Source organism: Xyrauchen texanus, chromosome 24 (assembly GCF_025860055.1).
Source record: "Xyrauchen texanus isolate HMW12.3.18 chromosome 24, RBS_HiC_50CHRs, whole genome shotgun sequence".
Lineage (NCBI taxonomy): Eukaryota > Metazoa > Chordata > Actinopteri > Cypriniformes > Catostomidae > Xyrauchen > Xyrauchen texanus.
Window position 1 is genome coordinate 7969960 of NC_068299.1, and position 50962 is coordinate 8020921.

Here is a 50962-nt window from a genome sequence, read left to right on the forward strand (position 1 = left end):
TTCTGTTTTTAAAAGTTCAGATCTCAGAGTTGGCCTGCGTTCTAACACGGGAGTGATTTTGATTTTCCCATTGATTGACAAAGAGTATGACATTTGCTGTCTAAATTTGAAATCATCAGCATATCATGATCTCTCTCAGCTGCTCACCCTGACCTGAGTGTTTACATAGAAATGAATACACCCATGGAGAAACCCTTCCTAGGCCTTGAATTAATTTATTTCATATTAGCTGTTCATTTTGTTGCCTTTTGTTGCCTTTTATCATGCTCCAAAATAATAGTACTCTGGAGTTTTGAGTTACCTTTCTTTAAATTGCCGTACAGTTGGTTTTTTGTTGTTTCTCTTCAAGAAAAATTATGAACATGCATGAGGTAAAGTCTGCAATTACTGTGCCATTAAAAGTCAAGGGTTCACACTTTTCCAGGAATTAAATCAACAAATGAATAATCAAAAGGCATATTCAGAGATTACACTACACGATTTTAAGCCCGATTTTTGCTCGCGGCCATTTTTGTGGAGATTGCAAAAGCCTGAAATTGTAGGCACATCGGCACAACGACAAACACAATGTATGAACTATCAAAGATGTGATTTGAGAGTCGCCAATGTCTAGAATGTTAAATATCTGGACCTTTCTGTGATTCCAAATCATGCAAAGGGAAATTTGTTTTGACTGAATTCAACTGCAGCGTCGACCTACAGTTTCAGTGGGAGGAGTCCTGTTGTACCTGCAACAGAACATCAACTAGCATGGCTGCGGTATCAAGAAATTCTCATTGGACCAAAAAAATGGAGGAAAAATTTGTGGAACATTGGCAGGAGCACCAGTGCCTATTTTATGTTTCATCTGAACTGTAGCACAACCGGATGGAGAAAGAGAAGAGTTGGAGAGAAATTGCCGATTCTCTTGAGACAGTCAGGTAAGCAAATGGGTAGCTTTTTCAGTAGGAGGTATTTTTCATATTTTAACCAATAAAATATATGATTGAAACATACACATCATATACTGAAATGCATAACATATGATCATGCATTTGTTTTCGTATCTTGTATCACTTCTCGCGTGTATTCTGTTGTGAAATGTAATTTGGAGTCCTGGCAGAGTCGTCGGGGATTCGTCAATAGTGAAATGTTTTGTAATGTGTTCAACCCTGTCACAGATTCGTTGTGTAATTTGAAAACGCCACAATTTCCATGACAAGACGGATAGTTGTGTAATGTGAACGGTACCACGATCTGACGTCTTTGAAAGTCATGTAGTGTGTAGGAGGCATTAACTTGACTTTTCACACTACGCTTAACCTCAGGTTATCTTCATTCTAAACCCTGCTTTAACCCTGGTCAAGTAACATTTCACACTTGTAATTATGAAAAGGGGTTACACTGCTTTTTACCCGGGGTTATAAAACCACGCTCCGTGTTGTAGTGCCAAAGGTATACAGTGTGAAATGATGCGTGTTAGAATGTTTCAGAAAGTTTTTAGCAACAGACAACCAATCATATAAAGCCTCAGTAGTTACCTTATTCAATATTCATGCACTTTGTACCTTTGCTGAAACTTTCATGCAATGTTTACATTCTCTGTCTGAAGGAAACAGGTAAAGTGTCGAACAGTGGCGGCAAACTTGCCAACTGGCGTGATGAAGAGACAGTTTATGTGGCATATTTCAGAAGACGAAAGACAAACCGAGCTGAAATGCTTGGCGACATTTCCACAGACGAGCAGCCCCATTGACAGGTTGCTTGTCCATCATGAGCTGTATTTGTCCAGTCATTGCTATCATTGAATTGCCATTCATACACCATACGAATGAAACATCGGAACATGAATACCCAGGATTAATTATGAATACAGGGTAAATTATAAACATTGTGAAACTTTAAACAGGATAACACAGGATTCTGTTTACCCAGGGTTTAGAATAACACTAGATTGGGGTTGTCTCAATCACAATTTATTATTGTGAATTATTGAATAATTTTAACAAATTAAACTTCACATTTCTTTTAGTGCTTTTATACTCTGGTACAGTTGCACCATAAAATTCCACTGTAAATTAATATTTGCAAATGTGTTTTAATTTGTTTGAAATTAATCTGAGTAAACAAATTATTTACTCAATGATTTCAATAATCTTGGCATGATACTTTGATCTTTTGAAATAATTGTAATAATCATATTTTTGACATTTAAAATTCACAGGGCTTTCATATTATTGACAAGTGAATCTGTCCTCCTTGAATCAATATGCTAGAGCAGGAACAAACCCGATGCAAGTGCACTATAAACAGCAGAACTAAACACAGCCTGGCGTTGCCAGAGTCATAACTCTTAATTCTCCATCTCTGGCAGAGAATATGTATGTCACATCAAGGGCAATATAAGTTCCTCTGAAATAAGAATATATGACTTCTTCACTAGCCAGTAATGCTGCTTAATGTCTTATGGAGACATTGATTCCTTTTTTGGAAAGAGTGTGTGTGAGCTGGATCTTTGTGTGAGAAGGAATAGTTCCAACCTAGTCTCAGAGTATTTACGTTACCATAACAAAATTGTAGCAAACTGTTTTTTACGTGCCACGTTTTACATTTCCCTGCAGTTTTTTTGATGAAATTAACACTAAATCAACAGTTTTATAGCTGTTATAACAATATAAACAGCTGATTATGACTTTAGAAATACTTATTTTTCACTCTATTACTCACTATTACTGCTGTTATGATATCCAAACAATTTGACTCTAACGCATTATTTAAAAACATAAAAAAAAAAAATTGAAGGCTTGTGTTACAGATCCATCGACATTTTTCAAACATATTCCACTGTAATTAGCTTTTGTGCTAGCTCACCTGATAGAATGTTGGACTTTGGACTCAGAAGACCACAGTTGACACCTAAGAAATAAGTGTCATTGAAGGAACACAAGATGTGTTGCTTCAGAAATTTGCTTTTTTTTTTTTTGTCACATTTGCTTTTAGGACACTATCAGTTAGGTTTAGGCTTTGGTCTAAGGTAATGATGTCTGTTCTGTTTTCCTCTCTTTTGCTTTTAAGACACTATTGGTTAGGTTTAGGTTAAGGATTTAGGATAGGTAGGTATGTTTTACTCATTAAAACATCCATTTAACATCCACATTTGGCTGGAGTTATGCAGAATTTTAGCCTTAAAGGGATAGTTCACCCAAAAATGTGAATTCTCTCATAATTTACCCACCCTCATGCCATCCCAGATGCGTATGACTTTCAGTTCTTATGTCTAAATGCACATCGCCCCCTACTGGGCAGTGAGGATACTTTATAATAAAAATTAATTGAATATTTATCAGTTTTTCACCCAAACCTATCATATCATGGATTTAACCAATGGAGTCATATGGATTACTTTTATGCTCCCTTTATGTGGATTTTGGAGCTTCAAAACTTTGGCACCCATTCACTTCAAGGACCTACAGTGCTGAAATATTCTTTGAAAAATGTGTGTTTTACAATGAAAGTAATTCATACACATTTGGGATGCCAGCAGTGTGAGTAAATCATGATAATTTTCATTTTTGGGTGAACTATCCCTTTAAGGCTAACATTCTGCCTAACATCTCCATTTTTGTTCCATGGAAGTAAGTCAAATGTTTTGGAATAATGTGAGGGTGAGTAAATAAAGACAGAATTTGTTATTTTTTTTCTCTCACTAATGATGTCTTTTAGGAGTACAAATCAAGAAAACGTTTTTAATTATCTTCTTTAGGAGGAGATCTTGAATTAAAATCGACCAAGATAATCCATAGACAATGTTTCATGAAACCCAAAGTTAAACGATTACTGTTTTTTTCCCTTCTGTTTCTACACTTCCCACTTTCTTGCAACCTAGCAACCATGAAATTCCCCTTTCGGCACGCTATCTGCAGGGGTTTTAAGGTGGAGGTTAAATCAGCACAGGGCACTTGCGTTGAACAATGTGTTGAAACCCTAACACAAGTCATGTGACAGGGCCTTCAGCCTGATTGTATGAGTGGCAGAATTGTTTTTTAGTCATTCCAATAAAGCAACCAAAGATGAATCTGCCACATTCATTAACATTCCCCAAAATCAGTTCAGTTATTTTTAGTCTCATGTGATGGGAACATTTTCAGCTGATCTGTTTTAAGAGGAACTCATTTTTTTTTTTTTTTATGGCAGGCATTCTTGACAAAAGCAGAATATAAAATCTCTTTACATCCTGCACACATCCAGACATTTGGGAGACAAATATTTTTTATATAAATGGTAAAATAAAATAACTCTTTCAAGACAATGCAACAGTAGTATAGAAACAACAGCAAAAATATCCATTCAAGTTTGTACTATATATATAGTTAATTAAAAACATATGTTAGGAGAGACAATAAAACACATTTGTCTCTGTAGCAGCAATGAGACAGATTTTATTTATATTCCGAAAGGAAGTATAAATTGTGAATGGAAAGTTATGATTTTATTTAAGGAAGACATGATACTTTTTACTTCTCTTCAGTCATACTTAAGTGTACTCCCTATACAGTTAATCTACAAATACAAAACTAGTAAGTATCTTTAATATATATATATATATATATTCTTTTTCCTTTTGGAGACATTTAGTATTTTCCATCTTTCCTATGCACACATGCATGCTCAAGTGTTTGTTGATATAAATGAAAAGTGAATATTGTGGAAAACTCATGGCATTGCGCTGATTTAGCCACTCTCTGCCCGACACGTCATACGAATTATGTATGGCTTGACAAAAATAGCTTGTCCATATAAACACATGGTAATATATGTCTTTTTAATGTAACTTACATTTTTTATGTCATGTTTTACTGATTTGTATGGAACAGCCTGGGGCCCTTTCTGACTGTAAATGTTGGATTAAGGGCCCCTTACACTCCATCATAAGAGGCAATATTAGTCAGTAAAATCATGCAGAACTTTTTCTGTGCCAAACACTCAAAAATACATTCATTTTAGATTTTCAGTCAGTTTTCTTTCTTTTTTTTTTTTCAAAACATAAGTGTTGTGGGTAGCAATGTTTTGTAGAATTACTTCTAAGATTTTTCTTGAGCAACTTACCTAATAATGCCCAACAAATATTTAAGTCAACAACAAATCAAAATGTACCCTATTTAATTTATTATTGCATGTTCCTGGTCTTAATTGTCTGGTCTTTAAAAAAAAAAAAAAAAAAAATCTGTCTTTGTAATATTTTATCAAAATGCAATAACATGCTCTGCTTTTGAAACAACTGTCTTTTTGTAACATCCACTTTTCATGATCCAGTTAATTCCTAATGGATAAAATCAACTTCAATCTACCACATTTGCTCTTGTTAAATAACCTGTTCCTCTTAGAAATACCACTTGCAGAAATCTGATATATTTCCATATATCTACCCATGTTTGAAATATATATTTTACATATTTGAAAGCTGCCATTTTTCTACCATTTTGAAATATATGATGCATACACAGTATATAGAAGTATGTGATTATTTTTAGCAGTGAAAACCATACATGAACTCTCTCTCTCTCTCTCTCTCTCTCTCTCTATATATACATACATACAGTAAACTGATAAATGGCAATATGCATATCTTAAACACACACCCACACTATCAGTATATATATATATATATATATATATATATATATATATATATATATATATATATATATATATATATATATATATATTATATGTGTATATATATACAGGTGAAACTCTGAAAAATTAGAATATCGTGCAAAAAGTTCATTAATTTCAGTAATTCAACTTAAAAGGTGAAACTAATATATTATATAGACTCATTACAAGCAAAGTAAGATATTTCAAGCCTTTATTTGATATAATTTTTCAGTATTAGCTTAGGACTCAAATTAGAATGTCAACAGCTCGTAATCAGGCTCAATTAATCCAGCTAAACACCTGCAAAGGGTTCCTGAGCCTTTAAATGGTCTCTCAGTCTGGTTCAGTTGAATTCACAATCATGGGGAAGACTGCTGACCTGACAGTTGTGCAGAAAACCATCATTGACACCCTCCACAAGGAGGGAAAGCCTCAAAAGGTAATTGCAAAAGAAGTTGGATGTTCTCAAAGTGCTGTATCAAAGCACATTAATAGAAAGTTAAGTGGAAGGGAAAAGTGTGGAAGAAAAAGGTGCACAAGCAGCAGGGATGACCGTAGCCTGGAGAGGATTGTCAGGAAAAGGCCATTCAAATGTGTGGGGAGCTTCACAAGGAGTGGACTGAGGCTGGAGTTACTGCATCAAGAGCCACCACACACAGACGGGTCCTGGACATGGGCTTCAAATGTCAAACGCCTTACCTGGGCTAAAGAAAAAAAGAACTGGTCTGTTGCTCAGTGGTCCAAAGTCCTCTTTTCTGATGAGAGCAAATTTTGCATCTCATTTGGAAACCAAGGTCCCAGAGTCTGGAAGAAGAATGGAGAGGCACACAATCCAAGATGCTTGAAGTCCAGTGTGAAGTTTCCACAGTCTGTGTTGGTTTGGGGAGCCATGTCATCGGCTGGTGTTGGTCCACTGTGCTTTATTAAGTCCAGAGTCAACGCAGCCGCCTACCGGGACATTTTAGAGCACTTCATGCTTCCTTCAGCAGACAAGCTTTATGGAGATGCTGACTTCATTTTCCAGCAGGACTTGGCACCTGCCCACACTGCCAAAAGTACCAAAACCTGGTTCAATGACCATGGTATTACTGTGCTTGATTGGCCAGCAAACTCGCCTGACCTGAACCCCATAGAGAATCTATGGGGCATTGCCAAGAGTAAGATGAGAGACATGAGACCAAACAATGCAGAATAGCTGAAGGCCGCTATTGAAGTATCTTGGTCTTCTATAACACCTCAGCAGTGCCACAGGCTGATAGCATCCATGCCACACAGCATTGAGGCAGTAATTAATGCAAAAGGGGCCCAAACCAATTACTGAGTACATATGCATTCAGAGGGCCGACATTTCTGTATTTAAAATCCTTTTTTTTTTATTGATTTCATGTAATATTCTAATTTTCTGAGATTCTGAATTTGGGGTGTTCATAAGCTGTAAGCCATAATCATCAAAATTATATCAAATAAAGGCTTGAAATATCTTACTTTGCTTGTAATGAGTCTATATAATATATTAGTTTCACCTTTTAAGTTGAATTACTGAAATTAATGAACTTTTGCACGATATTCTAATTTTTCGAGTTTCACCTGTATATATCAGATTACTGATTTAGACATCTGATTTCAGAAGCAAAATGGGGTGCCAACAGTGTTTCATGTTGACTTTAACTCACTTTTTAAAATAATCACATACATGTTCCCCTCCTTTGCATATATCACACAAAAACAAACCATTTCCATCATTCAACACATGTTCTATCAAAACAGAACATCTACAGATAGTTTTCATTTGATCAATAATGGTACCAAACTACAAGTCCATATCAAGACTAAAAAGGTTCATGCTTTAATATTGCAAGTCATGTACAATTTACAGAAGCCTCTTTGGCAGTCCACAGTCCCAATGGAACAGCGCCAGGGTGGGTATCTATACTGCAGTGAAACATGAAGGCAGCAGGCCCAGGAGATCTATGTGTGCTACAGTTCTAAAGATAAAACGAGTGACTGAGCTAGTATAGCGTAGCCAGATGGGGAGCTGAACATAAATTGTATACGAATGGCAAGTAGAGAAGTGGAGTAATAATAATACTGTAAGAACAAAAAAAAAATTAAGTTGAAGTGTGTAATTTCTGCACCACTTGCACATTTGTTAAAAAGATAATCCCGCCCTATACTTCAACCATTGGTCGAGCCAATAATGCTGTCTCAGTCTGGACGGACCGATCAAATAAACAGATAATTGTTTTAATAGTGCAACAGTGTAGAATTTTTAGGTGAAATCAACCTACAAAAGGTTTACTTTGAAAAGTAAAAATTACACACATCAACTTTAACACAGAAATAAAGTAAAAAAGGAATGTTGGATTACATGCATCTGAAAAAGCTTGTGTGGATAGAAAAAAAGAACATGTATTATCTACAATTAATATTACTATTATATTCATTGAACACTTCATCATAAATTAAAATGATCAATTTCCTCACCGCAGTCTTTTCTTAGTGAATCACAAAAGATTATGTTGGGCAGTGTATGTCTGAGCTGCTCTTTTACATACAACAAAAATGGATGGTGAATGTAACTGCCCTGCTCCAATTAGGTAATAAATAATAATAATAATAAAATGCATCATAAAAGGAGTCGGTATGTCTCGTGTGCTATATTTCATCTTCAAAAGCAGTTTGTTTACTTTTCAGCCATCCACCATAGACATCCAATATTCAAATGAGTGGGCAATCAATGACCCCCAATAATGAATAATTGTTTACATTCTTGCTTTATACCAAACTGGGAACAACTATGCTACAAGATAAAGACCTAACTCAACAGCTCATTGATATCAAGTGTGTACATTTGCACAAATTATTAAGTTGAATTATTTCTATGTTCTGTATAAACTTCTAAACTGAAGGGAAGTCAATATGCTCAGTCATGGAAAGGGCTGTTATTTCTTTCAAGACAATATTTAGTGTGCATTCTTGAATGTGTTATGTCTGAGAGTCTTGGAGAAATGCTAGATATAATCAACATCTGCCAACTCATTGTGAACAGCTGGTAAGTCAATCTTCTCTGAACCTGATCAGTACAATTTAACTTTATCTAAGGCTCCTTTACATGTTTGACCCGCTCCTGTCCACACTGCCTTCCTCTGGTCCCTGCACAAGCAGCAACTGGAGGTAGATTTTATCATAGAAAAATAAGTACAAAAATAAACTACAATGCTTCCAGAAGGGCTAGCATGCACCTCTTTTCTTTTTTGGGCATATAGTACATAACACCAAACACTAAAGCTCAGCATTGCAAGTGTGTGGTGGAACTAAAAGAGGGAACATGAGCCTCGAGCACTTCACATGGTTAAGACTGCCAGTGAACTGAGGCAATGCTGAATTTGGCCCCTGTGGTAAGTCGGGGATGAATAGAGAGAGAGAGAGAGCTGAGTCACTGTCCAAACCAAATAAGCACTAAAGTCTGAGGTATGGGCAAGGACAGATTATGGACTGGGCAATTGGAATATAATAAGATCCAAAGTCAATGTATAGACAAGGACGGATTATGGAATTGGACGTAATTGGTACCAGGAGACCTGAGTTGAGAGGCCTGCAGAAGGGCCTGACAAAACAATAGAATATTTAGTATTAATATTAAATGATGTGAATAATTTTATACACTTTATATATTGAGCATATATTATATTGCACATTATGTTAACATTTTACAATAAGGTTCTATTCATTAGCATACAGCAAGTAAATGCTTTATCAGAAACTAACAATGAACAAAAATTAAAGCATTTTTTTTTTGTCTTGGTTAATGTTAATTATTAAAAATACCTAATAAGTTTAAAAAATAATTGCAGTTAATGATGCATTAACTAATGTTAACATATACTGTACAATTTGTATTTTTATAAAACTTTGTATATGTTGAAGTTAAAATTAACCAAGATTCATGAGTTCTGTAAAAGTATCGTTCATTGTAAATTTGTGTTAACTAATGTACTGTAGTTAATTAAAGTTAATGAATACAACCTTGTTATAAAGTGACCAACAATATAATTTTTTTTAAATACATTTTAATACATTGTAATTGATTATTTGTATTTAATATTAATAATATAAGTATTATACAAGCTACTGCTGATGTAAAATGTATATTGATAAACGGACAGCTTTTTAATGCATGCCAGTGGCTGTTGGCACAATGTAAAACTAACAAATGAATGAGAAATGTTATATGTTCATGGCCCCTCCTCAGCACTGATTGTTGTCTCTTTTGTAACATACAATGTGTTTATTCTCTTAAGTGTAACTTTATTTCTTGTATTTCTGACTGTTTGTACAGATTTTTTTTTATCAAAAGCATTAATAAAATAGTATTATTAAAAACGTACTTTTTTATATGTCAATGTATTTATGCTTATTAGAGTATTGCACTGTTAGCTTAGCAACATGCTAACACCAAACTTTATTGAATAATTTTTGAGTCAGTTTGTAGAGTTGCTATCTATATACAGAATGTTGTGTTCTAAATCAGTCCTTTATGAGGTTACACTGCCTTTATGAATATGGCCTAGAAGGCAGCTTCCTACGTACTGTAGGCAGTAGGCAGCTCACTGGGTTTTTCCAGTAAAGTAAATTTGCAGTTAAGTCTGCACTCTGTCCATCATACCCATCTGCTAACCCTTATTATTTCAGCAATGAGGGCGTCTGATGAACTCTGCGCAGAGATTTTTCTGTCACTAATGGAAATGCAGAGGAGGCTGAAATAAAGGAAATGAGAGGAGGGAATGGGTAGTGTGTGAGTTAAAGCTCCTGGCTTTGCATTTGTTGTTTGGAAGAGAGCGAGTGAACAGTACATCCACTCTTACTCTCTTTTGTTAAAATCTGGTGCTCTCATGTTTCAACATGCGGATTTTGGGGAGCGTACTGGCCACTCTGTACCCGTAACCCTGGTGCTGCTCCTCCAGTCATTGAGCTGTGGCACTGGATGGAGAACTTCCGCTGGAGCTTGAGTTGCTGGAGCCACTGTCTTCAAAGATTGAGATCTCGATCTGGACAGTCACAGTTAAGGGTTAAACACTGCAATCTTTCATTCAGTACACCAACTTTCCTGTTTGTTAAACCTAAACTCTGTTAAGAAATACTAGTCAGGCACAGAGGGTGTAGATCTTGGGGCTTGAGTCCCTGCCTTTTTTCTGAGGTGCAACACAAAATGAAAGCTTGCACAGCCAAATTAAATTACATTAAGCTTAATAATAATATGTAAGGGTGAAAAAATGCATCAACATTATGCTGAAACTCTGAAGCATCGATTACAGAATATAATAATCCATTATAATGACTTTAATTATACCCAATGAGTTGCAAAGGCCGTCTCAGATTACATGCTCACTCTCGCAACAGAAGCATGGCTTGTGACTGAGGGAATAAATGCGCACTTTAAATGAAGAAAGTTTGGTTCAGATTTTTGACTCATGATTGTTCATAATTGTGCACATCTATATAGCAAAATAAGTGTTATTATTTATTTTTGTTGTTCTTTCCCTCCCAATTACAATATATTATGCATATTTTGGATATCACTCACAATTTTTATTATGTCCATTTGTGTTACACACCATTACGTTTTTATTTCTGTGAGCTGGCATGGTTTAAAGATCAGACTTATCTGCATGTATAGATGACATATTATTGTTACAAATGAGGCTGCGAAGCAGACGAGGAGAGCGGATCTAAATGCAAGCTCGCTTTATTTAAACAGTCAAACCAATAAACACAAAGGAAAACCCTCAGTGGGGAAATAAACATAAAACTGAAAACACGAAGAGAACAACACTGAGAACTCGGGCAGGGAACACATACTAGGCTAACAACAACAACATTCAACGATAGACAAGGACTGAACCAAAAAAACAGGATATAAATACAAAAACATGGGACAAAGGGGCCAATGAACAAACAGAACACAAACAAGATGACAAGGTGATTAACAGAAACCAAATGGCAAATTAACAAGGGCAGGTGAAAACAATGAACAGTGAACACGAGGGAAAACAAGACTGTGGAGCTACAAAAGGGACAAAGGTGAAAACTATGGAATAACAAAGGGACAAAAAATGGAAAACAAAGGGGCAACGGTAAAACAAGACAAGGTCATACATAACATAGCCCCCCCTCTAAGGATCGGATCCCAGACGATCCTAAAAGAAAAAACACCAAAAGACAAAAAGGAACCCACAGAAAACAAAATGATGGCACCGGGGGCACAGAGGGCAGGCAGGAAGTCCAATGGGGCACAGAGGGCAGGCAGGAAGTCCAAGGGGGCAACGAGGGGCAGACAGGCAGTCCAGGGGGCAACGAGGGGCAGACAGGCAGTCCGGGGGGGCACAGAGGGCAGGCAGGAAGTCCAATGGGGCACAGAGGGCAGGCAGGAAGTCCTGGGGGGCACAAAGGGCAAGGACAGGTTCAGGTGGTCTGGGAGGAGGCCACAGGTCAGGGGCCGGGTCAGGAGGCCTGGGAGGAGGCCACAGGTCAGGAACAGGGTCAGGGGCCCTGGGAGGAGGCCACAGGTCAGGGGCTGGGTCAGGAGGCCTGGGAGGAGGCCCTAGAGGCGGTGACCTGGAAGGCTCGGGAGGCGGAGCCGTAGGAGGCTCGGGAGGCGGAGCCGTAGGAGGCTCGGGAGGCTCTGAGGGCAGAGCTGTAGGAGGCTCTGGAGGCTCAGAGGCCTCAGGGGCGGAGCCGTGGGAGGCTCAGGAGGTAGAACTGAGGGAGGCTCAGGAGGCAGAACTGAGGGAGGCTCAGGAGGCGAAGCCCTGGAAGGCTCTGGAGGGGGAGCCGTAGGAGGCTCGGGAGGCGGAGCCGAGGAAAGTGGCGCCGTAGGAGGCTCTAGAGGCGGAGGCCTGGATGGCTCCGGAGGAGGAGCTGTAGGAGGCTCGAGAGGCAGAGGCGAAGGAGGCTCGGGAGGCTCTGGGAGCGGAGCCGTAGAAGGCTCGGGAGACTTGAGAGGCGGAGCCCTGGAAGGCTCGGGAGGCGGAGCCCTGGAAGGCTCAGGAGGCTTGAGAGGCGGAGCCCTGGAAGGCTTGAGAGGCGGAGCCCTGGAAGGCTCGAGAGGCTTGATAGGCGGAGCCCTGGGAGGCTCGAGAGGCCGAGCTCTGGGAAGCTCGGGAGGCGGAGCTCTGGGAAGCTCGGGAAGCTCGGAAGGCGGAGCTCTGGAAAGCTCGGAGGGCGGAGCTCTGGAAAGCTTGGGTACTGGCACTGGCTCTTGGACGGTCACGGCTACTGGCGCTGGCTCAGTGGCGGTCGAGGCTACAGGCGCTGGCTCAGGGGCGGTCGAGGCTACAGGCGCTGGCTCAGGGGCGGTCGAGGCTACAGGCGCTGGCTCAGGGGCGAGGGGCGGTCGAGGCTACAGGCGCTGGCTCACTGACTTCTGAGGCGACAGGCTCGCTCACCGTGGAAGGCGTGGGCACTGGCTCGCTGACCGTGGCAGACGAGGGCTCTGGCTCGCAGACCGGGGCAGGTGTGAAGGGACGAACCACGGGCGAATGGAGTACCAACACTGCGGGAGGAGTGGCAGCATCATCCTCCCGTACGTCCACAGTGAGCGGCGATCCGCTGACTCGCAAGGTCTCCTCCACGAAACTGAGGAGAGTCCAGCAACCATTCACCGGCGGCAACAGTTCCCTCAGAGACTCGTGTAAGTTACCCCGGAAGAATGCCACCACAGTGTAGTCGGGGAAGTCAGATATGCGTGCCAGCTCCAGAAAATCTTGGACGTGGTCCTCTAAAGGGCGGTCCTCCTGCCTGAGGCAAAGGAGCCGGTAATTCGCCGAGCAAGCTTCTAGATCCATGTGGTGGTCTATCGTTCTGTTACGAATGAGGCAGCGAAGCAGACGAGGAGAGCGGATCTAAATGCAAGCTTGCTTTATTTAAACAGTCAAACCAATAAACACAAAGGAATACCCTCAGTGGGGAAATAAACTTAAAACTGAAAACACGAAGAGAACAACACTGAGAACTCCGGCAGGGAACACATACTAGGCTAACAACAACATTCAACGATAGACAAGGACTGAACCAAAAAACCAGGATATAAATACAAAAACATGGGACAAAGGGGCCAATGAACAAACAGAACACAAACTAGATGACAAGGTGATTAACAGAAACCAAAAGGCAAATTAACAAGGGCAGGTGAAAACAATGAACAGTGAACACGAGGGAAAACAAGACTGTGGAGCTACAAAAGGGACAAAAGTGAAAAGTATGGAATAACAAAGGGACAAAAATGGAAAACAAAGGGGCAACGGTAAAACAAGACAAGGTCATACATAACAATTATATTTATATTTTAATTATTGTTTGGTTCAGTAAATGTTCCCGTGACGAGAAGCAAATCTATTATGCCTAATGAGCAGTCTACTTACCATCTATCTGTTTTAGTTTGCATAAAGCCTGACGTTACATTATCCTTTATTCATATTGGCTCAATAATTACCGTAATAACAGAATCATTTTTAGTTTATGAGCCAAACCTAAAATACCCAAAACCCTTTTATACTTAAACAGGCCTACCTACTCCATTGATGAAAGTGTCATTAATGTGTTTAGTTAAAGCTAAAAAAAATTATAATAATAATTATAGCATAATATTACGCAAGCCCCAAACCCCACCCCATCAACTGACAATTTTGAAGCGACTGCCCCTTTAAAAGATTTAGAGCCCCTGCCCCTCAAAAAGTCTTTGTATGTCCCTGATAAAAGTGGTCAGTGTGAAAGATACTGAATGGCAGCTATTGTTTGCCCATTGACCTGAAGTGACTTCTGGTTGGATTGTGCAGGTCTGTGAGCTGAAGATCGGGCTGCCAAAGCCAGCTGGACCTGTAGTCAATGGGAAGAATGGGGAATAGCACTGCCAAGCATGCTTGATGGTCTACTGGATAGATTTTCATTTCCCAAAAGAACTCACCCAAAATTGTGGGATCCAAAGAATAATATGTTCCTGGATGCTGTTTTGAGTTTGTGCTTAATGTCATACAGAACAGTACCTGAAGACTATGGACCAGTATTGTGTCAGACATATACATATTTAACATTAAGAGCAAGGGAACACACCCATACCTTTCTACATCAGGGTTTCCCTTGAGTGCAGCCTCAAGCATTCTGAAATATATTACATACTAATCATTTTGAAAGAAGAAATCTTTCAAAGCAAAATAATTGTCAAAAAGGTAACGGGTTATCATGGCAAACTAGTAGGCATTTGGGGTACGGCTGTGTGTTGAGCCTAATCTTAGTAAAATGACAAGTATTCAGCCAGACATCAAAAGCACTGACATTAGCAATGCAGAAACATTTCCCACCTCATTAGCAGAGTTGCTTGGAAACAGTTAGGCTTCTAAAGACATTTTGTATGTAGCTTAACTTCAATGTCAACTTAATAACAACATTGCACTGGGGTAGTGTTGGAATGTTACATTTAGGTGTTTGATGTAAATTGGTTTTATGCCTTTCAGGTTATTTATACTCTTTAGGTCATGCGGCTGTGTTCACCTAAATCACTATGGAATGATTTGACAACTTAGCCTGCATCCATTGTAATACATGGCTCTGACAATAATACAAACATGATGATGTTGCATCATTTCTCAAGTCATGTTAGGAACAGACTTGAGAATGTGTAAATCTATTTACAAATTATTTTGTAATGCTATTTTCTTTCCTTAACGTTTATATGAATTGTTAAAGGGGTCACATCATTACAAATATTATGAGGTTTTCCTAGTTCAAAAATTCTATAGACTTCCAGTGAACATTTCTGACTGCAACTACTTTCAAGTTATGTCCACCAACCTTGGCACAGTCCTTCAGGCTGTTCTTACTTAAGATTTTATTTTCTAACCAATCAAACAAGGTTTTCCTGGAGCAGACAATTACATTTCCACTGTTCTGATGGATGTTCCGTGTCGGGCTCGGAATGTTGATGATTTCAAACTCCAACTGTCAAACAGTTCAGTCCTTTAACCTGTTTTAAGCAGTTTTCTTGACAATCTTTCCTTTCTTTTCTAGTTATACTTTAACCACAGAAACAAAGTGTTCCTAATCAGCTCTGGCCTCAGATGCTTTTCGGTTTCACAAAGTTTCCTAGCTACAACCATCAAACAAGAAAATGGGAAGAAGTGCCTACAAATAAGGCAGGTTTTCATTTTTAGCTCTATATGAACATTTCAAGGGCTACATTCAAACCAAACCAAATGTGGCCCAGATCTGATTTTTTGCTCAAATTAGATTTTTGTTTTGTTAGGTTATTCACATTACATTTGAAATATAACCCATATCAGACACTGGTCTGAACAGCCGACACTCCTAAACTGAGCCGCATGCGTGTAGCACTCCTTAAGCATGTGTATAACAAACCCCGGCATGTTCATCATTGTTGTCACGCCTCCACTGGGCTCTTCGCCATCCACACTCCAATCACCTGCAACTGCACACAATTTCACCAGCAATCAAGAACAGTCTCCATTAGGATCATACAGATCTCACTGCTCTTCTAAAGTAGTGTTATGTAAACCTCATGCACTCACCACCCATGTGAACATTTCATCAGCGATAGCCCTCAACTAAATTCATTACTCTGTGCCAGTTAAGTTAATTTACTTCTCTACTCACCTGTTTACTTACCAATAAAGTTCCTGCATCTGGGTACACTGTCCATCTGTGTGTGTTGCCTTCCTAACAATTCTAGTATGAATAATTAATTACATTTTAATTCAAAATGTGATTATCTGTTTTTAACGCAGATAGAACACATGCCTACACTAAAAAAAAAAATGCTCACCAATAGTGGCTCTTCCAGGAGCAATGACCAATAAACATGTAGAGACAGTGCTCTACACTCTACACACTAAACACCATCAGGGTAACACATGTGAAATTTAAATAATGCAGTAAACATTGACTAAACTACATCAAATATAAAACAGAACACCCCAATGAACATAACTGATATTAAAAATAAGAAACTTAACTACACGCATAAAATACAATGAAATATGTTGGGCCAAGCAAGGAATTGTGAACACACGATTATTGTTTTTGACTGTAATTAAAAAAAAAAGTACAGTAAAAAGTACATGTACTCGATTGTTAAACAATGTACATTTTTACCATTAATTTTACAGGAAAATCATACTGTAGAATTTCTCATTAAAATACAATGCCAGTTGAACTCTTTTAGTGTTTATTGAACACTTTACAAAGGGCTACTGTTATGGCCGATCCAACACCTTTACACTTCTCAATCTCACAGCCGACTAGCTATTCTCACACGCTGCACACAACACACACCTCTCCTCTACCGGAGGAAGAATGAACAACAACCAAAACTCTGTTCCTCCCACATAAATCCACCCCCTCCCATAATGAGGTATAAACACACCATTATTATTTAACGTAATACTGAACATTATGAACCTGTAATGTAACTGTTATGACATTACAATACTTTTGACATCTAAAAAAAAAATATTTTATTGTAAAAACTACTGTATTGTCTTTTAAAATATCTTAACAAATTTTACTGTTTATTTTACAGTTAATATTCATTAATCAATGAACATTTTATTTCTGTAGCACTTTAACAGTCTTTTACCATTAAGTAACAGAAATTGTTTACAGTGTATCTGATATTAGGTCCGAAAGTGATGGAGAAAGACGTTAATGGGTAAAGAATTTTTATGTCAAGTGTCCTTTCACTTACGAGCTAAACACACCATAAAATCAAAAGACAGCAGGAAAAACGGCATTAAATATATGTAAGTTAAGATGAGTTATCTTTATTTCATATTTCCATTGACTGACTTGCATTCGTCTTTTGAAACAGTTGGGAAGAGCCTATAGAAACTGTGTTCTCTGTGAGTGACACAAGCAAAGAGCGCCATTATTTAAATTTGTATCTGTATCTTTTCACTACACATATTTAACGTGCAATCCTTACAAATCACTGAACCCAACTGTTGAAACCTATACTTTTATTTTCTATCCTTAAAAAACAAACTGAACGCATTAACTAGAAAGATATGACTTGCACTTAAAAGTTTTTTAACATAACAGGCGTATATGCTGGAAATCAAGCAGGCAAATGACGAATGTTGAGGTAGATTCATTTAAATATCACATTGAATGTAACCAGGCTGTTCACATCTAAGACACATTGTAAAAAATCGATGTATTACCACATATGAAATTGGCCCAGATCATATTTGAAAATGTCAGTTTTAAAGCGCTTTTGGCTGTTCACACGATCATCCAGTGAACAGATCTGTGTCACATGTGAGTGAAATAAATCTGATTTTGGCCACCTTCAGCTGCGGTGTGAACATAGCCAAGGAGTCACCTCGGTTGAACAACTGAAGGTGATGTGATTTTCTTTGTATGTTATGTGACTTTCATTAAAGAGCCTTTCATTTAATGTGACCTCCCATTTTAGAAAGAACAGGACCTAAACAATTTCAACAGTGTTAATTTCTTTGCCAAACCAAATACAAACCATCATGCTTTTTCTAGAATACCATAAGGAAATAGGAAACATGACCATAGGAAAATACCTTCACTACAAATGACAAAAAAGCCTCTTCCATAAACAAAAAGGATAACTCAAAGAGAGCAAAGTTGAAAGTTCACTTGCTCCATTCTTCAAAGTGGTGCTAACCACTGCTTCAAGACTGCATAATGTAAGACAGAAAACCATCCTGGGCTGTTTGCAAAGGATACCACTCTCATGCCCCGCTCGATGGGGTCGGTGAGGAGCAAACCTCTAGGTGTATAGATCTTCTCGTTCTGTTCCTGGATATACATGCCGATCTTTTTCAGTACCTGTGAGGGTTAGAAAAGAGACAAATGCGAGGAGGACAAACAGAAAAAATAGCTCATAGCTGTGCAAGAAAGTCAACTTCTAATCAAAAGTTTTTATGTTTTGTCCAGTTCTTAATTGTAGATGATTAATTGGTGCATGCTACTCTAAATGTTTGTTTTCGTAAAGCATCCTTCATCAAAATAAATTGACGTTCTCCACCTCTGAAACAACTTTTTTGCTGACGTCACCAAGCATGGAAGTGAAGGTTTGGCAGGTCAACTTTGGTAGTTATAAACCTACTGGTAGATACCATAACAACATGATCATCAACATAGGAAATCAACATATTGCTTCCAAATATTCATGTACCCTGTAATCGACTGAGAAGTGGTTTAGGTTAGGGGGGACCATTAATGAAATATTAGTTTCTGTTGACTGTATTACATAGTCCATCCATCCATCCATCCATCGTCAACCGCTTATCCTGTGTACAGGGTCGCGGGGGGCTGGAGCCTATCCCAGCTAACATTGGGCGAAAGGCGGGGGACACCCTGGACAGGTCGCCAGTCCATCGCAGTGTATTACATAGTTTAAAACTAAAAATAACTCTAACTTGCTTTTGGCAAAACTCTGTGGAGCTTTCACCTACAAACTGGAGACCTTATTTGCCTGTACGTTCGACAACACTTCCAGCTTTGGCCACTGGGGGTAGTGATTAGAATTTTAGTGTGAACAGATCGTTTTCATCTGTGTCCCTTTTTCGACCAACTGTCGCCAAATACATATTGCAGTCAGTCTGGCTATAACTACACCATTATGTGTGCAAAAAGCATGCTTCTACATTGACAGACTTTTTACAGTGGCCATGTGTTGATGAATGTGAAAAATGAGATTGTTTGCAATTAATATATAAATCAAATGTTTTTTTTTTTTTTTTTTAGTATACAGTATTAGAGTAAATGTTTCAATCAGTAGCCAGTTTTTTTTTTTTTCTTGACAGCCTCTACTTTTTCAACATATCCCTTCCAACCACCTGGCTCCATTCTGTTGTGTCCCATCCCAAAAACAATGCTGGCTCAATAATCTGTTTCATTTGGAAATATGTCTTATGAACATTAATCACCCAATTCATTATTTTGCTGTAGCTAACTTCCCATACAATCTTAATGGTGCTCAGTATGAGCGTGCGCCTGTAGACTGAGGTACACTCTTGTGCAGTATATTGCCAGGGCCATTTTTGACAACAGCAGATATGAGTTTATTTAGATTATTTAGATAACCTCTGAAACAGGCTGCCTGTGTTTCTCAACCCCAGCGGGGTGAAACTGTGCATCACTTCTTCGCTTTGCTTTCCACTCTTCACTCTACAAGGTGTGAAAGAGGATGAGATGTTTGTAAGAGGAGCAAGAAAACCGATCTGTTCAGAGTTCAGTGGCCATGAACAAACTTCAGAATGAGTATTGACTTACAGAGGTGAACGCAACAGCACCTCTATCTATCTGTCTGTCTGTCTATCTACAGTATCTATCTATACATATCAATATAAATACAATATATAAATAAATATGTATACAATTATATTTTTCGAACTATCGCCCATATAGAGCTGGTGCTCTTTTTGCCATTCTATCTGGTCCTTTTCATATCTATATTGCAGAAATAGTAAGAGCACTGTGGTATGGTAGTATCCCGTTGCAAAATGAGTCACTGGGTTGCACTTTCTTTTCTTTTCTTTTTTTTGAAGTGATAGTACAGGATAGGTAAGTTAGCCTATACAGCACAACAAATACAAATGGAAAATGAATGAGAAAAAATACTTCTGGAACCAAGGCCACGTAAAGACAAATTTGTATACACCGCACTGTAAACGACCTCAAAGCTAAAAGACATGGACTTAAAGCTACATAACTCAAATATATTCTTGACAGACTTTTTTTTAGAGGTGCACACAATTTGCATGCCACATTATTGATGCCTGTATGTGTGCATTAATAACAAATGTATGTCTTCATTTCTTAGATTGAGTATTTTTACTATAACATTGTATTGAAACCAAAGGTTGAGAACGGCTGCTCTACAGAAGGAAAGGTCATTGTGTGATTTACGGTCTTAAGCCTTGACGTGTGACATGGCGCAGCTAACTTTAAATCTTTGTCTTCACTGCCCTGACTTGTGTGTGCAGTCACTCGTCTTTGATGAGGAAGATGCTTATCTAGCTGAAGCCTGCAGGGTGAGGGAACTCATCCATGTCCACTCATGTGTGGCCTCCTGTCAGCTGGAGCGGCAAACAAAGATGCACAGCTTGGGTGGGTGCAGTTTATCAGAGTTTGCCATTTAGGTGGGCATATTTACAATCTAGAGTTTACAAACAACTCTCTGCAAAGACCTGATGCAGGGGTGTCCTTCATTTAATTTGTTTGAGGGGGCATCAGTGGCGAACCTGCCCTGGCTCACTTGGTCCCCTAGGCAAGATAAACAAAATATTAAATAAATGAAAAATATGTTAATCTGGTATTGCTAAATCTCTCCTGGCTGATGAATCTCATGGTTTGAGGTCACCTGCTTTGTCTGTGGTCACTCTGGGTCAGAGATATTTACCTACATATCAGAAGTCACACACTTTTTAGCACACACTTCCGGTGTGTGTACGCAGGCACGTCTGGCTGCCGCTGCTCACCGGGGCTAGATTCATCTTTTTAGATTGTTTTATATCATTTTATATTGTATTTGAATTTGTTTTATATCAATCAAAGCTCGACCACCTTGAAAACCACCCTCTGTCAGTGTTTTCCGCGAATTCGACTGGAGTCTTTTGGATTGTTCATACCAATCAAAGTTTGACTAACCTGAGGGGCTCTCTGTCATCGGTCTGCGGGACTCGTGTACGGGGCTTGCTGTCGGTGCTGGCACGCGAGGGCGGGCTATCGGCGGACGGGCTGCTTTGTCGGCCGGCGGTTGGCGAGGCTGGGTGGCATCTGTCCTTGTTTGGCATGGCGTTCAGTTATTCCTCCTCGCAGCTCCACAGGCTCAATTCTGCATTCACTCCTGGATCTAACACCTCCATTATAAGTGAACTCAGAATTTCGCGTCGCTCCCGTTATGTCCACCGGAGTACACGCGGATGCTTTGTTTACCACCAGCAGGCTGAGCAGTTCATTCCGTCAATCTGGACGCTCGTCGCAAAACTGACACGTCATCAGAGCGCTGCCACCAAGAGGCTATTTCATTCCAAGCAGGACATAAAACGTGGAGTGGATTACAGCGTACTCCGGCCCCTACAGAGACACTCTGCTATCCTCAACCCAGCACCCCCAGTCAAAATTGAATTTTTAAATGTACAATCCCTTAATAATAAGGCATCTTTTATCCATGACCACATCATCAACGAGCATATACACTTCATGTGCCTAGTTGAAACCTGGCAACAACCAGAAGTTTACTCTAGTCTAAATGAAGCCTGTCCCCCTGGTTATACTTACCTAAGCAAGTCCCGCACCACTGGCCGCGGTGGTGGCCTTGCCGTTGTGCACCGAGTAGATTTTGAGTTGTCCCCCCTGTCCCTGCCTCTCCACTCTTCTTTTGAATGTCTTGCATTCAAATGCAAACTGCCACTTTCCACTACAATGCTCCTGATTTATCGGCCCCCCAAACCGAACCCAGCTTTCATTCCTGAGATACATGATCTCCTCACCACACTTTACTCAACCTCAGGGAATATCATCATACTTGGTGATTTTAATATCCATGTAAACGATCCCCAATCCTACTCGGTAGTTGAACTCACTAATCTTCTTGACAGTCTCAATTTCATTCAACACGTCGATGTCCCAACACACTCCAGAGGCCATACTCTTGATTTGTTGATAACCAATTCCACCTCTATCAGCAATCTCTCGGTGCACGATCTGGGCGTGTCCGACCATATGGCCATTTCAATGGAGCTTCCCATCCTGTCCCCCCTCAGTAAGTCAAGCAGACAAATTAGTTTCAGGAACCTTAAAAACATCAACCCACTCACCCTGACTACCGACCTTCGTCATCTCTCTGCTGCTAGCCCCCTTTCAGTCATTGAATCTGTGGATCTTTACAATTTATCACTTAGCACCCTCCTGGACCGTCATGCCCCTGTTAAGTCCAGAACTGTCACCTTCAAACACTCAGCCCCCTGGTACACCAGGGAGCTGCGGCTGCAGAAGAGAACAGGGCGTGTCCTTGAACGGCGTTTCAAGGACTCAGGGCTTGCTGTTCACAAGCTAGCATACCGGGAACATCAGAGGGCCTACAGCAAGTCCCTCAGTGACACCCGGTCCCGGTTTTACTCCCACATAATCAACAATAGCCCTGGTAACTCTAAGCAACTTTTCGCAACTATAAATCATCTCCTCAAACCTCAGATTCCCTTACACTCAGAGAACATGCAGGAGCGTTGCAATACCTTCATCTCCTTCTTCAAAACAAAAGTTGAAAAGATCCGTTCCCTTCTTTCCAGCCCCCTTGCCTTCCAGCCCCCCGCTGTACCTGCTACCTTGCACCTGCCCCCTCTTCTCCCTAGCACCTCTGCTCCCCCAGTTATATCCATTGATCCTCAATCTGGGACTACACAGCTCCTCTGCTGTTTTACGGACATTACTCAGCATGACATCGAAGTCCTTTTAAGGAAGATGAAGCCCTCCACCTGTGACCTGGACCCATTTCCCTCAGCCCTGATAAAAAGTCATTCCTCTGCAATAAGTCCCATGATCACCAAAATCATCAATCAGTCTCTCCGATCTGGCCAAGTCCCTAAGTCTCTGAAAACTGCAGTCATCAAGCCAATACTCAAAAAGCCTTGTCTTGACCCCGAAGTACCTGCCAACTACCGCCCCATTTCCAACCTACCTTTCCTGTCAAAGGTGCTGGAAAAGGTAGTTTCTGCTCAACTCCACAATCATCTCATAACAAACAGTCTTTATGAGAAGTTCCAGTCTGGTTTTCGCTCTGGCCACAGTACGGAAACTGCCTTGGTCAGGGTCACCAATGACCTGCTGATGACGGCTGATGCTGGCTCTCCATCACTTCTCATCCTTCTCGATCTCACCGCAGAATTTGACACCGTGGACCACCATATTCTTTTACACCGCCTCCACTCCTCCATTGGACTCTCTGATATTACTCTGGCATGGTTTTCATCATATCTCATGGACAGAACTGAGTATGTAGCCCTGGGTGCTGCTAAATCGGACACACACTCTGTCACTTGTGGTGTCCCTCAAGGATCAGTCCTTGGCCCCACCCTCTTCACGCTGTACATGCTCCCCCTTGGTCATGTCATCAGCCGACATGGAATATCTTTCCATTGCTACGCTGATGACACACAAATTTACATCAAAACAAACCCAAACCCCTCTGCAGCCCTTTCCACACTTTCCACCTGCCTGGAGGAGATAAAGACATGGATGGCTGCTAATTTTCTACAACTCAACAGCTCAAAAACGGAAGCCATTCTTGTTGGCACACCGCACCAGACCCGGTCATCCACCATCACCAGCATCACCTTCTCTGGTCATGACATCCACCTCTCATCATCAGTCACAAACCTTGGTGTTAGAATGGACCCTCATTTGACTTTTGAGGCCCACATTAAATATCTTTGTAAAACCTCCTTCTTTCATCTCAGGAACATTGCAAAACTCCGCCCAATGCTCACTTTCCCCGATGCCGAAAAACTTGTCCATGCCTTTGTTTCCTCCAGGCTGGACTATTGCAACGCACTCCTCATCGGGATCCCAAGCAAGAACATCAAGCAGCTGCAGTACATTCAGAACTGTGCGGCTAGGATCCTGATGGGCGTGCGGAAGTACCACCACATCACTCCCATCCTTAAATCGCTCCATTGGCTTCCTGTCCAGTACAGGATTGAGTTCAAAGTTTCCCTTCTGTCTCACCAGTGCCTCCATGGAAAAGCCCCCCTATACCTAAAAGAACTCATCACCCCCCTTTCCCCATCACGCCATCTCCGCTCTGGACAGGCCAACCTCCTCCAGCCTTTGAGGACAAGGCTTCGTACTATGGGTGATCGTGCCTTCTGTTCAGTTGCTCCCAGTCTGTGGAATGCTCTCCCTGTCCATCTAAGGGCCCCACAGTCTGTGGACTCTTTTAAAAAAGGCCTTAAAACCCATCTTTTTAGTAAAGCCTTTTATTGTTAAAAGTGTTATTTTAATATTTCTGTTTTTATTCTGTTTTGCACTGTAGCACTTTGAGGTCATTGAATTGATGTAAAGTGCGTTATAAATTAAATTTATTATTATTATTATTAAGTCATTGTGTGCCATTTTCATGTTAATATTATGTTGTTTGTTTAAACATTTATAACCAATATATAACTTGCTTTGAGGAAGATAACACTCTTATTAAACATTTTTAATATAATTATTCAAGTGTCTTAATTCTCTACGCAATACATATTAATTTCTGTATTGTACTACACATAGCCTACCAATTCAAGAGGTGAAACATGTGAAATGGCTAAAATGAGTTCTATTGTAATCACTATATTTTTATAGTACTATATAAAGCCTCAGTGGATAATGTAAGTGAACTGTAATACTACAATAGTAGGCATATTCATACCATATGACTTTAATATAAAAACACAAAAGGATGATTCAGTAATGATGGATATGAAATATACTTTATTGAACTTGAAAATAATATGCAGAAATATGCAATATAACAATTACAATAATAAAGGTGTAATAATTTCTTTGTAAGTTTTAATAGAGAGAGATGGCTGAACTTCTATCAGAGGCTATATCCTATAGAGCAAGCACAATTAATCTCATTTCAAACACAGGTTATGTATTATCACTGAGTAATTCAAATGTTAAACAACATATTCAACAGGCAACTAAATCTGAGAAAATCCAAGTTACTATAGTAACCATGGTATTTGTAGTGACACCACAGTAATCACTAGACTACAATATTATAATAGTAAAACCAAGGTTAATTGTATCTAAACCATGGCTTCCCCCCAAAATTTGGTTACCACAGTATACAATGTTACTAAATTAAAACAATGGTTTCTGCCAAAAAAAACATATCTACAGTCTTGGTTACAAAAATATTAATATGGCTATTTATTGCGAGGGAACCTAACATAACTGAGACAGAACACAACACTTGTTGTGAGGGAATTCCCACCCTTTCCTTAAAGGGGCTTTGACAACAAAATTTCTGCTTAACAAAATTATTTTTTGCAGTGTTTTTCTCGACATGATATGTAAATGATTTTTGCCTTTAAAGCTAATTATTTCTAGAATGTGCAATTTGATTGGCTGACCACAGTTAGCATAGTTGCATAGTAATGAAGTAAAAATTATTTGTTACGGTACTTAAGTACAGTTTTTGAATAGTTGTACTTTACTTGAATATACATTTTTCTGTTGATTTTCACTTTTAATTCACTACATTTTAAAGAGAAAAGTAATTTTACTTTTACTCTGCTAAAATTCTCCTGACCCTTTTTGTTATTTTTAGACTGAACGCAGCAAATAGACTGAATAGACTGAACGCAGCAAAGCAACAGTTTGTTGCTATGTTGTTGCTTTGCTGTTGCTATGTTGTTCTTGATGTTAGTAGCACATTACTATGCAGTTGCTAGGTTGGGTGGTTGCCAGGTGGTTGTTTACTGGCCCACAAGTCTCTAATCTGGTCATTAAATAGGGCTCATTCTAAATATCACCCTCCTTCCATGTTTCAATTTCTTATGGATTGTTTTTTTTTTCTTCATATCAATCATTAGTAGGAAAGAATAGGCCAATTTTTCAATTTCTTTTTTCAATTTTTCTTCTTCACTTTTTTAGCACCAATGCAACAAAATTAAAGGGATCGTTCACCCCAAAAAATGAAAGTTCTCTCATTATTTACTCACCCACATGATCTCAGGTGTGAATGACTTTCTTTCTTTAACAGAACACATTTGTAGAAAAAAAAATATCTTCGATCAGTAGGTCCTTAGCATTCAATTGAATTGAGATTTGTCTTTTGAAGATCCAGAAATCACAGACAGTCAGTATAAACAGCATTCATACGACATCAGCTGTTAAATGAATGTCTTCTAATGTGACATGATCGCTATTGGTGCAAATATTTAACACATTTAAGCTGGAAGAGCAGCACTGTTTACAAGTGAAAAGGAGGAACGCTGTAAAGTACAGCGATTGGCTTAGATTGGCTTTGGTTTAGATCTGTATGTATCTGTTTCTTTACACACAATAGTGCGTTTGTGTGCTTATACTGTGTAACAAGTTTCCAGTGAGGAAGGGACGGAAACAGCAACAGGGTTCAGGTAAGGTTGTTTTTAATTCTCACACACTAATTCACACACTAATATAACACAATAGCTTCTTGGCCTTCGTGTCGGGCTCCCCCTGGGCTCTGTTGCTGCTGCTTTTTATGCCGCTGTCCTCAAGCTACTGCAATTAGAGACAGGTGTTAGACATAATTTAGCTCAGGCGTGAGCGCCCTTACCGCTTTTCTCTCCCGGACAGGCGCTTGACCACGCCCCCGCTGCAACATACCCCCACCGCCCGACTCAGGCCGGGGCGTCATCCGGCCTGCCTACCACTCCCCCCCATTTCTGGAGAGGAAGTCAGCGGCAGCCATCTGCACCCCCGGTCTGTGGACCACCTTGAACTTAAAAGGCTGGAGGGCCAGATACCAACGGGTGATCTGGGCGTTAGTATCTTTCATGCGGTGGAGCCACTGCAGTGGGGCGTGATCCGAGCAGAGGGTGAAGGCCCGCCCCAGCAGGTAGTATCGGAGGGTGAGGACTGCCCACTTGATGGCCAGACACTCCTTCTCTACGGTGCTGTACTTAGTCTCCCTCAAGGAGAGCTTCCGGCTAATGTACAGCACCGAGGCTCCTCTCCCTCCACCACCTGCAGAGTACGGCCCCCAGCCCTCTGTCTGAAGTGTCCGTCTGCAAAACAAAAGGGAGAGAGAAGTCAGGTGCATGCAAAAGCGGCCCCCCACAAAGTGCAGCTTTAATTTGTGTAAACGCCTGTTGGCACTGCTCCGACCATTGGACCGGATCTGGAGCCCCCTTTTTAGTGAGGTCAGTCAGCGGGCTGGTGACATCCGAATAATTAGGCACAAATCTTCTGTAATAGCCAGCCAGCTCCAGGAACTGCCTCACCCCCTTTTTGGTCTTGGGTCTAGGGCAAGTCGCAATCGCCGTGGTCTTGTCAATTTGGGGACGCACCTGGCCATGACCCAAGTGGAACCCCAGATATCGTACCTCCACACGCCCAACCACGCACTTTTTCGGGTTTGCCGTGAGCCCCGCCCGCCGCAGCGATCTCAGGACGGCCCTCAGATGTTGCATGTGCCGCTGCCAATCATTGCTATAAATGATGATATCGTCTAGATAGGCAGCGGCGTAAGCAGTGTGCGGTCTGAGGATCCTATCCATGAGGCGCTGAAACGTGTCTGGTGCCCCGAACAAACCGAAAGGAAGCGTCACGAATTGGTGTAATCCGAACGGCGTGGTGAAGGCCGTTTTTTCACGGGAAATTGGTGTCAAGGGGATCTGCCAATAACCCTTAGATCCAAGGTCGAATAAAATCGAGCCGTACCTAACCGATCGAGCAGTTCATCAACACGGGGCATTGGGTACGCGTCAAATTTAGACACCGCGTTGACTTTCCTGTAATCCACACAGAAACGTACAGACCCATCGCTCTTGGGAACAAGGACGACCGGGCTGGACCAATCACTGTGGGATTCTTCTATTACTCCCATCTCAAGCATCGCGTCCAATTCTTCTCGAACTACTTTCTTTTTATGTTCGGGCAAGCTATAGGGGCGGCAACGTACCACCACGCCCGGCTCGGTCTCGATATGGTGATGTAATATGTTTGTGCGGCCCGATAGAGGAGAAAACACATCTGCAAACTCCTTTTGTAATTCGGAAACCTCTGCGAGTTGGCGCGGTGAGAGGTGGTCTCCACAAGGAACCGGGGTGTTGAGATTGTGGGCTTTGTTTACCTCCGGTCCGAGCTCCGCCCTCTCCGGAACTACCGTTGCCAACGTCACAGAGGCAGCCTCTTCTCTCCACAATTTCAGGAGGTTGAGGTGATAGGCGCGCCCCCTCTATCGGTACGTTTAACCTCATAATCGAGATCCCCTACTAGTCGTGTGACCTCAAAGGGTTCTTGCCACTTGGCGAGTAATTTCGAGCTCGATGTTGGGAGTAATACAAGCACTTTATCTCCCGGTGCGAATTCCCGTAGCTGAGCACCCCTGTCATACAGCCGGCGTTGGCGTTCTTGAGCCTGGAGCAAATTCTCCTGTGTTAATTTCCCCAGTGTGTGGAGTTTTGCTCTAAGATCAAGAACGTATTGAATTTCATTTTTACTATTAGAAGGTCCCTCCTCCCAAGCTCGCGGATGACGTCAAGGACCCCGCGTGGGCGTCGCCAGTACATCAGCTCGAACGGTGAGAACCCCGTGGAGGCTTGTGGGACCTCCCGTACTGCGAATAACAGGGGTCGAGCCACCTATCCCAATTCCTAAGCGTCTTCGTGTATGCGAACTTACGAATCATATTTTTTAGTGTTTTATTAAATCGCTCCACTAGGCCATCAGTCTGCGGATGGTAAACGCTAGTGCGAATCGACTTAATGCCCAATAGTTCGTAAAGCTCGCGAAGTGTACGTGACATAAAAGTTGTGCCCTGATCGGTGAGGATTTCTTTCGAATCCCCACCGGAGATTATTTTGAAGAGTGCCCCTGCAACACTACGTGCAGAGATGTTGCTCAGGGGCACTGCTTCCGGATATCGCGTTGCGTAATCCACTAGGACTAACACAAAGCGATGTCCGCGTGCTGTCCGTTCTAATGGCCCGACGAGGTCCATTCCAATTCTTTCGAAGGGGACCTCGATCAATGTAAGGTGGCGCAAAGGCGCTTTTGGGGTGGCCGGTGGGTTTACCAACTGACATTCACGGCACGCCGCACACCACCTGCGGACGTCACCGCCAATGCCCGGCCAATAGAAATGGGCTATTAGACGGAGAAGTGTCTTTCTTTCCCCGAGGTGACCAGCCATAGGATTATAGTGAGCCGCCTGGAAAACCATTTCCCGGCGGCTCCGTGGAATCAATAATTGTGTCACTTCCTCCTTTGTTTGAGCGTCCTGCGTCACTCTGTACAACCGATCTTTAATAAGCGAAAAATATGGGTATGCAATGGCGACGCCCGGCTGGAGCTGTTGACCATCAATTACTCTCACTTGGCCAAGAGCATGTTTAAGGGTTTCGTCCCGCGACTGCTCTAGAGGGAAGTCCCCCTCAGGGAATTCCCTGAGAGGAGGGGCGGCCATCTCGCCCCTTCCCTCTTCATTCCGAGCAGCCGAGGACGGCCCCGGCTCCGCCTCCCCTGCCAAAGCATCGCACACCGCACACCTCTTTATGCAGGACACATCCGCACAAATACCCTCAAAATATCTTTGAAATTCGGCCAATCAGTACCCAAGATTAGCGGATGGGTGAGGTGGGAACTAACCGCTGCCTCCACACTATGGTTTTTTTTCCCCTGAATTTAATCGCCAAAGTAACCATGGGATACTTGTGAACATCCCCATGCACACACCTCACCCTCACCAGTTTAGCTAATCCCAAAGCCCCGGGTTGAACCAAGCGTTGGTGGATGGTGGTCTGGTTACAGCCGGTATCCAACAATGCTTGGTATGTACCCCTGGATCCTTACCGAATACGGTACGCTCCAGCCCGATCGGGGGCAGCCTGCGGGAAGTCGGAGACCCGCACCACCGTCCCTATTTCCATCAGCGGACACTGATCCCGGAAGTGGTCCGGGTCTCTGCACCTCCAGCAGACCGGCCCAGGCGCCACGGCCGCACCCGTGCTGGCGGGCGCCCCACCTGAGGAGGAGAGCGGCTGAAGGACGGGGAAGGGGTAGGCGGGTTCTCCCACGGCCGGGAAGTTGGTCTCGTGAATCCTCCGCGCCTGCGGGGGGCAGGAACGGACCCTGGGGAGAGAGCAGAGCGAGAGGGCAGGGGGGAGGGGAGAAAAACAGGGGAAGACACAGGGGAAGGGAGAGAGAGAGAGAGGGCTCATCCACCCTTGGAATCGCTGCCATTTGGTCCTCCACGAGTCGTACGGCTTCCTCCAGCGACGCCGGGCAGTGGCACTGGACCCACTCCGCCATTTTCCGGGGCAAGCGCTGGACAAACTGCTCCAGTACCACTTGATCGACGAGCTCCTCGACGTCGCGGTCCCCCGCAAGCAGCCACCTCTGACAGGCATCACGGAGCCGCTGGGCTGAACGCATAAGCGGGCGGTCGGATTTATCCAGTTTCATGGCCCGGAAGAGCTGGCGACTTTCTTCCGGGGTCCGACCAACCCGTTGCAGGATGGCTCTCCTCAAGTCGGTATAAGCCAGGAGGCTTGTTGCCGGAAGTTGTTGTGCCGCGAGTTGTGCTTCCCCGGACAAGAGAGGGACGAGGCGGGCTGCCCACTGGTCGTGTGGCCAACCCCAAATTTCCGCCGTGCGCTCAAAGAGGTCCAGGAACGCCTCTGGATCATCTGCCGGCCCCATCTTCTGTAGCGCGGGTGGGGGCAGTGTGGCGCGGGTGTCCGGGGTCACGGCTGCGTCTGGATCTCAAAGAACCGACGATCCTGGTCCTGTCGGAGCTCAAGCAGAGACTGTTGGTGGCCCTGATGGAGCGTAGCGAGGGACTGGAGGACTTCCGCCAGCTGGGAGGACTCTATGGGGCGACTCTGTTCCATAGCTTTGGACCACTGTTCCTGCAACTTCCCGGGTTTTGGCACCAGTGTAACAAGTTTCCAGTGAGGAAGGGACGGAAACAGCAACAGGGTTCAGGTAAGGTTGTTTTTAATTCTCACACACTAATTCACACACTAATATAACACAATAGCTTCTTGGCCTTCGTGTCGGGCTCCCCCCTGGGCTCTGTTGCTGCTGCTTTTTATGCCGCTCTCCTCAAGCTACTGCAATTAGAGACAGGTGTTAGACATAATTTAGCTCAGGTGTGAGCGCCCTTACCGCTTTTCTCTCCCGGACGGGCGCTTGACCACGCCCCCGCTGCCACATACTGGATGTCTCATCCAAATGGAGAACACGAGAGTACTTCGGTATAATGGCAACATGAGTACATCACATGAGAGACTGCTTGGACTAAACCCTCTCATGAAGCTTAACCTCATGTTGGATCATAGTTCAAAAGTATTTCAATATTGATCTTTTTCAAGCCAAAAGTGATCGTATCGATAATGTCAATGCTACATGGAGAGGGTTCCCTCATGGGGGCTGCCATGTTGAGATCACATGACCAGCTGAACACTTCTTGCTCAATCTCAGTAGCCACCCCATTATTGGACACTTTCACACTTGGATTAAAATAATCATGGTTTACTGAAATGAGTGAATTTCTGCAATGGCCTTTGTAACTAAAAACTATTGATTTTGAATAATACTGCATTCACACAGCTAGATGTCACTGTAAGTCAAAAATGACAATCAAAAGATTTACTGAGTGCACCTTTACGTATGATGAATGGATACATTATGCAACATTGACTGTTAGACATGTGAAGGGTATATTTCATCTTACAGCATCATAAAGAAACACTTTCCCCCTACAATACTTAAATATAAATTTAATAATCAAAGATGGCAATTATTCTTTTTTAAATTGCACTTTAAATAAACTTGGTTAAAATATGTGGGCATTGTGCTGACCTGATGTGACCTTAAATGCAACGTCATCATTTTTCAAACATGCTAAAGCATGAAGATAAATGTGGAACAAGAAACAGAGGACTGGCAGGCACTTTCAACTTTATGTGTTTTATCTCAGGTGGAGCACACCTGTGAAGATTAATTAGTTGCCTTTTGGAAGTGTACCACAGCACAGAATGCCATGTTATGATTTGGTCAGATATGCCTACAGGAGAACAGGTGCACACCTGAAGGAAACCATTGTCTACGTACGGCATATCCACGCATATCGAACCTTATCTCAACTTCGTTTGACTGCTATTCCAAAATGATTTCCATCTGCTACTCTGAATGTGTGTGGTCAGATTTCGAATGGGCTGGCACATCATAATGCACTTTCTAATGTTTAGATTCTTTGAGAATTCTTGGGTGACCAGGTCTGAATGATCATCTTTGATCATCAAAGCCATCCATGGGCCAGAATCTGTTCTCAAGCATAGATCTCAGACCTGACTTTGTGATGAATGTTTACTGTTTTGTAAATGAATCAAGAGAACACTTTATCTCAGTACCTTTTCATAGCGTGTCTCCATGCACAGGAAGATGAAGTAGGCTGTAGCACAAGCCAGGCAGCCTTCCAAGCAGGACTGGCCACCAATCTTTTCAGCTTCTGCATAATAGCTGTTGAGTGTCTTCACAGTTTCCTCGAAAAGGCTCCTCTCAATCTGCACACAATAGTCAGTTACAACAATGTGAGTCTTTTACACTAACATATTAACAGAAATACAGGACCCCCTCTATTGAATACTCTCTGTGATCATGCCATTCACTCTCACTTCTGTAAGAACACTTTCACTCTGAAGCAAGGCCGTCACTTACTTTAAAGTCACAGGGCCCAGGACAATTTTCTATGGTTGTTTTATATTCTAATCCACATATTCAGACTGCTCGACTTGCACTTAATTTGCATAAATTGACTTGAGACTTAAAGGGATAGTTCACTCAAAAATGTTAATTGCATAACACAAATTATGATTTTTAGAAGAATATTTCAGATCTGTAGGTCTTAAATATGGATCTGTTTCTCACCCACTTCTATCATATCGTGTCTGAAGATATGGATTACCACTTGAGTCATATGGATTACTTTTATTCTCCCTTTATGTGGATTTGGCACCTATTCCCTTACATTGTGTGGACCAACAGAGCTGAAATATTCTTCTATAAATCTTAATTTATTTTTTGCAGAAGAAAGTCAACACATCTGGGATGCCAGTAGGGTGAGTAAATCATGAGAGAATTTTCAATTTTGGGTGAACTATCCCTTTAAACTCCAAATTAAAGTCTTCATACAAGAAGAAATATTTTCTCTGAATATCGCAACACTTTTCAGATACTGTACAGGGGAGCCTCTCGAGCACTTTGTTGCTTTCTCCTGTGAAAATGTGGGTCTGCAAACTTTTTCTAGGAAATCCCTAGAAATACAGCACAATATTTTTCAAATATATGAAATGAATCACTCTGAAACAGGGTTTAGAAAACTAAACTGCAGTAAATATAAATGTGGCAGGGCGGAGGGCGGGGCTGGGTCGTGATCCTACACACCCGGTCCCGTATTAGGCTAATTATGCCTCCGTGAGGTTTAAAGGCTGACTGCAGAGGGCCGTGCGGGAGAGAGATCGTTAGCGGACATGTCCGTCATGTGTGTTTGTGTTGTCTTTTAAGTTTTCCATTAAACTATGATTTATTTTGTCAAGCCGGTTCTCGAACAGGTCGAGGAAGGCCTCCGGATCATCGCTTGGCCCCATTTTCGCGAGGGCAAGCGGTGGGGTGGGAACCGAGGAGGACGCAGCACCAGCCACCTCTCCGGCGATCAGGCTCCGCAGCGCTTGTCGGTCCTCGGCTTGTGCCTGGAGCAAGGCTTGGAAGCGTTGTTCTTGCTCCCGGCGAACCTCCAAGAGGGCATGGTGTTGTGTCTGCTGGATGCTGGTGAGGGCGTTGATGACTTCGGCCAGCGGTGAAGGCTCCATAGCGGTGCTCTCCTCCAAACCCGGGTTCTCGGCACCACTGTGAACTGGTCTGATTGGAGCGATGGAGGAGTCAGGAGACAACGAGGCAAGTTCAAGTTTAGACCTTTTTTTATTGCTCGTGCTTTCTCACAATGTATATGTATACAATTTTATAGAGCACGATTGAGACGCACTCTCCCGTCTGTCGTGCTTTCTGGCAATTCTCTCTCTCCCGCACGGCCCTCTGCAGTCAGCCTTTAAACCTCACGGAGGCATAATTAGCCTAATACGGGACCGGGTGTGTAGGATCACGACCCGGCCCCGCCCTCCGCCCTGCCACAATAACGGTGTTACTAAATAGATTTAGTTCACAAAAGCAGGGTTGTGCAAAATTTTGGATTTCAGAATGAACACCCTTTCAATTCATAGTTGGAATTGATATTGAATTGGCCACACCCCACAGGAAGTTTAATTTGAATTGGAATGATAGGAAGTGGAATGTGCTGAATTGAAATTCAAAGAAATTCAACACAGTCACACTAAACAATTTCATCAGTCCAAGACACATTTTGTGACAAATAATTATGTTAGTATTTTTTACAAAGTATACCTATTTATTTCCTAATTTGTAATTTTTTTGAACTTTTAGACAACATTTTCTTTCTAAAATAAACAAAAAAATGTAATTAACATTTTGTTTTTGCTGCACAGCACCAGAAATGGTCCACCACATTGTTTTCAGATAACCTCATTAAATTAGATTCAATATTTCAATCTATTGATTGTTTAATATATTGAGCAAATTACAGCATTCTTTGAAATTAAACGTTCTTCCTCCATAGTCTATAAAATGAGACTGTATATTAAATACAAATGTCTATAGGGGGCATTTTAATCATCGTTACATGTAATTATATGTATTAGTGATTAAAAGTAAAGTAAAAAGTGATGTGTTTGTAAAACTTGAAATAATAATTTAAAAAATATATATTTATAAGTAACTTTCATGCAGTGTTGTGCACCATTCAAAATTGAATGAAGAATGCCATATCAATTCCAGATCAGTTCCTGAAATTTGGATTTAATTTTAATTGAGATAGCAAAAAGGATGTAGAATTGCAATTTTAATTTAAAATTAAATTGGAATGAAATTCAAAGAAATTCACATGACTATTTTCTTAACTTCTTAACTTAGATTTTTCAGTATAACAAGAAACATATTATCATATGCATGACTAAAACTACCAAACTACAATAACACTGTAACTTATTTAAAAAAAAAAATTGGTTCCTGGGTAAGTGTTATTTCCTAAATGCTTATGCCTCACAAGTATAGAAAATGGCTATTATTCTCCACAAATGTTGCTTTTGTGACCGGGACAGTGATATTTTGAAATGCACCTATTTTCCAAAACATTCCAGATAGAGTCAATGCTGAGTAAACTTGGAGTAACTTCTAAAACTTTCTATAACTTTCCAGTAATATAAATAGTAGTATAAATACAGGGGCCTTAAGTCCACCAGTTCAGTTTAGCTCCAGCTGCCTAAGTGGATACATATCTGCATTTTTCTGAGATGGCATCAAGAGGTTGCAAGCATCCGGCAGATGCATTTTGCTATGTCTGCGGCATATTTATCAAGATAAGAGTGAAAAAGTACTCTGTGGAAGCATCTGCTAAGATGTGTGAGGCCTACAAAGCATATTTCGACATGCCTGTCGAGGATCAAGACAAACCCTGGGCACCTCATTTCACCTGCGAGCACTGAAAAAAAACTCTTGAAGGTAAGATGGACAATTGTTGCTCGGAATTTTGTTATAGAAAAAAAATTTTTTAAATTGTAAATGTTTTTAATTTTAAAATGTTTTACAATTTTCAATGTTTTTGAAAAAATATTTAATATATAAAAATGTTGCAAGAATCTCTACATTAGTCAAGGGTGAAATAAATGTATTTGTGTAGGATGGTACAGAGGGGAAAAGAGAGCCATGAAGTTCGCTATCCGAAGAAATTTCGGATAGAAATTTGAAGAAATTCAAGATGGGCCCTGCTTCTGCCACAATGTGACCAGTCTGTTCGAGGCTATCGGAATCGACCTGTAACCAGAATGAGTGATGCCTCTTCATTGACAGCTCATCCAGGAGCCTCAAAACTGTGCTGCTCTATAATGGCAAAAAGTACCCGTCTCTTTCCTGGCTCACTGAATTACAACAGCATCAAGACCTGTCAAATGTCGAGAGCGCATTATTATAGCGCGAAAGTACATTAATGTTATGCGCGAGCGCGAATCCCTCTGCTCGCGCGCGGAATATAATGCGCCGAGCGCGAATCCCTCTGCTCGCGCGCGGGAACTGGGCGCGCGCTCTCAGATACACGCTGCTCTTGAAAGAATTTTCTCTGCGCTCGCTCAGAGAATATGCCTGCACTTAAAACGTGTTCATTGCAATCGCGAATCTCTCCTCTTCGCTTAAAGTAAGCGTGTTTGTGCTTAGACTGTGTCCCGTGCGTTCGCGCATGCCCAAGTACTCTTCTCTTCGATTTCTTTCTCTTTGCTCTTGGCATAAACGCTGTCAAAACGGCAACAACCAATCAGAAAAGGCTTCAACGACTGACCAATGAAAACGCGACATCGTACATGGAATCTTATTGGTTGATATTGAACCGCACATGTTCATGTGTTCAATCAAGACGATTCAATTCAATCAAGACGAGCCGAGATGGATCCGCAGAATCGACGATCTCAGGTAAACAGTTTTATTTGTTTTGATGTTAAATATGTCAAATGTATCTTAGAAATGTCTGGGAAGAGGGCGATTGGATTATTTTACATATAAATGACCTAGACTGTCAACCACATTCATACTACAGAGCTATGCCCATTGTAGTGAGATTTTTGAGCCAAATAGATTTGAAAGCCGATTCCAAAAGGCAAAAATAATATTTTACGTCTGATAATTAACACATTGTCTCGTGCAATCACACCAGTGATTAAACATTAAGTACGTAGCGAGATCAACTGCTAAATTCAAATCTGAAAAAAGACTTGGGGGAAAGATAAGGTGGCAACATGCCCCGTAAAATTATGCTAGTCCTATATCTATTATGGCTGTCACGAATGAAGTGATGTGAAATGAAAAGTGTCATCTGCAATAGATTTTCTTTATCGCGGATTGCAGCGTTGAGTGTTATAACGTTAATCAATCACCCACTTTCTGTTGAGCTTAATTAATGCAGTTTGGCCAATCAGAGGCATTTTGATTAAAGGACAAGTTCGGTATTTTACACTTAAAGCCCTGTTTTAAGATCGTTTCTGATGAAATAGAACGGTTAAGATTGAAAGATTGGTTAGGGTTAGACCACTAGGAGGCGCCTTCTGGCCCATATATATCTGCGTCTCATATTGACGCTAAAGGGTGCCATGTGCGTTGGTTTTATGACGCCTTGGTCCAAATTTTAATCTTAACCGTTCTATTTCATCAGAAGCGATCTTAAAACAGGGCTTTAAGTGTAAAATACCGAACTTGTCCTTTAATCAAAATGCCTCTGATTGGCCAAACTGCATTAATTAAGCTCAACAGAAAGTGGGTGATTGATTAACGTTATAACACTCAACGCTGCAATCCGCGATAAAGAAAATCTATTGCAGATGACACTTTTCATTTCACATCACTTCATTCGTGACAGCCATAATAGATATAGGACTAGCATAATTTTACGGGGCATGTTGCCACCTTATCTTTCCCCAAGTCTTTTTTCAGATTTGAATTTAGCAGTTGATCTCGCTACGTACTTAATGTTTAATCACTGGTGTGATTGCACGAGACAATGTGTTAATTATCAGGCGTAAAATATTATTTTTGCCTTTTGGAATCGGCTTTCAAATCTATTTGGCTCAAAAATCTCACTACAATGGGCATAGCGCCTGTAGTATGAATGTGGTTGACAGTCTAGGTCATTTATATGTAAAATAATCCAATCGCCCTCTTCCCAGACATTTCTAAGATACATTTGACATATTTAACATCAAAACAAATAAAACTGTTTACCTGAGATCGTCGATTCTGCGGATCCATCTCGGCTCGTCTTGATTGAATTGAATCGTCTTGATTGAACACATGAACATGTGCGGTTCAATATCAACCAATAAGATTCCATGTACGATGTCGCGTTTTCATTGGTCAGTCGTTGAAGCCTTTTCTGATTGGTTGTTGCCGTTTTGACAGCGTTTATGCCAAGAGCAAAGAGAAAGAAATCGAAGAGAAAGTACTTGGGCATGCGCGAACGCACGGGACACAGTCTAAGCACAAACACGCTTACTTTAAGCGAAGAGATTCGCGATTGCAATGAACACGTTTTAAGTGCAGGCATATTCTCTGAGCGAGCGCAGAGAAAATTCTTTCAAGAGCAGCGTGTATCTGAGAGCGCGCGCCCAGTTCCGCGCGCGAGCAGAGGATTCGCGCTCGGCGCATTATATTCCGCGCGCGAGCAGAGGGATTCGCGCTCGCGCATAACATTAATGTACTTTCGCGCTACAATAATGCGCTCTCGACATTTGACAGGGAAATAACGCCATAGGGCTGGAAACCTTGAATTATGATGAGTACATTTGAGGGCTGATTCGAGAAAATGATTTACAGTATAATCGTATATATCGAAAAACTACTCTAAATCTTTTGTATTAATTTTTGTATTATGTGGCAGGGTGGAGGGCGGGGCCGGGTCGTGATCCTACACACTCGGTCCTGTATTAGGCTAATTATGCCTCCGTGAGGTTTAAAGGCTGACTGCAGAGGGCCGTGCGGGAGAGAGAGATTGTTTACGGACATGTCCGTCATGTGTGTGTTTATGTCTTAAGTTTCTCATTAAAATATTATTTATATTGAAAAGCCGGTTCTCGCCTCCTCCTTGCCCATCCTTTAACTGTGTTACACTGGTGCCAAAGCCCGGGAAGGAGGAGGGATACGTCGTAGTAGAGTTCTCGCCACTACCGTCCACCCCAACAGGGCAGCCGCGGCCATCTGCCGGGGGACGAGGAGCCCAGCCGCCTGAACGAGGACGATGGCCGCCGACCGCGAGGGGAGAAGGGGCTCCTAGCCGACCGCCTGGAGCGGTCAGGGCCGCTGCCAGGGGCGCAGGAGTCGCCTACCGGCCGCTGAAACGCGGCGGGGTTTAAGACCGCTGACCGCGAGTGGAGAGGGGCTCACTGGCGACCGCCTGGAGCGAGAGGACCGCTGCCAGGGGCGGGGGAGACCCGTTCTGTTCCCCCGAGAACGCGGCGGTGTGTTCCGTCCACCAGTGGCTGGAGGACTGCCTCGGATCCGCCCGGAGAGGCACAGCTGTCGTCCGATAAAGGGTGGAGGAGTGGCCGAGGAACAAGCTGCGGCGTATTGGAGAACTGGAGAGTAAGATTTTTCTTTTCATCTTTCTCTCCTCTCTCTCTGTCACTGTCGCTCTGCATGGCCTTTATCCTCTTTTAAATTTTACAGTTTTTTGGGGGGTACTACACTGTTACAGGAAGTACCCCCCATTTTAATTATTTCTGTTTCCCTCCCCTTGTCCCCTCCCTCGTCCAGGTAGATGGGGATGACCTGCCGGCAGACAGCGCGAAGGCGCCCTCCCCCAGGGAAAGGGGGTGTACGTCAGGCCGGGGGCTCCCCAGCCTGAGAGAACGAGGGAGGAATGTGGCAGGGCGGAGGGCGGGGCCGGGTCGTGATCCTACACACCCGGTCTCTTATTAGGCTAATTATGCCTCCGTGAGGTTTAAAGGCTGACTGCAGAGGGCCGTGCGGGAGAGAGAGATCGTTAGCGGATATGTCCGTCATGTGTGTTTATGTTGTCTTTTAAGTTTACCATTAAACTACGATTTATATTGTCAAGCCGGTTCTCGCCTCCTCCTTTCCATTGAATACCTTTACATATTACTTTAGTATAAGAACATGTTAATTTGGATTCATATGTTGTTTTTTTCTGACTTTATGTGATCGAAAAGACACAAATTTTCCCATTTTCTCATTGGAAATTGGTAAATTTCTAAATATCACTGTCCTGGTCACAAAAGCAAAGTTTGTGGGGAATAATAACCATTTTCTATACTTTTGAGGCATAAGCAATTCCCAGTTTTTTCAACATTGTTTACTTAATATGAGAACATTCTTTACAATTAAATGTTGGAGCCATTTGTCATGCATATGATAATTTGTTTCTTGTTATACTGAAAAAAATCTAATGTTTTATTAAGAAGTTAAGAAAATAGTCATGAACTTCTTTGAATTCTATTCCATTTGAATTCTACTTCCTTAAATTCAAATTTAAATGACAACTCTATGTCCTCTTTGCTACCTCAATTCAAATTAAATCCAAATTTCAGGAACTGATCTGGAAATGTGTTGGCATTCTTCATTCAATTTCGAATGGTGCACAACCCTGATAAGTTGGAATACGTTTACTCTTATTTCAAAATATCAAGGACAATTTGAAAAAAACTTTTCATAATATGACCCCTTTATATTAAGGTATTCAAAAGTTTACAAGGATGAGCAATGCCTCTTGGGATGCGCAACAACATAAACAATGGTTATTTGATACATCAGTTGCCCCCTACCCTCTCTTGCACTACACTCAATACAACAAATACATACACATGTTTTGCATTCCTCACTTCTCTCTGTATTTGTTTTTTCTGCTTAATATGTATGGGCAGGATGGAGCATTTTTGTCTCAGCTGTCAGACAGTGCCTGCAGTCAGTGAATGCTCTTTTGTTGTGATCACCTCTGTGGGTCTGACTCAGGAGGAAGAAACCCACCCTGCTGTCCAGCTCTGCTGGGAACTTGGTCTGGAATTTGCAGATGGTGCCGTCATTGTAGTCTCTCTGGACAAAGACCTTGGTGGCCAGAGATGCACTGTGACGCAGCTCCTGAAGGTTGTGGAACTACAAGTAGAAACAAAATATATATTCAAAAAAGATGGCAGACTGATGATACACAGATATGGTTTAAAGGTTGTTAATTAAAGCATTACTAACCAAATGTAATTACACAAGTAACTGTTTTCAAACAGGTTTCCCCCATCTGCCATTGGTCCCACCCCAATCTCACACGCATGCTGCTCAATAAAACAGAGTAATGTGTGAGCCACAGTTTTCACTCTTTTAAGGGGAATCATGGGAAAATAGATTTTTGCACCTTAAAATTGTTATATAAGTTACCTAATACTTTGACTCATTTTGTGTCACTTTAGTCAGTGCTTTATGGTTTCTAACTCTTCCTTAACACACAGAAAGCCCACAATACAAAGTGACAGAGCTTGGCTCTATATCAAGGGTCTATATCAAGGGTGGACAGAGGCTTATAAAGCAATAATATTTTAATATATGACAGAATATGTGTATAAAACATGGGCCAGAAAGAAGAATGGTAAATGGTATAAATCAAAGAAAGGAAAAGAAAGAGTGAGTTTTATGTGCTAAAACCATCTTCACCAGTTCTGGAAATATCATAAAATAGATTAAGAGAGCCAACAACATCTGCGGGACAGAATGAGACTTGATACATCCAATAGGACACCCTTTCAGCCATAATTACCATTTGCTTTGTCTTATTTTCTCCTGATTTTGTTATAGACAATACACTCAGTCACTCCACTGACAGTGGCTGCAGGCAAAAATAAACTTAATAAATTTCATTTTCAAATAAAAATAACTAAATTAATTAAGAACAGATTTTCTTCAGATTGTGGATCCTGAAGCTGTCTGTCAGAGCATACTATATCAACTACCATCTAATGTAACACACTGTAATAAATGCATCCGTTTAATGGGAAAATCTTATTTATTTTTTTTCCCCCAAATGGAAAATGGTCTGCACTTATATAGAGCCTTTTTAACCATAGCGGTATTCAAAGCGATTTACTCTGCATCTCATTCACACAGACACACACACACAAACACATGATGGCAAAGCTGTCATGCAAGGCGCTAGCCTGTCATTAGGAGCAACTTTGGGTTCAGTGTCTTGCCCAAGGACACTTCGGCATGTGGAGTCATGTGGGCCGGGAATCGAACCACCAATCTTGCGATTAGTGGACAACCCACTCTACCACTTGAGCCACAGCCGCCCCAAATGGATAAAGTTGCTCTGGACAAAAGCATCTGATAAATGTTTTAAAGATAAAACAAATATGTATTTCATTCTGATGCTTGCTAAGGCAATTATCCATTAATTACAATTATTCACATTTATATATTTACTGTTAGGGATTTCAACAGTCTAGCCCTAAATATTGAAATCTGTAGTGATCACACTATACATAGACATGAATTCCTCAAATTGTGCAAATTTTCTCTTCTAAACCAACAGCCCTCCCCCACCCCATTTTTTATACATTAAAAATAAGTTAAAAGAAAATTCAAAGAAAGTCAGAATTAGCAACTGAAGCTTCGTTAGGATGGACGTGAAAAATAATTTGCCTTCTCTGTTACCACGAGACACACAAAGCCTTTAGTTCCCTCCAAATGAGACAAACCTAATTAGTCCTGCTCTCCTCTTTGGAGGCACCGCTCAGAGAGATTCCAGCACAGGTTGGGGACACTCATAATAACAGTTCTGCTGTCTGAAATCCCCAAGCAGCTGTTGGAATTACTGCTAGAAAGTGGCTGATCTAGTCATGTGACTAACCACAGTTGGGATTTTCCCAGAAGATATGGCCAATTATTCAAACTTGGGAGGTCATCTAAACTGTTATCGGTAAGTTTGTGGTATTATAGAGGAGTAGTCTTATGTTGCCAGACTTTTGACCATCAGTACAAACTCTGGTCATTTTCAAATGTCTTCTTAGACAGCAAAGGTCTGTCTAACCAACATGAAAAGCAACCAATAAAATATAATTTTGTTTCTACGTACGGTACCATTTAGGGGAGGGTTTATATGAAAATGTTGATACTACAATACTCATAAAAACAAGAATATTAAAATGGAAAATACAGTTCAACTCATGGGTATCTAGTCTACTTGCTACTAAGTGCCTCGAACAAACCTAGATGCCACTAACCTGGAAACCTGGTCTCATAAAAACATGTTACATTTTTGCAAAATGACTTTTAAATGGCTTGTTGTATGAATCGCACCAGTTTCCTGTTAAAATTAACACTAGATGCACTTTCATTTAATTTCACACAAATTATGAGTAAAAGGGCACATAATCAATTAAACATTTACTTTTTGCCCTGTTTTCCACACAATGCCATCTTATGGCATCAAAACATTTATACGTTTGTTTGAGTGTGATAAAATTGCGCAGGAGCTCAACTGAAAGATTGTTGCACTTGCATTGTGCGCAAATAGAAATGTGAGCCGAAAGTGTAACGCAAGAACCACAAAATGACGTGGTTGGTTCAGCAATTGTGTTTTGACCTTACATTTGCTTTAATGGTTTTATTTGACCTTATTAGTTAGGTTTAAGGTTTAAGGTTTAGGTTTACCTCAATATAGCACTAACCTTAAAAACCTGTTTTTTTTAAAAACCTTCCAGTGGATATTTCACCTCGGAACTGCCGCAATATGTTTAATGAGCCATATAAAATAATTTTGGAAAAATATCTTTTTTTTTACGCAAATACAGTGATCAGTCTTTCTTCAAAATAAGTCATTCTATCAATCCTGTAACTTGTACACACAACTTTGTTTCCACTTAGGACGTTGCACAGTGCCAGCCAGTCAGGGGTGCTTTTCCCAAACTGTGATGAAACTCTCTGCTTAACCTCCATAGTACAATGCTTTGTTGGAGAAATTAACAAGCTAGTCATGAATGTTTCCTGAAATCGTAGGAACTGTCGCACATGCATTGTTCGTGTCACATTGGTTCAATAATATAGAGCTGTCATTAATGATGTTACGCAAGAGGTGGAGTAGTTACTTCTGAAAATATTACATTTAAAAGCTAATTTACACGTACACCAGAAAGCCCTTTAAAATGAGAAAGTTGAAAAATGGCATGCCCTGTGTAATATAACAGATGCATTGCACTGCAATAGTGGGGTTACCCTCTACATCAGACTTCATGATTCCCCCATGCACTTGGGCACATATGCACATGCGCACTCTTCAGAAACATTTAAACTCCACTTATGCATTAACAAACACATGAAAGTCATGTTCCCATCATAAACCATGTGATAAAGTGCTTCCTCTTAACAGTCCTTTGTTCCCTTAATTGAAATCCCTTATACGGCTGCATTTTCATTAACATGATGTTTCAGAACACAGCTTTATGTGAAACCATGGAGTGATCAGTTTTCATAAATACATGTAAACAAGTTCAAAGTGTTGACAGAATTAAAGATATATATATATATATATATATATATATATATATATATATATATATATATATATATATATATATATATATATATAGAATAAAAGATACAGAAGCCTTAGCAAAGTGAAATTATATCCACACAGTAAACTTACAAGGAACTATGCTTCTAAACACAGGTAAAGAAACAGCAAATCATTGAACAATGTTGGTAACGATGGAACTTGCGTCCATAATTGGCTAACAATGGTTTTAGGAAACACACCCTAGATTAGAACTCTTCATTTCTGCCAGATCTTTTGCCAATTTTGTGTGCAATATGCACAATACGACCAAGGTGAGATTATTACTGGAGGAACTATCCATTTTATTTAAAGCACATGCTGTCAAAGTTAGCATAGCTGTAATTGGTGAGTATGTCTGAAAGATAGGATAGAGTCACATTTTTGAAGTGAGACCATTAGCATCACCAGCCATCACGACCCTCAGCAGTGCGGTATTTTCAGCCAATTAAAATTCATCAGTTGAGGAAAAGGTTACGCATTTTAATGAAACAGTGTGTATGGCAGAAAATCTGAGGATTCAGAGGTTGAATCCAGATGCTGCCAACACCTAGAGGTAGTTCATAAGTAGCTGAGCAGATCTGCAGAGGAAAATTAGGAAGAGAGATGTGTAGCTTCAAGACTTCATAGGCTCTAGAGGCATTTCCTCTCCTTTCCCTCATGAATGTGGAAGATGATTTTAACCAGATGTGACAGAGGCAGAACATTAACAGCACTCAAGTTTCTTCTCACAGAAAAAGGGAAATGCTGAAACCCTACAGCAACAACTGTAGAAGAGCCAGAAATCACTTTATTGACCATGTCATGAGGGAATGGCTCCAATCAACATAGTGATAGAAAACCTCCGCCCTGCCCAGGAGTGCTGGATGTTTAGCAGTGTTTTGGACCCATTACACAGAGAAAGAGTAAATCATCTAATAGGCCCAGTTTTAACCAGCACATAAAAGACATTAGAAGCATTAAAATGCAATATGATATCAGTTTCAATCATGTCAAGTTTGTACTCGCTGATGTGCAAACCAGCTGGCAAACATTGCTGAACACAGTTGTCATACCTTAAGATTATATGTAGATTTGTATGCTCATTATCTAGACACAGAGAAACAACATATCTGACACAATGTGATTATGTAAATGAGCCACACACAAAAAAAAGATCATTAATATTCCATTTAGTAATCTATTGTATGTGGTATTATGTGTGAATTGCTCAAGGAGTAATTTTATATTTGTTTATTTTATTAATTTATTGATTCATTTTTGTTGTTGTTTTTTTTTAAGAAATTTAAGGGATCATTTTAGGAACATTATTATTATTATTTTTGCTTTTTGACCTTAGTGTCATCAAAATAAAATGAATGAATGGATAAATACATACATAAATAAATAAAGTAAAAAATTAATTATGTTAAAATAAAATTCATATTTAAAATATTTTAATATTTAAATAGTATTTAAATAAATCAATATAAAAAGTAAATCTAATTCTCATTACTGCAATGTGTATAAAGTTAATTACTGTAATGCAGAATTAAAAATCATCTTTTTGCGTTACATAGTCTACTAAATATAGGGTTACGGGGAAAATGTGCTTAATTTTAATGAAAATACTTAAACAATGCAATAAACGGGTCGAGCAGAACCGATAACACACAGATGCTATTACAATCAAACACTGCTGATCTTAAATTTAGCACATTTTCTTTTGCATGTTAATTAAAAATCAGGAGACAATAAACTCAGCTTGCTATCACCCCAAGAGACTCATTTGCTCTTAAATATAATCTGTCTGTCTTCTGAAGCTTGTTTATGAGTGAATGATTATCATGCATAATAGAGTTCTACAAAGAAAAAATAGGTGAACATCGAAGTACAGCTCAGGGAAATATATGTATTTAGTTTGAATGTGCATTAAGCATTCGGTACCATATCACACCAAGTCGTATTTATTTTAAAGTAAAATGGCAATAAAAAATGAATAAGAAATAAACCAGCTGTTTTAAAGGAAATGCAAAACTGGCTCAGAAACGTGAAGTTAGTTCTAAGAAAAGGTCAAGTTTGCAGATGCCATTTGATTTCACATGTTATTACCCAATGCAAAGACTAATTATATAATTCATACTTCTTAAAGTGTGACTTAAGTGTCTAAATACGTTTTTGAGGGCCACTGTATGGATATAATCTGTCTTAAAATGACACTGAGAAGTAAAGCAGTTCATGACAATTTATCACAAGTAGGCTATTCTTGTCCAAGCACCATTTATGAATTGTTAGCTTTGCATATTTTTACTAGTTTTATTCAGATTATCAACTTTTAACTGACCTAACAAGGCCAGCTAATGTGCCACGTACTAAAAACTGAGAAAATCAAAGCAATTCTGCAGATATTTAAGATTAATTGAGTGTAAACAGTGCATGAATGTCATGCCGTTAGAAAATGAAGCAGCTCTTGAAAGGCCAGCGTGTTGTTCTCTAACTGCTCCCAGATATGCACTTGGCCTCAGGGTCACATTAAACAAATTACAGGTTGTGTTAGCTGTGACATTTTAAGAGTGTCATTACACAGTAGAGCTGCTTTCTGTCTTGCTATCTCACTGTCCTCCTCTCTTGTCCACTCTCTTACTCTGTGTTTCTTCCTTTCTCATAATAAGACCCAAAAATCTTTTCAGCTTTCAGGATTTCAGCATTCAGCTTATTAATGTACAACTGTATCAACAAAATTTTGAGCATTACTGTAATGTGGTCTTATTTTGTTATTCTGTCATGCACATTCAATTCGCACAGTGGAAATATAAAATGCAAATTGGAATTACTCAGATTGGAGATCAGAGTTACTGCAACAAGTGACAAAAAAACTGTTCATTGAAAAAGTCTAGACATGTACTCAAGTAGTATGTATAATTAATTGGGCTTGGACCAGGGTGCAAGTATGTAACCAGAGATGGCTGTGTTGAGTTCTACCAGCCCCTTAAAACACAACAAATCAATGTGGTGGTCTTTAAAGGAATAGTAAACCCAAAGTAGATCTTCTGTCATCATTTGCTCACCCTATGTCATTCCAGTCATTTAATTTTCTTTCTACAATGAAAAAGGATGGAGATCTTTAGCAAGAATGTCCAGGCTTCTGTTTTTCATACAAGAAATGTGAATAGTGATTCATAAATAAACAAACTATATACATATATTTTTTTAAACTGTTGGCTGAGGAACTTTAAGTCTTTTTAAGTGGTTTACTGATAATCTTCCCTTCAACTGTACGTTAGCTCTTAAACTTCATTAGTGGTTGTGTTTTTCAAACTTGCAGCATAGCGATTGGTAACGTGACGTGCAAGAACAAACCACTTTTAACATGATTCTTAAATTTCGGTCTCCTCACACAAAGTTATTATATGGCTTAAAAATACTTTGAATATAGCACCAAGTCATATAGATTACTTTTATTATACTTTTATGGTACTTTTTGAAGCTTGGCAGTATAAATCACCCTCCACATTCATGATATGGAAAAATGTACATTAGCCATTATGCTTATTATGTAAAAAAAAAAAAGACAATAATGCAGGGTCGGAATGACATGAGGAGAGTAAATTATAACAAAAGCTTCATGGTGAATTATTCCTTTATCAGTCATTTTGATTCCCCTGCACAAGGGTAAAAAGTACACTATTAACTTTGGAGTCTCATCGAGACTGATGAATAGAAAGCAATCCTCTAAAGGCCTTCTTATACAGCAGCCCTGTGCAATAAACAGAAACACATCAAACATCACATGTCACAGGGACACAAGAGCTTGCATAACACAGCCTGATCTATTTTCAGAAGTAGTTATTTTTAGAATTAATTGTTCTTGATTTGGGGAGCTCATAGTCAAGAAACTATAAGATCCATCTAAGGAAGCATCAGAAAAACAAACTCAGAGTTAACAAGCACTGAATGCTAAACTGACCAGTCAATCGAAAGAAATGCACTTGGTGCATTCTTAGATCATTCAGATGACTCATTACAACATATTTTAATAAAGACAAGCAGGATGGAGGACAACCAGAGCAAAAGATGCCCAAAGCAACTGTGTGACAGTTATTATTATGACAGGAAAAACATTTTCTCTAGTAAACACTGGCTTGGTAAAAGTTAACAATCAGTTTCAATAGGTGCATCCCAGTACAGATAACTAGGTTGCTGAGGAATATAATTGTTTCCCTAAAAGCATTACAAACAGTGGAATCTCATTGTATATTCTCACTGGAGGGATTTGCCTGCCTTTTGAATGAATCTGTAAACAAGATGGCTGAGTAAGTAGACAGAAAATTGGTTGCCATGCAATCTATACAGGTATATAAACCATTTATGATGCTATTTGAAAGGAACTGATGATGGATATAGAGAAAAAAAAATATTTTGGGGAACAGAATAAATATCCATGCTCTTATTACATGTCCAATTGAGAATAATGATAAAATAAAAGTGTCTTCATGTTTGGGTGTCTTCATGTTTGACCTCATAGGAGATCACTTGATCGATTCTTTCTACATATTTGACATAAATCATGAGTTTGCGTGCAAAGCAATGAGTGGAAGTGTCCAATAACAAGACGTTTAATGAGATTAAGTGGTATTCAGCTGGTCATGTTATTCTAATATAGCAGCCCCCATGAGGGCGCCTCTGGCCCATGTAGAATAAAAGAGCTTTTATAAGGTTACTGATAGAGTCCTCATGTCATGTGAGTGGTCATGATTTTATACACGTTTCAAAATTACAATACAATAGATGGATGGATGGATGGATGGATGGATGGATGGATGGATGGATGGATGGATGGATGGATGGATGGATGGATGGATGGATGGATGGATGGATAGATAGATAGATAGATAGATAGATAGATAGATAGATAGATAGATAGATAGATAGATAGATAGATAGATAGATAGATAGATAGATAGATAGATAGATGCAATAGGGAGTTGTTCACATTCAGTGTGTGAACAACAAGTCTACGGGATTTATTGGATTCACATTATCTGCTATGGGAAAAGCGTCATATGATCAGTTAGAAAATACATTGCTTCTTTAAGTCAGAACAGTCTGAAGGTCTGTTCTGAGTTTGGTGAGTGCTGCTTGAAATCTGTAGTGACAGTCAAAAATGTTGATCTAGATTTAGGGGTTTTCAAAAACCCTTGACTCAAGAATATGTATGTTGGTTTTGTCAAGCCAATATAAATGAACACTAGTCCGCCAACTAATATCGTTACATCACCTAACTGTACGCAGTTTAAGGTTGCCAAGCAACGTGGCAAATTGGTGGTTAAATATGTATTTTAACAATTGTGCCGTCACATCTTTGGATGTTTTGAAACAGCCTCGAACTCTAATACAATAATATTCTGAACTATACGATTTGTAACCTTCATTTTCTAGTGTGGATTTCCCTTATGGCTTTCTATCAAAACACGCAGCGTTTCCTCAAAGACATTCCTTTTTTATTAGACTTTTTCTAAAAGTAAAGGCAAGATTATAACGAGTTTAAAAATGAGTAGTAATCAATAGCCAATATAGTTTTAATAGTGAGTCCGCGGGTTGTGCGATGGATCTTGATTCAGTCTGTATGTTTGTGTCTCTGTCCAGGGTGCTGATTAATACAACAGTCTGTCTGTTTCACTCAATCTTCATCAAGCCCCGTCTGCTCTTACCACAAGATATTAGTGTTTCGGGATAAAATAAGAACTTTAAGATTATTTCATTGATACACTCCGTATAATGTCGACGAAATTAGTTTCAAGAGAAAACAGCGACTACGTTTCTAAATTGGCTTTTTTGATCGCGTCTGACTAAAAGCGCTAAAAAAGGAAACGAGATGAGATTTCAAACATACAGCAGGTGTCAAAATAACTTTACAAACCATCGTGAAAAAAACCGGACCTGCTGTCCGTAGTGACGCTCATCGTCTCAAATGAAGCTCCGATGAATTGTGTGTTAATTCTTACCTCTGTCGCCATGATGGCTGAGACGGTGGAGTATGTGTGGAGGATCTGTCCCGGTGCTGAAATCCGATGTTATTCACTCGTGGGACAGTAAAGGATGGATGAATGCGATGGAGAGGGTGGAGCACGGTCATACTGATAGAGAAGGAGGAGTGACTACTACATATGCACTTCACTTCGTGCCTCTAAATACCTAGGATTTTCATAAATACTCCGAGAGAAAGAGAGCAGGAACAGATGAGCATATCACCCCATAAACTGAATTTTAAGTGGTCTCTAAAATAATGACACCAGTGTTTACTGAACATGCCTTTTAAATGGCAATAAATATATATATAGATTTACACTGGCTGCCAAAAGTTTGGAGTAA

At 40.5% G+C, this 50962-nt stretch overlaps 1 protein-coding gene across 1 annotated transcript; it reads right to left on the minus strand.

The window, feature by feature from the left end:
* Positions 1 to 10230: 10230 nt before the first annotated feature.
* On the minus strand, positions 10231 to 50722 carry LOC127618046 (golgin subfamily A member 7B-like). Its single transcript, XM_052090277.1, has 5 exons — positions 50596 to 50722; positions 41041 to 41166; positions 32802 to 32954; positions 18406 to 18507; positions 10231 to 10685 (listed from the first exon to the last, which is right to left on the minus strand). Exons 1-5 carry the CDS (start codon positions 50605 to 50607, stop codon positions 10602 to 10604), a joined length of 477 nt encoding a protein of 158 aa, XP_051946237.1. The 5' UTR covers positions 50608 to 50722; the 3' UTR covers positions 10231 to 10601.
* Between the last annotated feature and the right edge of the window lie 240 nt (positions 50723 to 50962).

Bases quoted from the DNA above. Each gene is read 5' to 3' on its own strand.
- LOC127618046 (XM_052090277.1), bottom strand. The intron at 18,508-32,801 runs GTACTGAGATAA...TAACCCTCACAG, and splicing joins TGGAGACACGCTATGAAAAG to GTACTGAAAAAGATCGGCAT. The intron at 10,686-18,405 runs GTATCCTTTGCA...GTGACTGTCCAG, and splicing joins TCGAGCGGGGCATGAGAGTG to ATCGAGATCTCAATCTTTGA.